Raw genomic sequence first — 72,089 nt, 5'->3', positions numbered from 1 at the left:
TGCTCAGTTTAGCCTCTTCCAAATAGCAAGTGATTTACTTTCATTGTTTTTGCTAAGTTACAGCATAAGTTGACGTCATAGCTCTTGCCACTGACCAGTAATATTACTTTGGTCATGTTGCTTAACTTCCATCTTACATCGTGAAGGTTAAAGGAAAATGCACGCATACACATAGACACACACACATGAAAGAACACATACAAGCTTCCACTGCAACTCCTGGTACACTAAAGATGGTCAGGAAGTGAAAATTAAAAAAAAAATCACATTGCTATTATTATTGCTATTAACATTATTAGTATCATTGGTTTTCACAAGCACTGAGTTATAAATACTTTGCTAATGAATCAATTTTTTTAACTTTTAAAACATGTCAACTAATTTTAGACTTCAAGAAAAGTTAACAAAAATAGTACAGAGAATTCATATATGTGCTTCACTGCTGCTGCTGCTGCGAAGTCGCTTCAGTTGTGTCCGACTCTGTGTGACCCCGTAGACGGCAGCCCACCAGGCTCCCCTGTCCCTGAGATTCTCCAGGCAAAAACACTGGAGTGGGTTGCCATTTCCTTCTCCACTGCATGAAAGTGAAAAATGAAAGTGAAGTCACTCAGTTGTGTCCGACTCTTCACGACCCCATGGACTGCAGCCCACCAGTCTCCTCCGCCCATTGGATTTTCCAGGCAAAAGTCCTGGAGTGGGTTGTCATTGCCTTCTCTATGTGCTTCACTAGCTTTCCCTAATTTTAACATCTTAAAAAAAATTTCCTTTATTTTTGGCTGTGCTGGGTCTTCATTGCGATGAGAGCTTTTCTCCAGCTGTGGTGAGCGGGGGCTACTCTGCTGTGGAGTGCAGGCTTCTCACTGCTGTGGCTTCTCTTTGTTGCGGAGCAAGGACTCTAGGAAGTTCGGGCTTCCGTAGTTGCGGCACGTGGGCTCAGTATTTATGGCTCCCAGCCTCTAGGGCACAGGCTCAACAGCTGTGGTGCAAGGGCTTAGCTGCTCTGTGGCGTGTGGGATCTTTGAATCAGGGATATCGAACCTGTGTGTCCTGCATTGGCAGGTGGATTCTTTACCACTCAGCCACCAGAGAAGCCCCTAATGTTAAAATCTTAATTAACCACAGTCAGATGATCAAAACCAAGAAATTAAGATCGATTCAATACTATAAACTACAGATCTCACTTGAAATTGCTTGTTTTCCTGTTTAAGTTTCCTGTTGCAATGCAAGGACTTTATGAGAAGACTAGCTTAATCTTCTCTAACTAAAAATTGTTTCAATTTTTTCAATTTCAACACTTTTGAAGAGAACTCATCAGTTACTTTGTGGAATGTCCTTTAGTTTGGGCTTGTCTGTGTTTTCTTTGATTAAATTGAGGTAATGCAGTTTAGTAAGGATATCTCAGAAGTAAAGCCATATCTTTCTCCATGTACCATTTCAGGAGGTACACAATGCCAATGTATTTTATAACTGGTGTTGTTAACCTTGACCTCTTGGTTAAAGTAGTGTCTGTCAGGTTTCTTGAATTTAAGTTACTGTTTTTCCTCTTGCAGCTAACAAATATCTTGGGGAGATACTTTGAGACCATGAATATATCCTTTTTGTCATACTTTTGCATACTAGTTTTAGCATCTATGCAGGATTTTTGCCAGAAACAATTATTAATGCGGTGTTTGCTTACTGGAGATTTTCTCTTTCCTTCATGCCTGTATTTGTTAATTGGAATTCCTCTGTAAGGAAAGGTTGTTCCTTTTCTTCCACTTACTTGTATTAGAATGAGCTAATACATATTTATTTTATTCTATGGGTTATAATCCAATACTATCATTATTGCATTGTTCCAGCTTTCCCATGAGGAGCCTAATTAGGTTGGCTTCTGTATTCTTTCAACACGCTCCATCATTCGTTATTATTGGCACTGCCTTCTTTTTCTAGGCTCGTCCTTCATTTCCTTGCCCCACCCCTCCTTTTATCTCCCCCAAAGCACTAGCTCCTTTTATTGGAGAATGGAAACTATGATCTTGGCGGTGGGTGTGCTCATTGCTGCTGGGTATCATTGCTTCTAGGTCCTCTCAATGGATAGAGCTAGGAAATATGTTTACTAACACACACACATCAATTTTTATTTCAATGAATCTGTGTAGATTTCTTTTTGGGTTGAGCTGCTTGGCTTGTGGTGTTTTAGTTCCCTGCATAGATGGAACCCATGCCTGTAGAAGTACGGAATTCTAAATACTGGACCATAAGGGAATTCCCTATGTAAATATTAAAAGCCATAATGAATACATTCACTCTAAGAAAACTGCAGGAGTATGTACAAGGCAGGCTTCTATTTGTCTGCCCCAAATGAGAATATTACAATATTGCAGAGTCAATGGTACTCATTTACTTTCAATTTTATGTTATGATTCACATAGCCGAGGTTATTAGAAAAGGGACTTAACCTCATATAATTCTGAGAACAGAAAAAAAAATCATAGAGTTATCCAATTCATGTTTCCTAAATTGGTATTCCATGGAATACTGTTTTGGGAAGTGTTAATAGGCTTATCATGATGAAAGGGCTCTGTGGTCCAATAAATTTGGGAAGCGTGTCATGGTACCCATACTTATGTAACACTGCCCAGGGATTATTAAAGGAGTTTTTAAAAAATATGTTTTCCAGAAAAATTATATGATATAAACAAAATATTTGTCAGACCACTTTATGGAAGCAGAAGATATAAAAGAAGAAGAAAACACGTCAAATTTAATGTGATTTTTGTGGTATAAATTTATTTCAGACTAAATGTTGGTCTGCACAATAACATGAAATATTTAAAGTTGTGTGACAACATTCCTTGTTAAGAGAAGCTGCTATAAGGTATGTCTTCAAATAGCTTTTAAAATCTATGGGGAAAATTGCATTTGCTTTTCAAGGGGCAAATATATTCTTTAGAAAAAATATATTCTCTATTTCTGCCATTGAAATACAGCTCAACAGAACTTATGGAAAAACTAACAGCAAAGATGAAACATCCCTTTTCAAAGTAGTCATTTTGTGGATGAAGGTAGAAACCTACAATCTTTCCCCCACCACAGCATTTCATATTTAAACCTTCTATTTTTAACCTGATGGTGGGATTCATGGCTAATGCTTATGAGATCTGTGTCTAGACAGTTGAGAAAAACAGGAAATGAGTTACATTGTTGTAGCTTAAGAGAATTTAACCTTTTGTCTTCTAGCTCCAAGCTCTGCCTGCTTTAGAAAAACATTCCTTCTCTCTTGAGGATTTCAGGGCATTTAAGGAACTATAATAATCCAAGGCCTCTTCAGGGAGCAGAGATAGCTATTTTGGTGGAAAAGGAAATGAGAACATGGGTTTACTGGGTTTGGCCAGTAAATGAACACAGCCATTTGGAGGAACGTGTTTGCTCTCTTCTGAATTCTGTGTGTTCACAGCTGGCTCGGATGGTGTGCTTCTGAAGGGCAGGAACTCAGCCTGGCTAACTCCCTCTGAGATGGATGCCTCCTGTGATGCTGTAGGACATACAGTGCCCCCGCAGAAGGACAAGAAGCAGCAGCAGATGGTATCTATCGAATGCTTTCTATGTGCCATGCGCATCACATACATGATCTCATTTAATCCTCTCAATGAACCTAATAAAATATGGTTACCACTATTACCCCCACTTTACCCATGAAAAAATGGAAGCACAGAGAAGTTAAGCAACTTTGTAAGAGTAGCAGAGGCTTTCCTGGCGGCTCAGTGGTAAAGAGTCCGCCTGCAAACGCAGAAGACACCGGTTTGATCCCTGGGTTGGGAGGATTCCAGGCAGAAGGAAACAGCAACCCACTCCCGTATTCTTGCCTGAGAAATCCCATGGACAGAGGAGCCTGGTGGACTACAGTCCATGGGGTCACAAAGAGTCAGACACGACTTGGCGACTAAACAACAAGAGAAGCAGGACTGGCATTTGAACCCAAATAAATATGATTCTAGAACCTATGTTCTTGGTATTCTATACTGTTTAGGGCTGTTTTGACAGTTAAATGAGATGATGTACATAAATTTGTCATGGTTTCTGGCCCCTCAGTTCAGTTCAGTTCAGTCGCTCAGTCATGTCTGGTTCTTTGTGACCCCATGAATTGCAGCACACCAGGCCTCCCTGTCCATCACCAACTCCTGGAATTTACCCAAACTCATGTCCACCGAGTTGGTGATGCCTTCCAGCCATCTCATCCTCTGTTGTCCCCTTCTCCTCCTGCCCCCAATCCCTCCCAGCATCAGAGTCTTTTCCAGTGAGTCAACTCTTCACATGAGGTGGCCAAAGTATTGGAGTTTCAGCTTCAGCATCAGTCCTTCCAGTGAACACCCAGGACTGATCTCCTTTAGGATGGACTGGTTGGATCTCCTTGCAGTCCAAACGACTCTCAAGAGTCTTCTCCAACAACACAGTTCAAAAGCAACAATTCTTTGGCACTCAGCTTTCTTCAGAGTCCAACTCTCACATCCATACATGACTATTGGAAAAACCATAGCCTTGACTAGACAGACCTTTGTTGGCAAAGTAATGTCTCTGCTTTTGAATATGCGATCTAGGTTGGTCATAACTTTCCTTCCAAGGAGTAAGCATCTTTTAATTTCATGGCTGCAATCACCATCTGCAGTGATTTTGGAGCCCAGAAAAATAAAGTCTGACACTGTTTCCACTGTTTCCCCATCTATTTCCCATGAAGTGATGGGACCAGATGCCATGATCTTCATTTTCTGAATGTTGAGCTTTAAGCCAAAGCATCACTACGAACAAAGCTAGTGGAGGTGATGGAATTCCAGTTGAGCTATTTCAAATCCTGAAAATGATGCTGTGAAGGTGCTGCACTCAATATGCCAGCAAATTTGGAAAACTCAGCAGTGGTCACAGGACTGGAAAAGGTCAGTTTTCATTCCAATCCCAAAGAAAGGCAATGCCAAAGAATGCTCAAACTACCACACAATTGCACTCATCTCACATGCTAGTAAAGTACTGCTCAAAATTCTCCAAGCCAGGCTTCAGCAATACGTGAACCGTGAACTTCCTGATGTTCAAGCTGGTTTTAGAAAAGGCAGAGGAACCCGAGATCAAATTGCCAACATCCGCTGGATCATGGAAAAAGCAAGAGAGTTCCAGAAAAACATCTATTTCTGCTTTATTGACATATGCCAAAGCCTTTGACTGTGTGGATCACAATAAATTGTGGAAAATTCTTCAAGAGATGGGAATACCAGACCACCTGACCTGCCTCTTGAGAAATCTGTATGCAGGTCAGGAAGCAACAGTTAGAACTGGACATGGAACAACAGACTGGTTCCAAATAGGATAAGGAGTAAGTCAAGGCTGTATGTTGTCACCCTGCTTATTTAACTTATATGCAGAGTACATCATGAGAAATGCTGGACTGGAAGAAACACAAGCTGGAATCAAGATTGCCGGGAGAAATATCAATAACCTCAGACATGCAGATGACACCACCCTTATGGCAGAAAGTGAAGAGGAACTAACAAGCCTCTTGATGAAAGTGAAAGTGGAGAGTGAAAAGGTTGGCTTAAAGCTCAACATTCAGAAAACGAAGATCATGGGATCCGGTCCCATCACTTCATGGGAAATAGATGGGAAAACAATGGAAACAGTGTCAGACTTTATTTTTTTGGGCTCCAAAATCACTGTAGATGGTGATTGCAGCCATGAAATTAAAAGATGCTTATTCCTTGGAAGAAAAGTTCTGACCAACCTGGACAGCATGTTCAAAAGCAGAGACAATACTTTGCTGACTAAGGTCCGTCTAGTCAGGGCTATGGTTTTTCCTGTGGTCATGTATGGATGTGAGAGTTGGACTGTGAAGGAGGCTGAGTGCCGAAGAATTGATGCTTTTGAACTGTGGTGTTGGAGAAGACTCTTGAGAGTCCCTTGGACTGCAAGGAGATCCAACCAGTCCATCCTAAAGGAGATCAGTCCTGGGTGTTCATTGGAAGGACTGATGCTGAAGCTGAAACTCCAATTCTTTGGCCACCTCATGCGAAGAGTTGACTTACTGGAAAAGACTCTGATGCTGGGAGGGATTTGGGGCAGGAGAAGAGGGGGACGACAGAGGATGAGATGGCTGGATGGCATCACGGACTCAATGGACATGAGTCTGAGTGAACTCTGAGAGTTGGTGATGGACAGGGAGGCCTGGCGTGCTGCGATTCATGGAGTCGCAAAGAGTCGGACACGACTGAGCGACTGAACTGAACTGAACTTCACTTTCATCAAGAGGCTTTTTAGTTCCTCTTCACTTTCTGCCATAATGGTGGTGTTATCTGCATATCTGAGGTTATTGATGTTTCTCCCGGCAATCTTGATTCCAGCTTTTGCTTCTTCCAGCCCAGCATTTCTCATGATGTACTCTGCATATAATTTAAATAAGCAGGGTGACAATATGCAGCCTTGATGTACTCCTTTCCCTATTTGGAACCAGTCTGTTGTTCCATGCCCAGTTCTAACTGGTGCTTCCTGAACTGCATATAGGTTTCTCAAGAGGCAGGTCAGGTGGTCTGGTATTCCCATCTCTTGAAGAATTTTCCACAGTTTATTGTGATCCACAAAGGCTTTGGCATAGTCAATAAAGCAGAAATAGATGTTTTTCTGGAACTCTCTTGCTTTTTCCATGATCCAGCGGATGTCGGCAATTTGATCTCTGGTTCTTCTGCCTTTTCTAAAACCAGCTTGAACATCTGGAAGTTCACGGTTCATGTATTGCTGAAGCCTGGCTTGGAGAATTTTGAGCAGTACTTTGCTAGCATGTGAGATGAGTGCAATTGTGTGGTAGTTTGAACGTTCTTTGGCAGTCCCTTTCTTTGGGATTGGAATGAAAACTGACCTTTTCCAGTCCTGTGACCACTGCTGAGTTTTCCAAATTTGCTGGCATATTGAGTGCAGCACCTTCACAGCATCATTTTCAGGATTTGAAATAGCTCAACTGGAATTCCATCACCTCCACTAGCTTTGTTCGTCATGATGCTTTCTAAGGCCCACTTGACTTCACATTCCAGGATGTCTGGCTCTGAGTGATCGCACAGTTGTGATTATCTGGGTCGTGAGGAATTTTTTTGTACAGTTCTTCTGTGTATTCTTGCCACCTCTTCTTAATATCTTCTGCTTCTGTTAGGTACATACCATTTCTGTCCTTTAATATGCATCAAAACTAATTCCTACTATTATTTGTTTATTTAAGTAAAATAATGCTACTTTTCATTACAAGTGAATGATGATACCCCACACCTGCTCCTTGTAAGATACACAGTGTGTAGTGCTTGTAAGTAGCTGTTGAACTGAGTGCACTGAATAGTAATGGTAAGGATTTGTATTTAATGTATTACCTGCAACATTATCGTAGAGCTGGAGATACAATTATGGCAACAGCTGCTCAGGTTTGAGCCTTTGAAAACAATAAAGGAAACTGGCTCACACAGCAATAAAGTCTACAATTTTGAATTTATTAGCTGTTGTTTATAAGAGTCTAAGAAATGGCCGCATACCACATACAACAAGTACGACATAGACTGAACAATTATCACTTTCACTTTGTCACATTCAAAAGTGGTAGGGATACACTATTAGGTAAGACAGAATCCTTGTGCTCAAGGATTTACAACCTAGTAGAGAATACATTTGGAGAAGGCAGTGGCACCCCACTCCAGTACTCTTGCCTGGAATATCCCATGGACGGAGGAGCCTGGTAGGCTGCAGTCCACAGGGTTGCTGAGGGTCGGACATGACTGAATGACTTCACTTTCACGCATTGGAGAAGGAAATGGCAACCCACTCCAGTGTTCTTGCCTGGAGAATCCCAGGGACAGGGGAGCCTGGTGGGCTGCCGTCTATGGGGTCACACAGAGTCGGACACGACTGAAGCAACTTAGCAGCAGCAGCAGCAGAGAATACATTAAAAAATAAGCAAGTGGAATCATTACAAATTGTAATAGGCACCACCAAGGAAATAGTGGAAGGGTTGAAATATAGATTAATGGAGTTGGGATGGGGAAGGAAGCTCAGATCTTACTTTTCATGGGAAGGAAAGGAAGACTTCTTTGACCAGGTGACATTTAAGCCCTGATGATAGGAAAGAGCCTGGAAAGAAGAAATAATACAAAGGTTTTAGTGACTGGGTTGGGGAAGAACTTGACAAGTTCAAGGGTTTGAAAGAGTGTGTGTAGCTGGAGCATAACAAGGAGAGAAGGTTGAGATGAGGCCAGAAAGATGGTCAGGACAGGTCATGGAGGGCCTTACCAGCCCTTTGGTAAGAAATTCAGTTTTATTCTAAGTGCAATAGGAACCCACCAAAGGGTCCTAAATAGACAAATGACATTATCTGATTTGCTGCTGTGTGGAGAATGAAGTAGACAGAATGGGAATGCTGTTGAGGGGACTTCCCTGGTAGTCTAGTGGCTAAGACTCAGCACTCCCAATCAGAGGGCCGAGGTTCGAACCCTGGTCAGGAAACTGGGAGGGTAACAGGTAGGAAGGCCAGGGATCTCCAAATGGAGGAAATAGACTGCAAGTGTCAGACATTTTTCCTCTCACTCTTAAGCGGCAGGAGAAAACAAACTAGTGATATTTTTTTTCCCCCTTCTCTGCTGCTGCTAAGTCACTTCAGATGTGTCCGACTCTGTGTGACCCCATAGACGGCAGCCCACCAGGCTCCCCCGTCCCTGGGATTCTCTATACAAATTTAAAAGGAGGTTTCTGAGCCATTAGGCGAACCAACTTGACAAACCATTATGTTATACTCAGACATTGTTCCCCTAATCTATGCAAATGAAACTATTTTTACGGTAATCTGCCCTTCTACAAGATTCAAGTCAATCGTTTTATGGCCCAGGATGACTCATCTGGTGCCAAGATTATCCCAAAATATATATTATAGATGAGGGGCCTGGTGCCATTCTGAGTTTTAAGACATTCCTTTCTTTCATTAACGGACTGCTAGTGACTATATAACATCCAGCTAAAAAACTAGCAGAGCGGTACTCTCTGCCCCCTTCTGATGCCTATGTCAGAAGCTTTCTCTATCTCCTTTATACTTAAATAAAACTTTATCACACAAAAGCTCTGTGCGATTAAGCCTCGTCTCTGGCCCCGGCTTGAATTCTTCTCCTCCAGAGGCTAAGAATCCCGGCATCTTTTCATGGCTCAGCAACAACCTTTCAAAACTAGATCCCACAGGCCATAACTAGAAGATTCTATGTGTCGCAACTAAGACCTGGCACAGGCAAACAAATAAATAAATAAAAATAAATATGAAGGAAAGAATCCTGTTGTGATCGTCTGTACAAAAGATAGTGGTGACTGGGACCAAGCATTCCTTAGGAGGGAGGGTGGATAGTCAGAGACAGAGAAAGAGATGTGATGGTGGAAGCAGAGGTCAGAGTGACGTGGGGCCAACAGCCTGGGAAAGCAAGCAGCCTCTAGAAACTGGAAAGGGCAAAGACATGGATTCTCCCTGAGAACCTTCAGGAGGAACCAGTGCTGCCAACCCATTCTAGACTTCTGACCTGCAGTACTGCAAAATGAGAAATTTGTGTTGTTTTTCACCTCTAGGTTTGTGGTCCCTAATTACAGCAGGGAGGTGCTGGCAGGAATAAGTAATCTGCCTTCCACCCTGCCTCACCCTCCGGAGCTCTTAGTCTTCCTTTCATTGGCTGGATCTAACCAGAAGCCACAGGTGAGAGATCCACAGATGCAGTTCACATGGGCCAGCCTTTTAGGTGACAAAGAGGATGGAGGGGAGAGGAGAGTGAATCTGGAGCAGCAGAGAGAAAATGTCTAGCCCAGCACAGGCTGCCAAGCTGAGTGGTTTGCTCTTCATTTGGAGCCTATAATAAAGCAGGACATTTGGCGTGCTGCCTCGGCTTGTCTCGGCCCTTTCTTTAGTGAGTTCTCTCTAGCACAGCCTTTGAAAACATCTTTGGTTTTGCCTCACACCTTTATAGTGCAGATAAAGGATGTCAATGCACCTGTTTCTAATATCTAATTCACCCGTCAGAGGGATGCAGCAAGTTTCCAAAGCAAATGATATGAATTAGTTAATCCACCATTTACTGTAAATATAAGAAGAAAAAGCTGCTTGACATCACAGTATTGTGAGTGAATTTGCCTTAGCCCTTTTCCTGTTTTCCCCTAAAATGGAAATCTCAAAGCACCTATCCTTGGACCAACTTCATCAGCATTCCCAGGGTGTTTTAAGCTTTTACAGACTTGGGGATTCTCATTTAGTTGGTCAGAGTGAGGACTGAAAATCTGTTTTCTTTTAAAAATAAGCTCCCAGAGGGAGAAGGGATGCATGTATATGTATGGCTGAGTCCCTTTGCTGTCCACCTGAAACTATCACAACATTGTTAATTAGCTATGCTTCAATATAAAATAAAATGTTAAAAAAATAAAAATATGTCCCAAGAGATTATAAGGAACAACAAGTGCCTTAGAGATTTTTTTTTTTTCTTTTTTGGACAAACTGACTATAGATTCACTAGCTACATATGATGGGAAAGCAGACTTTTTGTTAGTCTTAGAACTACCTCCTCCAGGAGCTTACCCACTTCCACTTCAGGTCAGCTGGATTGTGATTGGAATTAAATTTACCAAACACAGTTGGGTATGAACAGAAAAATCTATTTCATTAGTTAATTATACTGCATACATGTAATAAACTACTATGATTTGGCAGCCACTGAACTATGCATGGTGGATACAAAAATGAATGAATAATAATCCAGATTTTCGAAGATATAGCCTATTGGAAGCGACAGCTCTGCCAGCAAATAATTATAATATGGTGAGATCGGGGCTGTGATGGGACCATGGACATAGTGCCTTAGGAATTGGGAGGAGATACTCAAAGAAGTCTTTATAGAAGAGGTCACATTGTAGCTGGGTCTTGGAGGGAGAGCTGGAGTTTACGGAACAGGGAAGGGCATTCCAGACAGTGGGAAGAATTCGCAACAGAGGCATGAAAGAGATGGCTAGTTTAGGGAGCTGCCTGTAATTTTGAGGACCTGGGGCAGAAAGTATGTATGTCTCTGAATGTGGCTTTCGGGGATGCATGGACTATATTATCACCAGCCCTGATGCCATGACACTGAGCTTGGGTGTTAGATTAGTGTTAATGGGAAGCTTCAGAATAATTTGAAAAATTATTATAAAAATGACAAACGTAACTCTTGCCATACTTTGGAACAAGCAAGAATAATTTTACTGTTAAAGACAGAAAGTCCTCTTTCACTACTCTCTTCTGGGTCCATCCAAATCAGTCCCCCACTCCCCCCCCACCCATCCTGAGGTAGCCATTGTAATACTTTGGGGCCTGAAGTGACTTAGCAGCAACAGCAGCAGCATTGATGCATTATACATTTTATTATGTATGTTTTAAAATATACTCCTATGGACTGAATTGTGTTCCCTCCTAAAATTCACATGTTGAAGCTGTAACTCCCAACGTGACTGTATTCGGAGATAGGGTCTTTAGAAGGAAATTAAGATTAAATGAGGTCAGCTGTCCATCATGTGAGGCCACAGCAAAAAAAATGGATGTTTGCAGGTCTAAGAGAGCTTTTATCAGAAACTGGACCCTGTTCGACCTTGATCTGGGACCCTCCAGCCTCTGGAACTGTGAAAAAATAAATTTTTGTTGTTAAAGGCCCCAGTCTGTTTTATTTTGTTGTGGCAGCCTGAGACTAAGACACCTTCCGAAAATTAGAAAAAATAGCAAAAAGAATCTTCATTGACCTGTTATCCAGATTCAACGATTATCTATTGAATGATCATGAACAGGGAAGTGGTGGGATTAGATAATGTGTTCTAGAAAGACCTCTCGGGCAGCAAAGTGGGTATGTCGGGGGGTTCAGTCTGGAGATGGGGAGACAGGCTAAGCACCTCTTGTAAACTTCCAGGCAAGCGATGCTGAGGGCCCTAGTTGGGGGAAGGCACTAGAGGAGGAGAGGAGGGGCTGACCAGGGAGGAATTTAAAAGTAGAATTGATGGGCTATATGTGTTTCAATCATGTCTGTGTTTTATTATATCTAAGATGCCATGGATTGTTAAGATGCAGCCTGAATTCAAAGATATAAAAAATGGAAAGAATGTTAATTTTAGGATTGATGAAAGGCCCTAGAATTGAAAGCTGGGACCACCAACCCCCACCATGGGAACAGCAGACATGAGCTCATAATTTAGAGGGTAAAAGAGAAGCAAGATTTTGATATCTGGAATCCTGATGCATAGCATGGGTTAATGAACTTCTTTAAAAAAATTACTTCTTAAGTTGAACTCTTCTTTTTTAGTGTTCTTGATTAAAGAACATGTTGGAGGGGCGGGTTTTGTGGCTGGGAACTTTATAGGAGCCTCTCCATTTTAACAAAATGCTATCCAGATGAGATGACGTCATTTACAACTTCACAGTCATGCTCAGTTTGGGGGCAGCCAAATTCTGTCTATTTAATAAAAAAAGGATGTTTTGAATGGGGGTGCTAGGGGGTTTGGCCTGTTGATTCCTTTTCATGGTGCTTTCTTGGGCTTTCAGACAAGTTTGGACTCCACAGGCAGATGGAGCTCTTATCCATGTTTTCTCTCCCCAGTGACAGGCCTGCAAGCCTGTCATTACCCAGTACTGGCATCTCCCGTCTTGGAGCTGGGATGGTTACATAAACACTGAGAGCAACATAGCTTGTCCAGGCTACACTTCGAGGACCTGAATTCCCCTTTGGAGGGAATGGCACTCAAGTAGAAGCAGGCCGAGGGGCAGGACGCCGCTTCCCCAAGCAGAGCCAGAGGTGGGATTGATGGCAGGAGCACCAGGAGGGACCCTGGCCACATCACCCAGTGAATTCATGTCTTCACATCCAGGACTCCACCATGATTTCTGCCTTTTCAAATTTAAAATTGGATCGAAAAATGTGTGCGAGTGTGTTCAAAAAGTCCAGAGCCAGACTTCTTTTTTTGTTGCAAGTTATTTTAGGACTTATATTTTATCGGTTGCTGTTTTGGAAAAAAGGGCTTTCGCCTCTGCGTTCCCGGAAGTGTCCAGCGAAGTGAGTGTGCGCTCTGGATTTAGACAGCCCGGGTTTGAATGCCAGTTTCACTGTGTGTCTCCGGCCAACCTGCTCATCCTCCAGTACTTCAGTTCTGTCTATAAAGGGGGGCTAATAAGTAGTGCCTATTCCATAGAATTGTTGAGATAATCAACCATTTCACATGCTTAGAACAGTGCCTTGCTAATTCAGTATACAAGTAGCAAAAATAACCACAGCTAGAAATATTGAATACTAAGAAAAGTGTTCAGCTTACTCTGTGCCAGGTACTTTTCTACATAAAACAGCTCTCTTTATCCAACCAGCCATCCTATAAGTAGATGCTGTTATTATTCCTGTTTTATAGATGAGGAAACTGAAACATAGAAAAGTCTATTCGGTATAAATATTCTTGTGTCTCTGCTGAACCTCATATAAACCTGGTTGTAGAGTATTAAAATTTTCGGTTTATATGCCTGGCTCTCCTCCATAAATATGTGGGCTCCTCAAATATGATAACTCTAGCTGTCTTTATTTTTTCCCCCTGGGTGAGGTTCTCATTAGTTATCCACTTTATACATAGTAAGTGTGTATATGTCAATCCCAATCTCCCAATTTATCACAGATCTAGTACCAGACACACAGTAATAATGTTAAATAAATTGGAAGGAGCTTAGTGGGAAGTGTCAGTTTAGGGCATCAGAATGAAAATACATATTGTTTCAGAATTGGCTCCCAACCATTGTTATATGGGTCTTTCCAAAGCTCCATGGGAACAGCTTCCTTGATGACCTTCAGGCCAAATTATCCAGTTTTTCATTTCCCGCTGGTTATTAGCAGTTTCACTCCAGAACTGGGCTTCAGCCTGGTTTATTTTATAACGTCTCTCTCCGATTCCCGCCGTAGCTCTCCTCCCCTCCCGGCCAGTGCACCTGGGACTGCAGTCTCTGCTGGTTTCCTTGTGGCTGTCTCTCCTCCCAGAGCTTAGGTGTGGGTGGGCGGTAGGAGGGTGACATCAGGGTGACATTTGCCTTACTTGGCAGTGCAGGGTGAGGTTTCCATCCTCTCTACACAGGCTCTTACTATCTCTCCAGCTGCTTGGTAGTCGGTTCTCTCTCGGGGGGGGGGGGCGGGTGCTCAAGGCTGGGTCTTCCATGGTGTGTGAGGGCCGGTGCTTTGCAGGCCCTTTGGGAATCTCTCCTTCCCCAACACACTCCCCAGCTCGGAGAGCTGCCTCCAGTTGCAACCTCTTTCCCTGACCCTACTTCAGTTCCTGCCTCTTCCATGGCTGCTGGGGTCACTGACCTGGGGGACACCCTTTTTAAAATGTTTTTTTTTTTTAATTGTGGTAGAAGTCGCATAATATAAAACATACTATTTTGACCATGTTTAACTGTACAGTTCAGTGGCACTCAGGACATTCACATTGTGTGACTCCCACCATCATACATCTCTGGAGTTTTTCACCTTCCTAAACTGAAACTCTGTCCCCATTAAACTCTAAGTCCCCATTCCTCCTTCCCACCCTCCACCCTTCAGCCCCTGGCATCTACCAATGTGTTTTCTGACTGTGATTTTTTTTTGGGGGGGGGGCGAAGAGGATGGGATCTGACTCTATGAATTTGACTATTCTTTGTCATTGTTGTTCCATTGCTAACATGTGTCCGACTCTTTGCGACCCCATGGACTGCAGAATGCCAGGCCTCCCCGTCCTTCATTATTCTAGGTACCTCATATAAATGGAATCAAACACTGTTTGTTTGTACCTACTATATACTGGAATGCATTTTTAAGGTTAACTTAATATATAGGGGGATTCTCTTTTAATGAGGTGCAGAGAAGATGGCTCAAGCCCAGTTACCTTCTTAGTGTCCACTCCATCCTGGGGAAATGTGCACGCCCTTGTGTGCCTCTGGGGACGTTGCAGGGTGCCTCGCTACCCCTCCCTCTCCCAAGCCAGTGTCCTCTCCAAGTCTGTCTTCCCCCACCCCAGTTAACAGTTGCAAGTAGGGAATGAAATGCCGGTCTTCTAGATCATTGGAACTCCTGGATTTTATGAATGATTCTCCTGGAGTCCCAGTGGAGGAGTGGGGGAAGATATAGGCTCTTCCTATGAACACTGTTCTCCTCTCTCTTCACTCTTCCTGTTACACTGACTCAGAGGGTGAAGGAAATTCAGTTGATTCTGACCTCTCCATAGGCCCTTCGGGGTGATGGCTGGCTCCAGCTGTTGAATTTATAAGGTCAGAATACTCAGTGCCATTTGTCCTTTGCACTGGCTTTTATCTCAAGTCCTGGGACTTCATTGCAGCTTTGTTGTTCACAATAGCCAAGACAGGGAAGCAAACTAAGTGTCCATTGGCAGATGAATGGATAAAGAATATGTGATATATAAATATATGCATATATATGTTATATTATATATAATATATAAGCTGAAGCTCTAATACTTTGATCACTTGATGCAAAGAGCTAACTCATTGGAAAATACCCTGATGGCAGGAAAGATTGAAGGCAAGAAGAGAAGGGGATGACAGAGGATAAGTTGGTTGGATGGCTTCACCAATTCAATGGACACAAGTTTGAGAAAGCTCTGGGAGATGGTGAAGGACAGGGAAGCCTGGCGTGTTATAGTCCATGGGGTCACAAAGTTGGACACCACACAGTGACTGAAAAATGAAATAATATAGATAAATATATACATTATATAAAAATACATTTTAATATCCCATATTAAAAATATGTAATGTAATATTATTCAGCCATGAAAAGAAACAGAAAATCTTGCCATTGGTGACAACATGGATGGACCTTGAGTACATTAACATTATGCTAAGTAAAATAAGTAGACAGAGAAAGACAAATGCTAGATAATCTCACTTATATGTGGAATCTAAAACAGCCAAACTCACAGAAACAGACAGGAGCTGGGAGCTGGAAGAAATGGAGAACTGTCGGGTAAATGATACAGACCCCCAGTTGCAAGATGAATAAGTTCTGGGGTATAGCCTGAGTTAACAATGTATTAGATACTTGAAAGTTGCTCAGAGAGTAAATCTTAAATGTTTTCACCACAGACATCTGAAGTGGTAATCACATCAGGTGATGAAGGTGTTCAGTTCAGTTCAGTCGCTCAGTAGTGTCCAACTCTTTGTGACCCCATGGACTGCAGCACGCCAGGCCTCCCTGTCCATTGCCAACTCCTGGAGTTTACTCAAACTCATGTCCATTGAGTCAGTGATGCCATCCAACCATCTCATCCTCTGTCATCCCCTTTTCCTCCTGCCTTCAATCTTTCCCAGCTCCAGAGTGTTTTCCAATGAGTCAGTTCTTCGCATCAGATGGCCAAAGTATTGGAGTTTCAGTTTCAGCATCAGTTCAATATTTCAATGAATATTCAGGACTGATTTCCTTTAGGACTGACTGGTTAGATCTCCTTGCAGTCTGAGGGACTCTCAAGAGTTTTCTCCAATGCCACAGTTCAAAAGCATCAATTCTTCAGCACTCAGCTTTCTTTATAGTCCAACTCTCACATCCATATGTGACTACTGGAAAAACCATAGCTTTGACTAGACTGAACTTTGTTGACGAAGTAATGTCTCTGCCTTTTAATATGCTGTCTAGGTCATAGCTTTTCTTCCAAAAAGCAAACATCTTTTAATTTCATGGATGCAGTCACCATCTGCAGTGATTTTGGAGCCCAAAAAATAAAGTCTGTCACTGTTTCCATTGTTTCCCCTTCTATTTGCCATGAAGTGATGGGACCAGATGCCATGATCTTAGTTTTCTGAATGTTGAGATTTAAGCCAACTTTTTCATGATGATGTTTAAGCTAACTTTTTTTGATGAAGGTGTTAACTAACCTAATTGTGGTATCATGTAACAATATATTGGGTTGGCCAAAAAGTTTGTTAATATTTTTCCATAAGGTATTACAAAAAATCATAACATCCAATGTATCAAATCATTATCTTGTATACTTTAACCTTATGTGACATTGTATTGTTGTTGTTTAGTCACTAAGTTGTGTCTGACTCTTTGTGACCACATGGATTGTAGCCTGTCAGCCTCCTTGGTCCATGGGGTTTCCCAGGCAAGAATACTGGAGTTGGACACGACTAAACAACAACACAAACCACAGAAAGGAATGAAATATTGCCATTTTCAGCGACATGAGTGGACCTAGAGATTATCATACTAAGTGATGTAAGCCAGACAGAGAAAGACAAATATCACATTATATCCCTTACTAACAATGCAACTGAATTTACTTACAAAACAGAAACACAGACATAGAAAATAAGCTTATGGTTATCAAAGGGGGAGCGAGGGGGAAGGATAAATTAGGAGCATGGGATTAACAGATACACACCCCTATATGTAAAACAGATAACAATAAAGATTTACTGTATAGTACAGGGAACTATATATTCAATACATTTTAATAATCTATAATGGAAAAGAATCTGAAAAATAACACATATTTATATATAACTGAATCCCTTTGCTGTACACCAGAAACTAGCACAATATTATAAATTAATTATAGTTTAAAAATCACTTTCATGTCAAAGCACTTCAGAGCTGTGAAACGCCTGACTAGAAAGAGGGGCGGATGCAGACCGGGAGAGGGGTGGAGGGAGCTGTGTTCATACACAAGAGGGGAACGGACACAGGGCTGTACTCTGTGTATAATCTTTTCTCGTCTACTGGGGCAAGGCTGTGAGCACAAGCCAAGAAGTTTTCCGGTTACTTGTTGGCAAGTCTCCCTCTAAAAGACCATTTGGATGTCAAGGCTAATGAAGGTTTAGCCTAGGGACTCTGGGCACCTGGTGCAGGAAATATTTCACAAAGACTCTTCGCAGGGTATAGTACTAGGCGCTGTGTGACAAAAGGAGCCTGCAGAGTCGTAAAAGGACAGCAGCTTTAGGGTCAGCTTTGAGCTCAGGACCTATCTCTGTGGTTTAGGAACTGTGTGACCAAAGTGTGCGATAGTGAATGTTTAAAAGAATCAGCTCTCCAAATAAGAAAAAAAAGTTCTGATTTGTAGTTCTTGCTGATTTCTGAGATGGAAATATTCCCACTATGGTTGATTGTAAGTTACTAACATGCTACTGAATCTGGAGTTGAAAAAAGGTGAATGCATTCAGCTCAGCTCTCATGAGCCATTTCCAGCCTACCAGACTGTGTGATTTGGGACACATCATCTAATTTCTCTGAGCCTCTCCAGTTTCCACACTTGTGAAGTGAGGATAATATTCAATACTAGTATCTCCCTTACAGGGCTGCTATGACAGTTCAAAAGAATAATACGTTTGAAAGCATTTGGCCAAGAGTAGGATTCAGTTTATTATTGATGTTGTATCTGGGCTTTCTCATTTCTTATTACCTAGGAGTTTATAAAATTGAAAGGATTTTCATCCAAGAAAAATTCTAACTGGGGGAGGGTGTGTAAATGTCTATTGTGGAAGTTGGAGAGGGGGTGGAGAGACCGTTGAAGAAGCAAGAAATAAAACAAAAAGACAAACTAGTTTAATCTGAACTAATAAATGATTTCCTAAAATCACAAAAGGTTATATAAAATAAAAGGGACCTAGAAATAGCTAAACTAACCCACCTTCTTTCCTATTACAGATGAGGAAACTGAGTCAGAGAGTGGAAGCGGCTTCCCTCAGGTTTAGCCCAGCTGTGACGAGCCCGGAGTAGAAGCCGGCTCTGCTGATTGGCTATTCAGGACTCATTTGTGAGTCCACCTCTTTTCAGCTTGTGCTTGTTGGCACGAGCAAAGAGTGATGGAAATCTCAGTCTTCCTTTCATACTATTCAGGAAAAGTGATTTGACTCAATTATCAGAACAGTTCTTTAAACCAGTAGTCTCCAAAGTGAGATGCTGGAAGAAAAAAAGCCAAAAACTACTATTGATTTTCCTTTTAAAGAGTGAGACGTCAAGCAATTATCTTCTGCCAGGGAATAATCTTGTGTGGGCAGGATTAAGGGAACACAGAAGATGCTGAGGCCCCCAGAGATGAACAAAAATGACAATTACTTCTCCCAGGTTTGGAAAGAAGCCTAGGGATGGCTGGAACTGTAAGGAGGAAGGATACAGTTTCTGCCAGGGACCAGGGACCAGGGACCAGGGACCAGGGACTAGCCAGGAGAGAGCAGGCAGGAAGGACACTGAACTCTTTTTCTGCTCTGGTCTCTGCCAGCACCTCTTATTGGACAAACCCAACCAGATGCCAACTGGCAAGAGAGTCTGGGGGATGTAGGGCCCTTTGAGGTCAGCCTCCTAGGGCACTGAGCTGGGCAGAGAAGTGGAGAATGTATCTTCAGGGTCAAGCAGAGAACAACTAGCACAAAAGCCTTAAAGATGTTTAATGTCTGGGTTGACAGTGGTCCTTTCCATTTGTCCATCAGACATCATTCAGTACCCAAGGCACTTTGGTCTCAATGGAGTGGAGGCCAGTGGAACCCAAAGTTGATCAGTGTACTGTGACATATTGCAACTTCTGTATGCCTGACTAAATGGATTTGTGGATTACAGTATCTAGTTTGAAATAAGAAAAATCTCACAAAATGGACAAATGCTTTAAGAAGTTTCCTAGTTTCTTGCAAAGAAACAGCAGAGCGAAGAGACAGTTGCAGATACCAAGGAACAAGAGAGTATGAGCACTGACATTGCTCTTCACTGGCTACATTAGCTCAATGATAAGCTAATGAAATTGAATTGGAAATTGGCCCGAAAGTTCATAATGGTCACAGCTATTTGGAATATGGATTTATGTCCATTATTACTAATAATGAATCTCCTCCTGTGGGTGCACTATGTTTTGAAATATTAATTAATGATAATAGTGCCTGCCAATACTTCATAAATAGATAAATACATGTATTTTGGTTTATGCTTAAAAAATATTTACTGATGAGATGGTTGGAGACCACTGGTTTTAAATAATAAACAAAGACTAGAATTGCGGGGGTCATTGATTTAGTCATTGTGCTTCTCTTTAGAGACAGTGAAGGCTACGTGGTTTTTCTGCCTAGAAGACATAATACAAAAAATAAATAAATAAATAAATAAAAGGGAGAGTGGGCTTATGAATAATAATAACAAATGTTTATAAGTAAGCTTCTATGTTAAGCACTGTTCTAACCACACAAAATCCATGTAAAATGCATCAACTCAATTACTCCTCACAGCAATTCCATGATGTAGGTACTGTCATCATTCCCATTTTACAGATAAGGGGACTGAGGCAGGTCAAGGTTTTAGTACAGTGTTTGGTACAGCCACGAAGAGGTAGGGTGGGGTTTGAACCCGGGAAGTTGACTTCAGATTCTTTGCTCTTGATCTCTAGGCCTTGCTGCCTCTTTGAAGGAAGCAGGGGCTCCATGGAATAATTTTGAAATGAAGGGAAAAAACTGCAAAGTAAAATCAAAACAATTGAATACAAGTTTTAAAAGTACAGACAGGAGAGTCACTCAAATGCGCTTTTGTGGGTTAAGAGTGACTATTTCCTTGTGCTCTTTGGCATCTGCCAAATATGATTTTCAGGATGTGGTGGCTGGCTACCTGCCTCTGGCAGCCACTAGATTCCACTCTCCTCTGGGTTTCCCTCTTGCCCTCTGAAGCCTTCCTCTAGACTTGCCTTGCCCTTGTTCTCTTTCCAGGAGCTCGTATTTTTTAGGGTTCTCCAGAGGAATAGATAAGAAAGCCTTCCTCAGCGATCAATGCAAAGAAACAGAAGAAAACAACAGAATGGGAAAGACTAGAGATCTCTTCAAGAAAATTAGAGATACCAAGGGAACATTTAATGCAAAGATGGGCTCGATAAAGGACAGAAATGGTATGGACCTAACAGAAGCAGAAGATATTAAGAAGAGGTGGCAACAATACACAGAAGAACTGTACAAAAAAGATCTTCATGACCCAGATAATCATGATGGTGTCATCACTCACCTAGAGCCAGACATCCTGGAATGTGAAGTCAAGTGGGCCTTAGAAAGCATCACAACGAACAAAGCTAGTGGTGGTGATGGAATTCCAGTAGAGCTATTTCAAATCCTGAAAGATGATGCTGTGAAAGTGTTGCACTCAATATGCCAACAAGTATGGAAAACTCAGCAGTGGCCACAGGACTGGAAAAGGTCAGTTTTCATTTCAATCCTAAAGAAAGGGAATGCCAAAGAATGCTCAAACTACCGCACAATTGCACTCATCTCACACGCTAGTAAAATAATGCTCAAAATTCTCCAAGCCAGGCTTCAGTAATATGTGAACCATGAACTTCCAGATGTTCAAGCTGGTTTTAGAAAATGCAGAGGAACCAGAGATCAAATTACCAACATCTGCTGGATCATGGAAAAAGCAAGAGAGTTCCAGAAAAACATCTATTTCTGCTTTATTGACTATGCCAAAGCCTTTGTGTGGATCACAATAAACTGTGATTCAAGAGACGGGAATACCAGACCACCTGACCTACCTCTTGAGAAACCTATATGCAGGTCAGGAAGCACCAGTTAGAACTGGACATGGAACAGCAGACTGGTTCCAAATAGGGAAAGGAGTACATCAAGGCTGTATGTCACCCTGCTTATTTAACTTATATGCAGAATATATCATGAGAAATGCTGGGCTAGAAAAAGCACAAGCTGGAATCAAGATTGCTGGGAGAAATATCAATAACCTCAGATATGCAGACGACACCACCCTTATGGCAGAAAGTGAAGAGGACCTAAAAAGCCTCTTGATGAAAGTGAAAGAGGGGAGTGAAAAAGTTGGCTTAAAGCTCAACATTCAGAAAACGAAGATCATGGCATCTGGTCCCATCACTTCATGAGAAATAGATGGGGATACAGTGGAAACAGTGTCAGACTTTATTTTTCTGGGCTCCAAAATCACTGCAGATGGTGACTGCAGCCATGAAATTAAAAGATGCTAACTCCTTGGAAGAAAAGTTATGACCAACCTAGATAGCATATTCAAAAGCAGAGACATTACTTTGCCAACAAAGGTCTGTCTAGTCAAAGCTATGGGTTTTCCTGTGGTCATGTATGGATGTGAGAGTTGGACTGTGAAGAGAGCTGAGCGCCGAAGAATTGATGCTTTTGAACTGTGGTGTTGGAGAAGACTCTTGAGAGTCCCTTGAACTGCAAGGAGATCCAACCAGTCCATTCTGAAGGAGATCAACCCTGGGATTTCTTTGGAAGGAATGATACTAAAGCTGAAACTCCAGTACTTTGGCCACCTCATGTGAAGAGTTGACTCATTGGAAAAGACTCTGATGCTGGGAGGGATTGGGGGCAGGAGGAGAAGGGGGCGACAGAGGATGAGATGGCTGGATGGTATCACGGACTCGATGGACATGAATGTGAGTGACCTCCGGGAGTTGGTGATGGACAGGGAGGCCTGGCGTGCTGCGATTCATGGGGTCGCAAAGAGTCGGACATGACTGAGCGACTGAACTGACTGAACTGAGAGGAACGGAACCAATAGGAGGTGTTGGTCTCACTCTCTCTCTCTCTAAAGACAGTAATCCCTTCCCCAGATATATTAATAGATATGTAAAATATTTTGTTCTTTAAAATCTGTTTATACAGATTTACTTATTCATTTAAAACTCATGTGACCATTGTTTTTTGGTTTTCTTCAAATCAGTCAATCCTAAAGGAAATCAGTCCTGAATAATCATTCAGTTCAATTCAGTTGCTCAGTTGTGTCTGACTCTTTGCAACCCCATGGACCACAGCACGCCAGGCCTCCCTGTCCATTGCGAACTCCTGGAGTTTACTCAAACTCATGTCCATTGAGTCAGTGATGCCATCCAGCCATCTCATCCTCTGTCATCCCCTTTTCCTCCTGCCTTCAATCTTTCCCAGCATCAGGGTCTTTTCAAATAAGTCAGTTCTTCACATCAGGTGGCCAACGTACTGGAGTTTCAGCTTCAGCATCAGACCTTACAATGAATATTCAGGACTGATTTGCTTTAGGATGGACTGGTTGGATCTCCTTGTAGTCCAAGGGACTCTCAAGAGTCTTCTCCAACACCACAGTTCAAAAGCATCAATTCTTTGGTGCTCAGCTTTTTTTATAGTCCAACTCTCACATCCATACATGACTGCTGGAAATACCATAGCTTTGACTAGATGGAGCTTTGTTGACAAAGTAATGTTTCTGCTTTTTAATATGCTGTCTAGGTTGGTCATAGCTTTTCTTCTAAGGAGCAAGTGTCTTTTTAATTTCATGGCTGCAGTCGCCATGTGCAGTGATTTTGGAGTCCAAGAAAATAAAATCTGACACTGTTTCCACTGTTTCCCCATCTATTTGCCATGAAGTGTTGTGACCAGATACCATGATCTTAGTTTTCTGAATGTTGAGTTTTAAGCTAAATTTTCACTCTCATTGGAAAGACTGATGCTGAAACTGAAGCTCATTGGAAAAGACCCTGATGCTGGGAAAGATTGAAGGCAGGAGGAGAAGGGAATGACAGAGGGTGAGGTGGTTGGATGGCATCACTGACTCAATGGACATGAGGAGCAAGCTCTGGCAGTGGGTGATGGACAGGGAAGCCTGGTGTGCTGCAGTCCATGGGTCACCAAGAGTTGGACACGACTGAATGACTGAATGTTTATTTTAACTTTTATTTATTTGGCTGCACCAGGCCTCAGCTGTGGTACACAGGCTCTTTAGTCGTGGTGTGCAGACTCTTAGTTGTAGCATCTAATTCCCTGACCACTGATGGAGCCTGGGCCTCTGCACTGGGAACTCAGAGTCTTAGCCATTGGACCACCAGGGAAGTCCCTGAGCTCACAGTTCTGACGGCTGCTCCAGGGCCCAGGACACTGCTGCTTCATAAACATGGCTTATTGGAGAGAATTTGAAATTCTGGGTCTCTGGGATGCATCTTGGGCAGAAGCATGACTGGCGTCAGCCTCAATGAAGCCCGTGTAGAGCGGAAAGGAGGCAGCTTCACACCTGCCCCCAACAGGCGGAGCCATCCAGTCCAGCTTTCACCGGTTCATGTATCAGGGCGGCCAGAGTGACTGGGTGCTGACTTAGGCTGTGCCTTTCATGGCAGACAGACTTCCCACTCAGCGGGGGATGGGGGACATGGAACAGAAGGATGAGTGGGAATTTATCTGAAGGGGCAGAGCTAGAGTGTCTGCTCGGTTCTCTGTCTTAGCTTCTTCCTGTGTGGTTGTAACAAGTTACCACAAACTCAGTGGCTTAAGACAACACAAATTTATTAGAAGGCCAGAAGGCTGACACAGGTCTCTCTGGGCCAAGGCCAAGGTCAAGATGTCAGCAGGGCGAGGTTCCATTCTGTAGGCTCCAGGAAGTGAAGTCACTCAGTTGTGTCTGACTCTTTGCGAGTCCATGGACTGTAGCCCACCAGGCTTCTCTGTCCATGGGATTTTCCCGGCAAGAGTACTGGAGTGAGTTGCCATTTCCTTTCCCGACCCAGGGATAGAACTCAGGTCTCCCACACTGTAGGTTTTCCGACTGAGCCGCCAGGGAAGTCCGTAAGCTCCATGGGTGGATGCTTAATCCTTGCCTTTTCCAGGTTATTGACTTTGATCTTGTTCCTTGGCTCTGCTGTTAAGCCGCTTCAGTCATGTCCGACTCTGTGCGATCCCATAGATGGCAGCCCACCAGGCTCCGCCATCCCTGGGATTCTCCAGGCAAAAACACTGGAGTGGGGTGCCATTTCCTTCTCCAATGCATGAAAGAGAAAAGTGAAAGTGAAGTCGCTCAGTCATGTCCGACTCTTAGTGACCCCATGGACTGAAGCCTACCAGGCTCCTCCATCCGTGGATTTTCCAGGCAAGAGTACTGGGGTGGGGTGCCATTGCCTTCTCTGGTTCCTTGGCTCTGGGGGACCATTATTTTGCCCACCATAGTAGCTTTATGCTTTCCATTTTAAAATAAGCTATTAGTGTAAGATATGATTTTTAATAGAAAGGTATGATAATTTCACTAATTTTAAGAATGCTGAAGTTTTTCTTTGAGAGAATTTGAGTATTTATGTTTAACTTACTAAATTTATAAGTTATTAATTAACTTGGGAATGTTTTGCTTATTAGGATTGAAGCTTCTGTGAGCAGGTATTTGAAGTGCTTACTTTTTAAAAAAAGCAAATGCATTAGAGTTATAATTGCAGTTTAAAAACATTTAAAAGGATTTTTATCATTTGTCAAAGGGACTTGTTTAGTCTGTTCAATGTGAGTTTCTCAAACAATAATAAAAGGCCCTCTTATTTTGTATGAAAATTTACTCGATTTATATTTACTTGAATTTAAACTTTAGTGAACACTAGGTCTCCACATTTGTTACTTTTTCAACTACCATTAATTTGTAACCAAGATGCTAGAAATAGGTCTATGCACATAAACTCAGGCTGATACTTATTCTAGTCCAGGGTAAGTCTATGGTCCTAAGTGAGACTTTCAGAAGCATTTTGTGAATGTATGTTGTGGATTTATTCATTCATTTGGCCCAGGCACTATGCTAGGTACAAGTAAGATTACAGTATAACAGAAAATATAGTATTAGTCAGAGTCCTGTCAGACTCTTTGTGACCCCATGGACTGTGGCCCTCCAGGCTCCTCTGTCCATGGACTTCTCCAGGCAAGAATATTGGAGTGGATTGCCATTCCCTTCTTCAGGGGATCTTCCTGACCCAGAGGTCAAATCCATGTCTCCTGCATTGCAGGCAGATTCTTTACCATCTGAACCACCAGGAAAGCCAAAAACGTGACACCAGAAGATGAGATTTACTCAGTTGGAGAAAGCTGCAGCTAGGAAATGGCCCTAAGGTGCAATGGATAATTATCAGACAGAGGGGCTGGGAAGAGCATTGTAGGAAGGTAGAATAGCCTGAAAGAAGACTGCATGGCATGTGTAGGGAATGGTGGGATTTTGTGATCCTGTTGGGAGTTTTAAAAAAATTCTAATTATTCTCAGGTGACTTTTATGTCAATTTCTGATGGAGAGTCAGTGTCAGGATCAGGGCATGTTCCAGAGTAAATGTGCTGAGTAAATCAGTCACCCCCGAAATAGTCACCGGAGCGATCACACGTAAGTAACTGGGAACACAGTGCAATTCCTAGCCTGATTCTCTTGTTGCTCAGAGAATCATAACTGCTAACACTTATTGAGCTCATATTATGTGCCCAGCTCCAGGCACTTTATAAGTATTAGCTCACTTAACCCTCATAGCCATAAGAAATAGATTTCTTATCAACAGAGTGGAGGAAATTGACACAGAGAAGGGTTAAGTGACAAAAGCCACACTGCATGTGAGTGCCAGGACCGTGATGTAAACCTCGCACAGGCTGTTTCCCCTTTCTGGAATGCTCGTGCCCCCATCTTCTGAAGCCAGCTCTTCTCATCTTTCAACACCACTTCCTCAGATGGCCCATTTCCACCCCACACCTTGTTATTCTGCACCTGAGTCTCTTGGTTTTTTTCCCTTCATAGCACTTATTACAAATTAAATTTGTCCCCTACTTATTTTTCTGTCCCCTACTTGGACTGCAAGGAGATCAAACCAGTCAATCCTAAAGGAAATCAACCCTGAATATTCATTGGAAGGATTGATGCTGAAGCTGATGCTCCAATACTTTGGCCACCTGATGTGAAGAACTGACTCACTGGAAAAGACCCCGATGCTGAGAAAGATTGAGGGCAGGAGGAGAAGGGGATGACAGAAGATGAGATGGTTGGATGGCATCACTGACTTCAATGGACATAGTTTGAGCATGTTCAAGGAGATGGTGAGGGCCAGGGAAGCCTGGTGTGCTATATAGTCCATGGGGTTACATGGAGTTGGACATGACTGAGCGACTGAACAACTTGTTTTTTTCTTTCCCAGTTCAGTTCAGTCACTCAGTCGTGTCCGACTCTTTGCGACCCCATGAATCGCAGCACGCCAGGCCTCCCTGTCCATCACCAACTCCCAGAGGTCACTCAGACTCACGTCCATCGAGTCAGTGATGCCATCCAGCCATCTCATCCTCTGTCGTCCCCTTCTCTTCCTGCCCCCAATCCCTCCCAGCATCAGAGTCTTTTCCAATGAGTCAACTCTTCGCATGAGGTGGCCAAAGTACTGGAGTTTCAGCTTTACCATCATTCCTTCACTAGAATCTAAATTCCATTAAGATATAGACTCCATCTGTCTTGTTCACCGTCTTATGCCCAGTGCCTTGCACAGAGTCTATCATGGAGTAGCTGCTCAATAGATGTCTGTTGATGAGTAAATTCATACTGACTTTAAAGTTCATTATTCCCTAAGCATTCTATTTTATGAACAGTAAGTAGGAATATCCCATTTAAGCATAATACTGTATTTCTGATTCAGGTTGGTACTCAGCAGCAAGCTTAGTTTTCTGTGTATTCCTAGAAAAATTTACAACAATGTTAAGTTTCTGAGAGAAGGAATATAAGCCTCACTCAGCAAAAGGTAAACAAACTCAGTTTGAAAAAAACCCAACTTGAATTGACATGCACCAAAAATGCACCAGTGTGTGTTGTTGGAAAAACATTTATTGCAATTCAGTGTCAAAAAATTTTTACAAAAATATGCCACTGTCTGGTACAAACAACTATAAAAAAATCAGTTTGTCATGCAAGAAGAGAGTGCAAATAATTTATACAGAAGGACTCAGTTCACACAATATTAAATAAACATCTCTGCATGTAATTGGTCTAACCTTATACTTTTAGTTAAAATGTTCAATCCCCTATAGCATTTTCCATTAAAAAAAAGTACTTGAAAGCTCCTAAGCTTAGGATATGGACTTTCACATACACCTCCTCTAGCCAGGATGATTGGCAGTATCGGCAGAATAAAGATGGTGCCAAGTGTTCTCAAGTGCAGAGCACAGCTTGGCGCCTTCTGTTTAACAGCCTTGTATATCATCAATTAAATAAACATTTCTATACTCAAAGACAGAAAAAGTCATGTTCAAACTCCGGAAGTAATGTTGCAGCAGATGGAGTTTCAAGCCGTTCAGTGTTTTGAAGCAGCCATCCATTTTTGGCCAAATGGAGCAGGGCCTGAATTTTGAGAGATCTCTCAGAAAACTTTGTTTGCTGAGTTCAAGGATACTTTGAAAAACGTCTGGCAGACAAAGTCATGAATATCCTGGTCCCTTGCTCCTTGCCGCCTCATGGACTAATCCCCCTTTGCTTGTGAGGTTTAGCAGAGAATGACCTTCCATTGGTAGAAGCTCACTGGGTCTCACAGCAGGTACCAGAGGTCCAGGAGATGGAAGGGATGGGGTAAATGTACCTCTTAGTCTAAGAAGAGAGGAAACACCTGCTTGGTTACCATCAGAACCTCAGTTTCTAGAAAGCAATCCAGGTGCTCAGCGGTCATCCGACTCAGGGGCTACCTTTACAACTAAATGAGTACCTAGGGAAAAATGAATTTGTCAACGTAGGCTGGTAACTCTATGGCAAGCAGGTTGTACTCACTAGTATGCCGTACCCACAGCGGAGTCAGAGTTCTATAAAAGCGTTAAGAGGCTCCTTAATTTCTCCAAGAAGAAATTTCTCCAGGAAGAATCAGGGACTTCAAATGTTTTTTAAAAGTTAACAGCCAGACACCTAACACTGGACCACCAATGTGGAAGTCGTGAGAGGGATCAGCTCTGGTGTCACATGTGTCCAGCCACAACAAAAGGTACTGGGGTACGGGGCACAAAGTCAAGGCTCACAAAGTCCCAAGTTTATACTCAGGACCACTGCTGAGTACCAGCTGGGTTGAGGCATGTCTCCCAAATATTCTGGACCCACCACCTCACCTGGAAAGGCAGAAGGAAAGCCAGACTCCATCATCACTAACCTTCCTCCCAGCACTAAAGTCTAGGAGAGGAGTTTCCTTCCTCTGGAAAACCATGAGACGACTCCTTAACAAAACAGAGAAGAAAGCGTCTACAGAAAACGTGGAGTTGAAAGGAATTACGATCTTGTTTGTTGAAGACATCAAGGGCCCAAGCTATATCAAAGAGCCCCATCTCTGCATTTGCCTAGAGGTTCGGGAGTTTCTGAGGTCTGTTTAAACACTAATAGGATTTTAGGCCAGCATCCAGTCAGAGGGATGGTTCACAGACTCTGAGAGTTGGAAACAGATTAAAACAAAAAAAAAAAAACACAAAAAACAACAGATGTCAACATGGAAAATGATGATAGAGTTTAGTTTAAAAAATTCACACATAAAATTACAGTTAAAAAAATTCACACATAAAATAGTGTTTGCATAGCAAGATGTAATTGCCCTACAGCCTGGCAGAAATATATAAACTCAGGTGCATATTTTATGATAAACATTGTATTGAACACTAAGCATGATATACTGTTGAAATGACTGAACTTCTTGCAAATCACACACTTGTTTAGACAAATCAGATTCCAAGCCCCTTCTCTTTTCCCACATAAAAACAATGGAAACAAGGAGCCTCTATTAATTGCAAGCTCCCAAACAGTTTTTGAAGAGAGAACTGTGGCAATAAGGTAATCACACTTGTCACCTTCCTTCATCATTGCCAAGTAAAGCCCGTTCTTGCGTTGACAGTTTTGCACTGTAAATCCAGCCCATCTAAAATATCTCCTCTGATCTACTTCAACATAAAATGGATCATGGCTAAACAGAGGTCATCTCACAACTGACCCTTTTGATCTCAAAACTGGAGATGCTTTCACATTGCAGTTTCTGCTGCCATCCTCCCACGTGACTGGTCCATCTGGTAAAAGTAACAGTGTTGAGTCATAACGTGATCTATTTTAAAATGTCTGGATCTTGCTATGAATTGAGTCCCACGTAAGCGTCACATATTCTCCTTTCCTCAAACGCTGTGCCTTCTTCTCAAGAAACTCTAGGGTTGTTGTTCAGAAATGTTTGCATAGAAACAAATCATTACACTCGCATGGATCAGCTTCTACTGTCCTGGACAAGAACTCTTTCCTTCTCTGGAAGTCCAGATTACTCTCATATTCGACGTCAATTTTGAATCCTCTTTTCCAGAGTTGCGGTGGGGATAGGTAGGTACAGCAAAGACAGTAGAGCATTCTATCTTTTCCAGCACTTTCCACTGTCATGTCCCTTCTGGCTTTTTAGGCCAGCAATTCTGAGACAGAGATTCTTTGTTTTTTTGTTTTTTAGGTCAGGTTGTCCTGGGAGGGTTTGCCAAAAGAAATTCTATAGACAATCAGTGCCCAGGGAACAAGCATTTTCTTTTAAACTTTTGGGTTTTACTTATATGAGAGGCTCTGGCCACACTTCAGAGGTACTCCGTGTCACCAGCAGAGATGCTGATACTGCTGTGCTCTTTGTCCCCCAACCCTTGCACAAATCACAGCATCAAAGACACCCCACTTCTGTTCCTTCCCCTCTCCCTCGCCACCTGCCATTTCCTTCCTTATTCTCCTCTTCCAAAGAAAGGGAATCACAAGTATTGGTTTCTGTTTTCTTTTTCCTTAAAAATTTTCCTTGACTCTGCCCACACCACCTCCAGTGATGTCAAAGGAGATGGGGAGAGTTTGGAGTCACGATCTGGGTAAACATTTCAGAAAACTGTAAGTCTGTCCCTTGTGGTAGGGTCGTTTTGCATAGGTGTTCTTGCTGCCTGGGGCCTGCGGTGTGGTCTTGAGCACCTCAGACAGTCCGAGTGACACTGGTTCCCCAGTTTCGTGCCAACAGTCAAAGCAGGCGACATTTCTGGAACTGTGACCCTGAAGGTGCTGAGGAGTCTCGGTTTACTCCATCAGCACGAAGGCGCTGAGAACAAGTTGGGGGGAAGATGTGAAAGGCCACGAACACCCCAAATTGCCAGAGTCAAAGGTTCCAGAGCCCTCACCGCAACAACAATCTCAGCTCCACTCACATCTTTAAGGAGGCTGAGACCTTGGAGAGAACCTGCCTGAATTAGGGCAGAATGAGCCTTTGATTCCATAGTCTGGACCTGCATTCTTCATGTGACCTTGACTGGGGTGGGCAGGATCCTGTGAGGTGTCACAGTGGTTTGTGACCCTCCAAAGCTCAACCTTAACTAACATGATCTTATTCTTTAATATCTACTTTCCCTCATAATTGAAATACAATTTACCTTTTTCTTCTTAGGGGGGATGATGATGAAAAAAAGATATTGAGAAACCCATAGGCACACACCTTGTACAGTGAGGAACATGAACTAGTGGTCAAGCTCTCTTCCAGATACTGGTACTTGGGTTGTGCTTTGAGAGAAGGGCACGAAGGGGCCCCTCGTCACTAGCTGGTCCCTTGGCTTGTTTCTGTACGTTCTTAACCATCTATCCCCATTTCAGGTCACCCCCAAATAAATCCCTAAAAATGCACTGTTGCTCAACATAGATGTGGACCGAGTTCCTATTTCTGCTTCACTCATTAGCCAAGATCATGGAGGGTGCCCACTTTACATACAAAAAAAAAAAAAAAGGAAAGCAAATACAATTGCAAAAATATATACACTGTTGTAGAAAAGCAAAGTTCTATAAAAGGTAAAAAACAAAAACATTCTCCACTCTCCCCACCCAGGAATATTGACTGCGTAAGTCCTGAGATTTCCTTCTTCTACATATAACTACCTGTTGGTATTTGTCTAGCAGGTTCCCCTGGGGTTGAACTCAAAGTACCCCCCCATCCACTCCCTGTCTGGCTAGAAACCAGGCTTTATCAACCTCGTAAGAAGCCCTAGCTCAGGTTGACTAAATTTCGGTGCTGGATGTAAAGAAAACTCATCGCCCATCAAGAAGAACAGCAGCTGATATGTAAAACCTGTTCTACAAGTCTTTATCAGGTCTCTGGCTCCAAACAGTCCCCAGAGACGGGCTTATCCATCAAGATACCCTAGGAAGCCCAGACAAGCCAAGAGGTTAAACAGGAATAAGAAAATCTTCATGGCTATTGGGTGACTCATTCCATCTTTCCTTCAGCAGGATTTCCTCTGGGACTGCTTTTAATTGGCCTTATGTTGCACGAAATAAGCTACAGCGTGAAAGGGAAAAAGGCATACGTGCTTTGGGGTTTGTTCTCAAAGAGAAGAAACCTCAAAGAGTGTCCCATTCATCTAAAAGGGAAGCCTGAAGCATGAGGAAGGATGCCTCCAATCTCTCTTCCCGTTTCACTTTTGATGAAGACATAAAACAGACAGAGACCGTCTACTGGGCCGTGCGGTTTGTCAGAGCGAGCGCTGCAGCTTTCCGAGGTAGACTATTGTGCGGTGTCTTCGGAAGATAAGGCCCTATCTATACCCATGTGGGTTTAAGATGAGTGGTGCTTCCACTGCCTTTGCCAAACAAACCCCAAATCAAAACCCAAAGCCCAGGGGTTTCTCACATGTAGTTTTTCTTCTTTTTTTTTTTCCCCAACAAATTTTCACATTGTAAACAAAGAGCGTTCTATTTTGTATTTGAGTTTTGCCCTCTCTTCCACAACTCTACGGAACTGTCAAGGAGTTGCAATGAAGTTCAAGAGGATTCCATTTTCACCGATGAAATAGAATTCCTGCCTTATAGTCTTGCTGGCAAATTGTTAGGAAAAAAAGTTTATTTACAGGATTTCTGTTTTCCATACCAATTCTAATGAGAAGTCCATATGCTTAAATTTCCAGCCAGCAGCTGTATCTCTCCTCTCCAGTGTCCCTTATCTCAGAAGTTTTGAGCCAATGTTTAACATGTACACTATTTACAAATGAAGTGTCCGAACTCTGGATTCCCAACCATCCTTTCATTAGGGGAACCCTTCTGAAGTGCTGGCATGTGCTGGGATTCAGAACTTGAACAAGTTGATAAAGTCCTGGGGTGAAAGTGAAATGGAACAGCTCTCTGGGTTATTGGCTGTGCACGGGTGATCGGTGCCCTGGAAAGGAACATCAAGGTTAGGTGGGCATTCTCCACAGCATCCCATTGGCTTGTGGTACCCTAAGGAATCGCTGTTGCCGCTGTTCAGTCACTCAGTCGTGTCTGACTCTTTCGCAACCCCATGGTCTATAGCCTATCAGGCTCCTTTGTCCATGGGATTCTCCAGGCAAGAATACAGGAGTGGGTTGCCATTTCCTTCTCCAGGGCATCTTCCTGACCCAGGGATCGAACTCATGTCTCATGCATTGGCAGGTGAATTCTCTACCACTGAGCCACCAGGGAAGTCCTATCCTAAGGCATTGCCCAACCTTAAAACAACATTCCTCTCTCAAGAACACCCTGTGTTATGCAAAAACTAGAGTGCTGTGTGTCTGTGTGTGTGTGTGTACCTGTGCACAGAGAGATGGGGGAATTTGGGGGCACTGCAGGGAAAGTTGACACAATGGGGTAAAGGAAATGAAAGTCTTTGAAAGTTTCTCTCCCCAGGGCTGCATCAGTCTTACCTTCACCTTCACCTGGGAGCTACAATACTGAAAGAGCAGGAAAGCATTTGGCAACTCCGTGCGGGCGTCACTGGCTCTTACAGGCTGGGCTTGGGGGTGTGTGGCCACCACCTCTGAGACACATACCTTCCAGGAAAGAATGTGGCAGTGTCTGCAGAGCTGAAGGGTGTCTCCATACTGCTCTTTCCGTGGGTAGCATCGCACAAGTTTAAAATACATCTTCTTCCAATCCAGCTGTCCTTTGTCGGACAAGATTAATCGCTTGCGGATCTAAGTATCAAACACATAAAAGTTGTTCTGAAAAGTTCTGCTCCTGCCCCCTTCCTCCACCTTTTTCATCTATACCCTGATGATAGCCAGGGAAAGAGTAGCAGAGAGATAAAAATGTCGCTTCTGATCTCTACCCAGTGAAAGAAACAATAGCTTTTAACCAGTCTTAAAAGAAATAGGTGGCTGGTGACACCTTCTGGTGTTGAAAGTTTAGGTGATCTCCATAAACAACTTCAATCTTTTCTCCGCTACAGACTTGAGTGATTATTTCCAGGGAGATGCGGTGACTGTTTGCCACAGTGGCTCTATTTTATATTTAAATATTAGTGGCTTTGTGAACAGACCCTGTTGAACTCACACTTCTATATAAAGAAGTTGGGGGAAAAAAATCTGAGCCAGTGTGCGGAGGGGAAAAAGGCCTTGAGCTGGTATCCGAAGACCCAAATTCAAATCCAAGGCCATTTCCCTCACCTGGAGAGCACGCCACTAATTTGGATATGTCATTTAGCCACTTGTGGCTTCAGTCCCTCCGTCTGTTTAAAGTGGGCATAATATGCTCAGTCGCTCAGTGATGTCCAACTCACTGCAACCCCATGGACTTGCAGCCCGCCAGGCTCCTCTGTCTATGGGATTTCCCAGGTGAGAATACTGGAGTGGGGTTGCCATTTCCAACTCCAGGGCTACCTTTCCCTGGTTATCAGCATAAAATGAAATAACATCAGGAAAATCCTTTAGCTGTAAAATGTCATAAAAATGTAAGTTACTTTGTTATAGAAAAGAAGGGCGATTGCCAATTCATGAATTGTTTTCAGAGCAAGCTGTAAAATAGGAACGGGTTAAAAATATGTTTTTTTTTTTTCTTCTTGAATCACATAAAAGAAATCTCACAAGTATTATTTAGAAACTCCTCGGACTGCTTTCTAGTCAAACTAGGGAGCCCCTCAGGGTGGGTTTGAAAAAGATGCCAAGGAAGCTTGGCAGGGTGGTGGGCAGAGTGGGAAAGAAGGAAGGAACGGCCGCTGGGCCACACCAACCTGCCGCTCGGAGAAGTGGTACTGGCAGAGCTTCTTCCATAAGAGCCGGTCCTCGCTGAGCACGTGCAGGTCAGGGGCCACCTGGCCCAGGCTGACCAGGTCTCGCCCGTCGCTCAGCCTTTGCATGATATTCAGTTGTAAGCACAAAGGCAGGTCTGTGAAGGTGAGGCCCCTGAGGGCAGGCTGCGGGGAGAAGGACGGTGTTAAGTTGTAGGGCGGAGAGCAGCCAGGCACCAGGCAACACTCTCCAAGGATGCAGCTGTCCCCTTGCCCTCCAGCCTCAAGCTGGTTTATTGATCAGAGCAGCCATTCTCCCTGCCCTGAGTACAACACAGGACCCATGACCGAGATGCACAAAGAACTGCCTGGAGCAGCTCTGGCCAATGGTGCCAGAGAAATTTTCCTAAGTTGCACAAAACTTTATGCTTAAAAAATAAAAGGAAATGTAGTTGACATACATATCCTGTTAGTTTCCGGTGTACTACAGAGTGATTTGATATTTGCATATGTTATGAAATGATCATCCAGTAAGTCTAGTAATCATGTGTCCCCATATAAAGCTACTGCAATATGATTGACCATATTTCTTATATTGTATATTACAGCCCAAGTGGCTCATTTGTTTTATAACTGGAGGCTTGTACCTCTTAATTTCCTTCACCGATTTACACTTTTACTGTGAAGTGCTAAGTTGCTTCAGTTGTATCTATGTCTTTGGAACTCTAAGGACTGTAGCTCACCAGGCTCTTCTGTCCATGAGATTCTCAAGGCAAGAATACTGGAGTGGGTTGCCATACCCTTCTCCAGGGATGGAACCTGAATCTCTAATATCTCCTGCATTGGCAGCTGGGTTCATTACCACTAGCACTGCCTGGAAAGAGTCTCCTAATAGCAAGAGTTGGATTCCTGTGCTTTTCTCAATTACAATAGTCCTGAAGGACTCACTGCCCTGGCAGGGCACCCCTCAGCCTCAGATCTCACGGCCTGCCTCCTTGTGACCACCGATCCCCCAAAACAGGCTTTCTCACTGGCCCCCAAACACTGTACACAAGGCTGTCGCTCTGTCCAGGCCTCTGCTCGTCTACAAGTGACTCTTCTCAGATCAAGTTTGAACCCATGCATGCCAAGTCGCTTCAGTCATGTCCAATTCTTTGCGACCCTATAGACTGTAGCCTACTGTCCAGAGGAGCCCACTGTAGGCTCCTCTGTCCATGGGGATTCTCCAGGCAAGAATACTGGAGTAGGCTGCCACGCCCTCCTCCTTCAGGGGATCTTCCCAACCCAGGGATCAAACCTGTGTCTCTTAAGTCCACCTGCATTAGCAGTTTTTTTTTTAAACCAGTAGCCCATGTGGGAAGCCCCTGTTCAAACTCACCTCCTCTGAAAACTGCTTTTGTGTCTCCCTCAAGTCTTAGGCACTGCATCTTCCTAGAATTCCTATGATCTCTTTCAGATACCATTGTCTTTTTTGGCTGCACCAAAGGGCATGCAGGATCTTAGTTTCCTGACCAGGGATAGAACCCAAGTCCCCTACACTGGGTATGTGGAGTCTTAACCACTGGAACACCAAGGAAATCCCTTCTTTCAGAATCCATCTCTAAAAGAAAGCTTAATGGAACATTCCTGCTAGGATATAAGCTCCAGAGAGGCAGAAATTTTTGTATTCTTTCATTGCTAGGTCTAGAAGAGTCTAGAAGTGTGCTAGCTTATAGTAGGCACTCAATAAATATTTGTGGAATGATGAAAATAAAATAAACAGGTAAAAACAACCACAACAGAAAGACTCTGTACTTGTATGTGTGTGTGTGTGTGTGTGTGTGTGTGTGTATACATGTATGCACACTTTGGGAAGGGCTGGTCAAGAATCTTTCAGTCTAAAGATCCATCTGTTCAGGCATCTCTATTGAACCTTAGGCTCCATGGAACATTTTGAAAACTGCTGATCTGTGGAGAACACATTGGCAATTAATCGTGAGCTTCTCCAGAAGCTTTTTCTATTATATCCTTGCATTTATATTTAAGCCCTTTATTGTTTAAATTTGGATGAGCTTATGTTAGCCTATCCAGACCTAGATCCTTGAAGCCAAGGTCTAAGCTTGCAACGCTTGCAGATCTAGCATAAAAACCCTCTTCTGGCACTGGAGTTGCTGCAAGGGCGAGAGACCCAGAAACGTAAGCAAATCATTGGAGAACAAAGGTTAAATGCCACCAAGGAGACAAGCATCAAGTGCTATGGGAACTATCTGTCCAGAAGGTACTCATTAGTACTGGCTGCTATTTCTTGAACAGCAACTAGCTTCTGCCATCTGGATAAGAAGTCAGCACAAATCGCTCGAGACCAAGACTGTGGTTCTTTGTCCTTCCCATGCTAGTCCTGGGTGAGCTCTTGAACTTGAAATAGTGACATTTTTAGCTCAGTGTTCTATCACCTCTGGAGGTCACAAGAAGGAAAAAAAAAAAAAACAACACAAACAGGATGAAGAAACTTTCCTTAGCACAGGGGAAAATATCCTGGGAATGGGTATTGAGTTCCCTCCTTGAAATTTTAGCTAACTAAACTCCGTATGAGGCATGTCAAGGCTGGAACACATAGGATTCCAGAGGAACACACAGTGGCAGCAATCTCCCCCCACTCCCTCGCCCTGCCGTCTTTGCAAAGCAGGACAGGCGTGTAGAGGGAAGGTGGGCAGTCACAGGGTGCCTTGGGACGTGGGATGATGGAGAAGAACAGGAGGTGGCGTGGGAGGACCATGGGTTGGAGAAGCAGCAGATGGAGATCCCGTGGGAAATCTGGGTCTCAATTTCTGTATGTCTGGGAAAGGAACTGCCTGCAATGCAGGCGACACAGGTTCAGTCCCTGGGTGGGGAAGATCCCCTGAAGAAGAGAATAGCAACCCATTCCATGGCCTGGAGAATTCCATGGACAGAGGAGTCTGGCAGGCTATAGTCCATGGGGTTGCAAAGGGTCAGACACGACTGAGCGACTAACACTTCCTTTCATACTTCCTTCGTGTCCAAAATGAGCAGGCTTAGAAGTCTCTGAGGACCCCCTCCAGCTCCAACCATCTCATACTTGGAGTAGCATCAGCCTCCTAACCCGTCAGAAGTGTCTCTGACTTGACAGTTTATACTGTTCAGGCTGATGGGCTGAACTTTCAATTGTTTGCAGAATTCAGGACTTTGCTGGACTGCAGAAGGTCCTAGACCCATTTGTCATTTATCATCTGCGGCTGATCATATGAGCCAATAAAACTGCCATGAGATTTTCTTTTTGTTTCCAGCACTTCAAAGCATCTACTTTTTTGGTTAAAACTCCCAGGCCAATTATTACATGAACTCCTATTAAAGTCCACTTGGCAAATTCACTCTCAAATTTTCAAACCTGAACTTTTCCAAAATCCTTGCCCAGACCCCATGCTGAGCCTTTACTCCTGATAAATGATTAACTGCTTGCGTACCTTCTTCTATTTGAATATAAACATATTAAAGAAAAAGAAGTCACTCTTGCTCCCCCTATCAAGTATTTGGCTAAAAATCCTTTTATATTCACCCTGCCTTCCCTGCCCCCCAGGCTTCCAAACTTTGCCTTGTTCACAGTACACTGTGATTCTGTGTGATTCCTCCCCGGCCCCAAGCCAGTTCTCTTCGTTTTTCTCCCTTTTATTATTTATTATATTAATTATTTTGCCAATAAAAATTGGCTCCATAGAATGAGATAGGAAATTCTGAAAGAAAACAAGATCATGTGCTGGGGAGATACTGATAGAACTTTGGCAAACAGAAAACAACGACTGTAAATGTCACCTTAACATTTTCATGTAATAACATTCTTCTCTTTGGTCCAAACTGTTAAAAAGTTTTAAAATACAGTCCACACTGAAGTAATTAAGTCCCCTGGGCTTCCCTGGTGGCTCAGATGGTAAAGAATCTGCCTGCAACGCAGGAGACCCGGGTTCGATCCCTGGGTCAGGACAAGCCTCTGGAGAAGGGAATGGCAACCCACTCCAGTATTCTTGCCTGGGAACTTCATGAACAGAGGAGGCTGGTGGGTTACAGTCCTTGGGGCCACAGAGTCGGACACAACTGAGCGACTTTTTTTCTGCCCATCCCCACTTTCTCTTTCTCTCTCTCTGTCCATTTTTCTTTCCTCTGAAGACATGGGCATTTCTGTGAAAAGCACTTCAGAGCTCCGTGGGTTCCCAGCACTGCTATCAAAATAATGTAGCTCAGAGCCGTGGAGGGTTAGGAAGGAGGGCCTGAGGGAGCAGAGACTGATAGGTATCTTAAGCCTCTGCAGACAGGCCTGGGTTCAGCCCACATCTTACTGGTGGGGAGGCCCCAGCCAGATTATTCTTAACCATTCAGTCTGATTTTTCTCATGAGACAATGCCCGGAAGTACTGAGCACAGCGGCCAGTTAATATTAATTTTATAATGACCCCCCCTTACAATTAGTCACTACATGAGTTAATTAATACATTAGAGGACTTTGAAGAGTGCCACAGAGTGAGCCCCTCATAACAATAATAATAGCTGATACATTTACAATACTACATGTCAGGCTTTGCTCTATTAACTTATTAAATCTCATACCAGGGCTATGAGATAGGCATGACTGCTCCTATCTCCCAAATGAGAAAAGTGAGGCACAGAGATGTTGAATACCTATCCCCAGATCTTGCAGTTGGTAAATCTTCATCCTCATCTGTAATACAGGGCAGTATTTTGCAACTGTATTCCTCTGAACACTGAGCAAGTTCTTTAGGTAGGTGTAGGGAGGAGAGTTGCCTTCAGTCATTCATTCATTCAACTAATGTCTACTGACTGCCATCTGCTTTGGCCCAGGGACAGGAAACAGAGCAGGGAGCTAGATGGTACTCTCTTTTCTTTGTGGAGTTTATAAACCAGTGGATGAATATACGTATCAGATAATTTCAGTTCATCATAGAGGCTCTGAGGACAGTAAGATGACAGAGGCTTCAACAGACTGGATGGTCAGAAGCAGCAGCTATCTTCAAAGCCCCAAGGTAGGACCAAGCTGAGAATAGCTTGGCCTGGCTGGGGTGCCATGAGCAGAGGGGAGACTGAGATGAATTTCAGGGTCTGATCCATCCTGTGTGAGATTTCGTTGGATTTAAAAGGTTTGCAAAAAGCTGAATCACTGAATACATAGTTGGAAGAAAGCTGGATTGAAAAAATTTTGGAAACCACTGATGCTAAAAAGCTTTGCCATTTTAGGAATAAGAAGCTCAGGGTTCTGACCTCAGCTCTGGCCTGACTGCTGTGTTACTTGGGAAAGTCACTGGGCTTCTCTGATCCCTCCTCGGCCCTCACTCCATGCAGGGTAATAGCAACTACAATGGGTCCCAACAGAGTCTGTAGATCAACTAAGGAGGGCTTTGGGGAGAGTAGACGCATGAAAGAGGGCAGATGTGGCCAAGGGAGGGGGCAGCTCCTGTGAGGGAAACAGAGAGAACAGAGGCAAGTTCCGGGCAAGTGGGACCATCTAAATGGGTGTTCCCAGTTATTGGAGGGAAGATGCCCTTGAGACTAATGGGATTTGCTCATTTATATCATTGATTAGGTATCACTGGTATCTATGTTGTGTGTGTGTGTGTGTGTGTGTGTAGTGTAGCCTATGTAATTCTAAGGAAGTCATAGAACTCTGAGGTTTGTAATTATTCCCTCTGTTTCTGAGTTAAAAAAAACCCAAGACACAGAGAGGTTATTAACTGTAAAGTCAAGGACACTGCATTTTGCAAGCTTCATATAGTGAAATACTTAAAAGAGGTCAAAGAAGTTTTTTTTTTTTTTTTTTTTATGTTTCATTCTCAGGAGACGAGGCAGACCCTAACTTTATCAGCCTGGGTCCCGGAACCACTTAAAACAGCCATGGTGAGTGATTAGATAAGTCAGCCAAGTGCTACATGAGCGGCCTAAGTGTGTTTGTCCATTAGGGAGCCTTGAGAGATTACACCAACATCTTTCTCACATTTTTTCGTGTGTCTTGGTCCTTCTGCTCACTCTCAAGAGGACAAGAGCAAGGGGGCCAGCTTATGTTTTAAAAGACAGAAGAAACTACTGGTAGTAGTTTAGCTGGAATGTGGGGGGTTTGGTTTATTTGTTTGCCTTGAGTGAGACTTGCCCATCTCTTTCCCCACCTGTATGCTTACAGTCTTTACTCAAAGGCTTCCTTTCCTTCCAGTTAATAATTGGAACTAGAGTTTTAAAAGGCTGGCACCACCAGTTCTCCAAGCCACCGCCATCATAGCTCCTTTGTATTCCAGGCAGCATCTTAAAGCTATAAACGAACTTGTACTTTAAGAGGAAATGCGCAGAAATCTCCAGATCCCACTGAAGATTTCAGTGGTATAGCCAACATCTGATCCAAAGGTCAAGTTTCCAGTTTTTCCCACCTTTCCATTGGTTGTCATCCTCTGTGTGCTTTGATCCTGCTCTGCCAAGTTCTTCCCACCCTCTCTTTATCAGAAAGTCCCCAGCCCACCCTCGGCACCCAAGACACAGTACGCGAGCAGAGCCATCTAGACTCTTCCATCACCAGAGTGGGTTTAACGTCCTGGCGAGGCTGCCCAGCATCTCGGCAGAGGAACTGACTGCAGAGGGGTCGTTCCTGCTGGGAGGAAGCTGGGGGGTCCCCGCTTACCCTGGTGATTTGGATGTTATTCAGCTGCTGCTGCCAGTGCAGGATCGTCTCCATCCGATACACCCACATGTTGATGTTCCCCACCAGCACAGACTTGCCGACTCTTTGGACCAGGGTACATAAGGACGTGTAGAGGGTCTGCAGGAGTTCCCTTATTAGTCTAATGTTTTGCTGGTCTTCAAGGACTTGAGTGGGGGGGAGAAAAACAGTAGGAAGAGTTTGTGAGACTAGAACACTCCATAATTTTACAAGTGGTCCTTTCTTCTGCTCTATTGTGCTCGTGTTACCCGGGTACACCCACGGGGGATATTGTCTTTTCTCACTGGTGTTTATTCTACACTTGGCTAAGCGTCTGCACTCGAGGGTATGGGATAGAGTTTCCATTATCTAGGTCCCTCTTTGTTCTCTCCGTTTTCTAAGACTGTTTCTCTTTTCACTGGTCCTGCCAGCACCATGGGCTCACCTGATCCGAAAGCAGTGTCTCTTGCCCAGCAGTGATGTGTCTTTCAGATGATCAGTGGTAGGAGTATGGGTCTAGGGGTCAGGAACTTGGATTTCCGTCCAGTCTGGCTGCCTCTTTGTGTGATTATGGATAAACCACTCTTTCTCTCACGTATACAATGAGTCAGTTGAGCCAGAGATGTCAGGTTTTTTCTAGCTCAGAGAGTCTGTGAATCTATCCTGCCTTGCACCCTGCTCACTTTTCTAGGAATGTGGAATCTAGAGGTTTGGTAGCCAAGGTTGGGACATGTGCCTCCACTGAGAAGCCTGAGAGGCAGACAGCAGGACAAATGGATGATTCCAATACAAGGACAGGACGGTGATCATCTCACCCTTTGTCATGCGCACGAATGGCCCTCCTTTCTCAACTGGAATCTGGCACCCATGAAATGCATCTGGAGTCATTCATTTCCATCCACTCACTGTTCCCTTAAATCCAGTGACATGTCCACTGCATTGGAAAAATCCATCTGTCTGGCCCCAGGCCTATAAAAAGGGGTGAGAGAGTGGGAAAGAGCTCACCTTTCAGTACCACTTTTTCCAAAATGTTCATGAAGTTCTTCTGGGCAATGCCACTCAGGGATGTGAGCTGTGACTTCGCTATCAGTTCCAACAGCTGTGGATAAAAATAGAAGTTGCCAGGCTTAGGCTACAGAGATATTTTTCTCCTCTAATCTTCACTTTTGAGTCATGTGACACATAGATATGGATTGACGGGGAGAGATAAATGGCAGACAGGGCCACAATGCAATAAAAAGCAGATGCTCTGAGTGAAAGACAAATGGGGGTAATCCAAAACCTCGGCATCAGGCTGAATATTTAATTGCTTTTTTTCTTTTAAATAGAAAGAGCTTGGCTTCAGTCAGGGCTAATTCATTCTACTTGTCCTACTTCAACAAGTGAAGCTGAGGTTTTCCAAGGGGAACAAAACCTCCCATGACCTGTGATATTGGAGTTCTATATAATCACTCCCAGAGGGAGTTCTTCTACCCTGACTTGAACTTCTCCCCATTGGCTGGGACTGCTCTCAAGGCACCAAAAAGCTCAAGTTCAGCAGTGATGTGCACTTTTCAAGGAAGGGGCAATTCTTATCCAGATATTTCCTGCTTATGCAGTTGCTCAATAAACATGTCAATTAATTTGAATCTTTTATTGCACTTAACTCTTTGTAGAAAGATGCCCATGCATGACTGAATCCCTTTGCTGTCCACCTGAAACTATCACAATATTGTTAATTGGCTATGTGTGTGTACGTGTGCTAAGTTGCTTCAGTTGTGTCTGACTCTTTGTTGACTCTACGGACTGTAGCCCATCAGGCTCCTCTGTCGATGGGATGCTCCAGGCAGGAATACTGGAGTGGGTTGTCATGCCCTTTTCCAGGGGATATTCCCGACCTAGGGGTTAAACACACATCTCCTGCGGCTCTTGCATGGCAAGCGGATTCTTTACCACTGAGCTACTGGGGAAGCCCCCTAATTGGCTATACTCCAATATAAAATAAAAAAACAATATATGATATAATAAAATTCTAATAAAAACTTGTAGAGTGAAAAAAAAGAATGAAGCTAATAACAGGAAAAGAGACCTTTAGGGATGTATAGTATATACATCTCTTTCTACCTAGAGGTTAGGATCCTTGTAGTTCTTAAAATTATGTGCAAGTCTTGCTTTGACTACTTATTAACTCTGTGACTCTGGGCAATTTCCTGAATTTCTTGGTGCCCCAAGTTTCTTCATCTGTACTTGTAATACTAGAGTCTTCAGGATTGGTGAGAGTGGTAAATGAGGAAACACACACAAAGCCATTAGCAGAGCACATGGCATAAATTAGGTAGAAAATAGAGGTTGGTTGGTTTATTGTGGGAGTATGGTCCATTCCCACCACCCATGTTATCACTAAACAAAAAGAAATAAAGATAATAATTTAAGTTGATGCATCCTTAGCATAATCATTCTTTTCCTCAAAAGCAAAATTCTTACAGATATGGCAAGATTTTTTTTTTAATCAAAAATTTTGTCATTGAAAAAATGAAAATTTAGACTGAAATGGGGTCTTAGTGATCATACAGTTCGACCCAGTTAACAGATGAGCAAAAGGAGGCTCAAGAGACTAAACTTCACCAACTACAACACAAAGAGTGAAAGGGACCATCAGGATCCTCCTAACACACTTCATGCTTTCACAGTTATTGAACAAAAGAGGTTGATATAAAGGAAAGTAATTAACTGCACCTGGAACCCCACCAGGCAAAGGAAAACTGAGTCTCACAGCCACTTAATTAGATTTAGAGAACCAAGACTCCCCTTTATGTTAAAGCTTGAGTCTCTGCTCCTAGGAAACTTTCCAAAGAAGTTTCATCTCCTGGGCCAGGCCCCAGCCCAACTTCACTTCAGGTCAGTAATCACCAAGTATGACACTGTGCTGGGTGCTGGAATCTAGGCTCAGGGAACTAGCAAAGTGACATTTGAAAAATTGGGCTGTAGAGAAGAATTGAAACTTTTGGATCAAAGCCCCAGGCAATTCAAAGAACCTCTGCTTCCAAGGCATTTGTTTAAAAATTTTGTCCCCATGAAGCTCCTTAGGAGCCTGTCGAACCATGCACAGACTTTTAATTTCCTGAAAATAATTTTGCTCGAAGTTAAAAATATGCTCGGGCCACTTGATGCTAAGAGCCAACTCAATGGAAAAGACCTTGATCATGGGAAAGACTGAAGGCAAAAGGAGAGGAGGGCAGCAGAGGATGAGATGGTTGGATGGCATCACCAACTCAATGGACATGAACTTGGGTGAACTCCAGGAGGTGGTGAGGAACAGGGAGGCCTGGTGTGCTGTAGTCCATGGCGTCATAAAGAGTCAGACACGACTTGGTGACTGAACAACAACAACAACAAGACCCCCAATCCTTCCCTGCCTGGCTTAGGTATCTCTCACACATGCTGGGAGAGATGCCGTCTTTGGGCTGGGGGAGGATGGTGAAGAAAGGCTGGTTTGCTAAGATCAGTACTGGGGATCCAAGGTTGGATGTCAGGAACTGACCAAATGCCCATGAGGAGAGGAAAGAAGTCAACACATCAGCAGAGGCCGCATCCCCGTGGGCGGGGGGTGATCAGACTGGATGTCCTCTGCATGTCCAGTTCAGCTCTGTCACCAACACGTGACAGTCAAGAGAGGAGTGAAAAATGGCACAAAGGGACTGGCCAAACTTTTCGTTTATCTCCCTGACCAACAACAAGACTCAGAAGGCCAAGACCACGGTCTATTAATACCCTGAGCCTCACATGACCAGCACAAAGCAAGATGAAAGAAAACAACAGTCTTGAGGTGGCTCTGGGAAGGGCAGTCGGCTGTGAGCCATGACTCATCACGGGGTAGGAGGTGGGGCAGGAGGAGGGTAGGCAGAACTCTGCCTGAAATCCATCCAAAAGCCCCATTCCATGTGACTGCCATCTCACGAGGGCGTCAGCTTCAATCTTGTCTAAAATTGCACCAATCCCAAGAACACAAAAATTCTCAAGGCTATGACTGTGCATTTAAGGGGAAACCAGAAAAACCCTTTGGCCTGACTGAGATGATCTTTGACTAAGGAAGAGCAGCAAGATAGAGCAGCAAAAATCAGTCAATTGGCAGAAGAATAATATGTCAACCACCCTCTGTTTATTCCTGTGTCAAAAGAAAGTCCTTCCCTTCACTGCCAGGCAGCCTCGGGGTCACGAGAGAACCCTGGAACAGGAGCAGACCAGATGCTCTAGCTGGGTGACCTTTGCAGCTGTCAATCACTTAGCAGGTGTTTTCTGCATGTCAATTCTGTTCTACTGTTGTGGTAGGTGACATGGATTAAGACACACGATCCCTAGACTCAGGGGGGTTACCATCTAGTCTGTGATGTAAGTCATTTAACCTTCCAGAACCTCAGTTTCTTCATTTCTGAAGTGGGCATTAAAAAAAAAAAAGCCTACCTGGGACTTCCCTGGTGGCCCAGCAGTTAAGAATCTGCCTGCCAATGTGGGGGACATGGGTTTGATCCCTGGTTCAGGAAGATCCCACATGCCTCAGAGCAACTAAGCCCATGTGCCCCAACTACTGAAGCCCGGGAGCCTAGAGCCTGTGCTCTGCAACAAGAGAAGCTGCTGCAGTGAGAAGCCTGCACACTGCAACCAGAGAGTAGCCCCACTTTCCGCAACTGGAGGAAGCTCGTATGCAGCAGTTAAGACCCAGTACAGCCAAAAATAAATAAATTACTTAAAAAAAAGACTACCTACTTCACAGGTTGTAATGAGAATTAAATGAGATCACTATATAGAAACCAAATACAGGGCATCCTTACAATAAGGTATTATTTCTTTCCCTTCCAAATCCCAATCTTTTAGTGAAGTTTAAAGTTGATTATCAAGGGTTATCATTTCCATAAAGCTTTTTCTGTAAAGGGCTAGATAGTAAATATTTTTGCCTTTGAAAGCCATAAAGTCTCTATTGCAACTACTTAACTCAGCAATGGTAGTACAAAAGCAGCCCTGGACAGTATATAAATGAACAGGTGTGGCTGTGTTCCAATAAAACTTTATTTATAAAAACAGACATGGGGGGCAGATTCGGCTCTTGGGCTACAGTCTGTCAATTTCTGATAGAGTATAGAATTTGATATATATATTTATCACAGAGTTCAAGAGTGAGGGCAGAGCCAAACTGCTGGCCTCCATTTCCCTAGCTTAAAATGTACATGGTAACAGTACCTACTTTAGAATTGTTGTGAAGATTAAATGCATCCATAAGGCACTTAGAACAGTGCCTGATACCAAAAATATACTCAATAAATTATTATATTTGTTTTTTATCATAGCACAGAGAATATTACTAAGTAAAATTATTGCCAGGGAAGGCATAGTGAATTAGTAGGGTAAAGTAGAGCTGGTTTAAAGACCTTTAGAATCGCTGTATTTTAACTTTATATATTGTCAACCAAATGCTTAAATTCTTTCAAATTCTCATATTCCTTTCTGTCATTTTTATTATAGTTCTGATACATTTAATAGCTTCTTGTCTGATGATAAAAGTTAATGTTGATACATTCTATGATTCACATAGTTGCATCTATCATGAAGTCTCATTTTGTTAACACTAACAGGTGGTTGCCAAGTGCCAGTGACTGTGCTCAGTACTTTACATGTGTGATCTTATTTCACCTTCAATGGCAACCCAATGAAGTGGGTTCTCCACTAGTCAAAAGAGGACTGTGGCCTCATCTAAAGACATACAGCTGTAGCAAGTGGAGGAGCCAGGACTTGGGCCCAGATATGTCTAACAGAGAACATATTTATTTATTTATTTTAAATTTTGGCTATGCCAGGTGTCACGTGGGATCTTAGTTCCCCGACCAGGGACTGAATCTGTGCCTCTTGCAGCGGAAGCACTGAGTCTTAACCATTGGACTGCCAAGGAAGTCCTGAGAACAGGTTTTTCTGATAGTTTAAGGACTTCAGTTTCTCAAGGCTAATCAAAATTGCAAAAAGGGCCAAACTTTAAAAATAGTAGTAATATCATGTATTGCTATTTTCTAGGAAACAGAGTCTGAAAACCTTATATCAATATTACCCTGTGATAGGTAATCAGCTTATAACATTAAGGAAGAAATAATATCCAGAAAGGGTTAATAACATGTTTGTGTGTGTGTGTGTGTGTGAGTTGCTTTGTCATGTCTGACTCTTTGTGACCCCATGGACAGTAGCCCGCCAGGCTCCTCCGTCCATGTGATTCTCCAGGCAAGAATACTGGAGTGGGTTGCCACGCCCTTCTCCAAACAACACATTTGTGCGTGTGTTAGTTGCTCAGTCGTGATGAGGCAATGTGTGTGTGTGAAAGTTTCTCAGTTGTGTCTGACTTTTTGTGACCCCATGGGCTATACAGTCCATGGAATTCTCCAGGCAAGAATACTGGAGTGGGTAGCCCTTCTCTTCTCCAGGAGATCTTCCCAAGCCAGGGATCAAACCCAGGTCTCCCACATTGCTGGCAGATTCTTTACCAGCTGAGCCACAAGGGAAGCCCAAGGATACCGGAGTGGGTAGCCTATCCCTTCCCCAGCGGATCTTCCCAACCCAGGAATCAAACCAGGGTCTCCTGCGTTGCAGGTAGGTTCTTTACCAACTGAGCTATCAGGGAAGCCAATAGCTTTAGGTAAATCACGTAGGTCTACTTTCCACATCAGTATAATTCTACAGATCCAGAACCAGTACTGTATGAAACTAGTAGCAAGGAGGACAGAATTGATTAATTTTACTTGTGTCAAGGGAGCGTGTGCCTAGGGGTGTAGAGCTGTATCTAGCAATTTATTTACCAAGATGACTTAGCCAGTTAGATTCTTTGCCTCTGGCCACAAGAGAAAAAGCAGAGGAAAACGGACTATTTGCAAATGGCTGTTTGTTTTCTGCTGGGCAAATTTTAGTCCAGGTGCCAGTAATTTGTGGCTGTGTTTAAAGAGGCGGGGGCGGGGTGGGGGTGAGAAGAGGGTTCTAATTCCAGGGTATCATTACCGTTGGGCCGCCTGGGGATCCAGTAGGATCCTCAGTGACTAGCTGTGCAGTAACGGGACCGGTTCTGGGCTCCCGGAGGAAGGGCTGGTGGTCACTGCGTGCCGAAACCACATCCTGCCCTTCGGTTTCACTCATGCTACTCTTAGACACACTGAGAAGAAAAATCTAGTTGCAAGCAACATCCTACAGCCAATCTCGGAATGGATGCCAACCACAGCTTGAAGGGGTGTGTGGAAGATGAATGGGCAGAAAAGAGACTGCCCTCATATCTCACTTTGCCTGCAGAAAAAGTAGGTTTCTATCGTCTCTTCCGTTCAGTTCATCATAGCATTCAGACTTTTTTTTTTTTTTTAAGCATTCAGACTTTTAAAAATAAATTTGCTCGAGTCACTTCTCTGCTCGAAACCCTCAAATGCCTTCCCTTAGCCCTTAGAAAAAAATTCAGCCTCCTGACCATGACTGGCTAGGTCCTCCCTGACCTGGTCTTCACTCCCTGTCCAGCCTCATTGTGCCCAGTACTTCCCCAGCTCACTTCGCTCTGGCTCCACAGCCTGCCTCTGGTTCCCTGAACCACCTTCTAGCTCATTCCCACCTCCCAGGCTTTGTCCTGGGCACATCTTCATGGGCAGCTCCATTCAGGTCTCGGTTTCAATGCTGCCTGCTGAGAGCTCAGAGAGCCCTTTCTGGACTATCCTAGATCTTACTATGGTTTCATTGTTCTTCTTCATTTCATTTGTACATGTCTGAAATGATCTTGTTTACTTGCTTGCTGACGGTCTAATTGGAATAGAAACCTCAAGACAGAAAGGGTTGTTTTGTTTACCACTCTATCCCAACCTGCTGGAGAAGACTCTTGAGAGTCCCTTGGATGGCAAGGAGATCAAACCAGTCAATCCTAAAGAAAATCAACACTGAATATTCATTGGAAGGACTGATACTGAAGTTCCAATACTTTGCCACCTGATAACGAAGAGTTGACTCATTGGAAAAGACCCTGATGCTAGGAAGGATTGAGGGCAAAAGGAGAAGGGGGCAACAGAGGATGAGACAGTTGGATGGCATCACTGACTCAATGGACATGAGTTTGAGCAAACGCATGGAGACAGTGAAGGACAGGGAAGCCTGGGGTGCTATAGTTATTGGGTCGCAGGGAGTTGGACACGACTTAGTGACTGAACAACTACTCCAACCTGGCACATGGCAGGCACTCAACTATATATATATATTTAACACATCTGTCTTTTAGACTCAAGGAGTAGTATAGCTAGAGGGGGCCTGGATAACGGTTTACGCATATTCCCTCCTGCTTTAGAAGAGGTGGCTCAGGGGGGTCAAATGACATAATCAACAGTAGATGGTATGGACTGTCAGGCTGGTATTCATATGGGGTCTGTTCCCAGACTGATACATTACTTTTAATGCAAACACATCATTAACGCTTTCCAGGAAGGCAAGCAGCTGAGATTTAAAGGAACACTAGGCACCAGGCACAAACAGAAAGAGCAGCTACTCGCCCTGTTAGTTCGAGGTTAGCCACGCAGCATGCATACCCAAACATACTCTGTCTCGCATAGAATATTGTTAAAAATGTAGTTCATCCCTAAATTCCTCCTTTTCCTACGACAGTAGGCTCTGAGGTTTAAAGGACATGCATGTCTGGTTAGAAAACATGCCAAAGGATTCTCAAAGGTAGGAAAAAACTTTAAGAAGCTTGGAGAAGCCCCTGCCATTTCTCCCATGCTCAGTACCCAAGCTAGGTGCCCACAGGAAAATTATGTCTTCTGCAATAAACCTTTGGTTATATTCGGCAGTGCCTCTGTGTACTTCCAAGACCCTTATTTATTCAATAGACAACCTAGATTAGAACCTGGAAAGTTTTGTCCTGACTTTGAGCCTGAACACTGACAGGTTGGAAGAGGGAGCATTTTGGCTACATTAATAATCTCCAGGCATGTCAAGATTGGGTAAATATTATTTGCAAGTGAAACATCTCTCTAACTGAGGGCCAAGTTTATACAAATCAATTGTATTCTCAGCCGAGAGCAACTTGCCTCTCTGTCTTCTATCCATCCCAGAAAATTCTGAACTTAGAGTGATGCCCTGTTCCCTGTTGCATTGACCTGAGCAGCTCTGTTTGCCACAGTGAGCCTGCTGAAATCAGGCTCCCTGTCTACGCAGCCTCTTTACCGCTTGTACCCGGTTCACTGTCACAGTGCCCTCGGCCCCCGGCCCACCATCGCTCTCTATTTCTCTTTTTTCCATCTCCAGTTTGGGGCTCATGCCATTTGTCTCTGCAAAGCCTTCTACTGTCTCTCCACCTGGCCAAATCCTGGCCTTCCTTCAAGGAAGGAGACTCTCAGGTTCAACCTCTTCCAAGAATCCGCCTCCAGTGTTTCTCCATCTCCAAAGTGGGATGGGAAAGAAAATCAGGGAGGAAAATCAGAAAAAAGTCAATCTCTATATTTTATTTCATCTTTAATTTCTATTTTTATATATTTTCTAATGCCTAATTACCACCCTTAAGATGACAATAGTTACAGCAACAATGGATGTACTGGGCATTATTCAAAGGCATTTCAAGGGATTAAATTCAGTTTAATTTTGTAGCAGCAGGACAGTAGTTACCATTATTAGCACCTTTTAGAGGTATATGGGGCTTCCCAGGTGGCTCAGTGGATAAAGAATCCACCTGCAATGCAGGAGATGCCGGAGACATGGGTTCACTCCCTGGGCTGGGAAAATCCCCAGGAGGGAGGCATGGCAATCCACTCCAGTATTCTTGCCAGGAGAATCCCGTGAACATAGGAGCTTGGTGGGCTATAGTCCACAGGGGAGCAAAGAATTGGACATGACTGAAGCAACTGAGCACGCATGCATGCATCTGTATATGATTTACAAATGAATTTATGAATATATATAGAATATGTGCTTAAATTATTAATGTACTGTCAGGTGTCCATGGTCAAAAACACCACTGTTCTGGTCTTTCAGCCTTCCTCCATTTTTGGGGGTGCCCCCACTTCGGTGGGTACCCCCTACTTCTGCAAGTATACTCTGTTTCTTTTGTCATTGTGTGGGCACCCCCATTTCTTCAGGTAGCCCCCTACTTCTGCATGTACTCCTCCAATTCCGTGGTCATACCCTCAAGGTCTGTGAGTGTCCCCCACTTCTGAGGGCACCTAGAAATTGCACAATCTCCTTGCCTACATGCTTAGGACGACTGAGAAAGCTAGGAATTCTGAGATGCAGCACTGCTTGGTAAAATCGCCAGCACCCTAATCAGCATTCACTTTAAGCTTAGCTTGGGACCCTCACTGCTAATACCCTACAGTGGATTCTCCCAGTTCCCAACCACTTCTGCCATCATTTTCAAACGGGCTTAGGGCTCTGCCCCTTTGATTTTGTTGCCATTGGGAGGGCTGGCCTCCTTCCCTCCATCTCTGTTTCTCAGTCTCGAAGGAAAAAGATACCACCAGTTTTAAGACCCAGGGGGCAGGACTCGAACTTTAAGCAAAGGAAGGCTGTGCACCACCAGATTAATCCAAGGTCACTTGGGCAGAGGGACCCGGTGCAGGGCCCAGCTGTCCGCACACATCATGACCCACCAGGGGCTTGGCAACAGCACGCCCTTTAATTGAAGGCATTGGGTTTAAATTTGAGTCATCATCGTGCCATATTTCAGACTTTTGTTTGCCAAACCGCCAGTCAACTTAAACTAAAACATGTTTTTGGAAAAAGATTTTTAGGGGGTGGTAAGAAGTCAGTAACTTGCTGGAAACATTCAAATGGACTTAGGGCTGTAATGCATAAAAAATAAAAATGTGTGTCGGTTTAGGTTGTGGCTGTTCTCTGTGGCAGAGGAACAGAGAGAGTGCGGTTGCAAACTTTTTGTTTGTCCTTCCCCAACTGTTGCACACAAGGGGCAATTCATTAAGGTCATGTGTGTGTGCATGCTAAATTGCTTCAGTTGTGTCCGACTCTGTGCGTCCCTATGGACTGTAGCCTGCCAGGCTCCTCTGTCTATGGGATCCTCCAGGCAAGAATACTGGCATGGGTTGCCATGCCTCCTCCAGCGGATCTTTCCAACCCAGGGACTGAACCTGCATTTCTTAGGTCTCCCGCATTGTCAGGTGGGTTCTTTACCATTAGTGCCACTGCAACCTGGGAATCCCCTTCATTAAGGTCAGGAAATTGCTATTCAAGGTTCTTCCTGGACTAAAGGCAGCATCTAGAGTTACCAGGTACTTGGCCACATTCTCATGCCATAGAGAGATCTGGGAGGACCAAAGATCATTCTGGCATTAAAGTGTTAAAGCCCTCTCTTGCACTCATGCCTCAGTGTGTCTTGTTTAAAAACTTATTATGCAAAATATAAGTTGGGCTCCCAAGTGGTTTCTGGGCTGGTTGGCAAAGTTGAAAACACGCTAGCATCAACTGGTGGATAAACTTAAGTAGCAATGCCAGGGTACCACCTTCAGCTGATGAACTCGAATGCACTAGAGGTGGGCTTTCTAAAGAAAAAAGTTTCACAGGTGATTCTAATGTGCAACTGTGTGTCTTCTGGAGACCTACTTTGCTGGCCTCTCTGTGCCCTGGATGGGTTAGTCAGCACTTGTGTTTGCCTGGTTACAGTTCTAACCCCACCACTGGCCCATCTCCTGGAATCTTCACTGGCTCCCCAGGGGAATTTCCAAAATGTGTTGGTCTTGAGGCATGGTGTAAACCCATTTTTGAAAAAGTGACCTTTCATAAGTGGGTAAGTTGCTGCTTTTAGAGATTTTAAATCATCTTTAAAAACCACAGTTAAAACTGTGTTTAAGTCATTGGTGGTATGGAGAGAAGTGGGTAGAGGCAATGAGTATAGCCTAAAGCCAATTAAACAAAGGTACAAACGTTATATAAAAACCTCTCCAATTTATCATCAACTTTCGGATTCTAAAAGTTCCACAAAATTTTCATGCTATCTAATAAAAATCATAACGTTGAGATAGGAGTGTTGGCCATCTTTTTCATTCCCTCTGCCTGTCTCTTATGGAGATTGATAGCTAGTATGAACATGATACATTTTAAAAAATGTACTTTGTCTTTAAAGAGGTTAAACAAATTTGAAGGCTTCAAAGTTGATTCTTCTGGTACTGAGGAACCATTGTAGTATTAAGAAATCATTAGGCCAAAGCAGTAAGATGAGGATAAAACACTGGCAAGCTACTCTGCAAAGTTGCTTTAAGGATAAGAAGACTATTTGAGAACAACTTAAGTGTCTTAAGTTCCTTAGAAGAAAACCCTCAAAATGTGGTGCCTATCATTAAAACGTTTAAGCTCTTTATAAAAATAACATTTCTCAAATTACAGAGGACTCTAACAGTGAAGAGGAAAAAAAGATTATTCTTTCCAAAATAGATATTTTCCCCCTCTTTCTGAACCTAATAACAGAAAGCATTCAACAGTTTCTTTAACTTAAAGATTAGGAGATTGTGCTCATACTGTTAGACACAAGTTCTTCATGCTGAGTTTTAATCAAGGGCCAAGGACATGATTCTCCAGGTATTTTTTTTTAAGTAGAAAAACATTTTTTTAATGAACCAAACTGCAAAGGTCTTTCAGGGAGAATAAACAAAGAAGATTTAATAGTCAACTAGTCTAGAAATTGAGTCTGGAAAAGCTTACCAATTATAAAATCTTGTCATTATAATCAAAAATATTAATTGAATTCCCAGAAATAAAATTGCCTTGTGTGATCAATTAGTTGACTCTTATAAACAGTAATTTTGATAGGTAGGTAATAACAAATATTAGTAGCTGACTTTGACTAACATATCCCAGTCTGCAGAAAATTTCCATGTACGTTACTGAGCTTCACAGCTACTCTGTGAAGTCAGGTTATTCTAAGTCCTTCTTACACTTGGGAGTATGAGGGTGAAACAACGTGAAAGCAGTAGAGCTGAGATCTGACCACAGGCCATTTTACTTTCAGTCCTTTGCTTATATGGAGCTCCTCCTTGTAGCAGCTTAAGAGTGTGGACTTTAACTGCTGGTTTCAGATTTGGGTATCTTTGTTTATGTAGCTTTGTGACCTTGGACAGGTCATTTTGCTTCTCTGTAGCTCTCTATTTATGTAAACAGAGAATAAAAATACCTATACTTTACACGGTTAATGGAAGGCCAAGAGGTATTAGTCCACACAATTGCTTGAAATAGATCTCCACAATTCAACTCCTTTGTTTCTGTGCTTTATCTTATTTCTTGGGGAAAGAAGAACAGGTAGAAAGGAGAACCATCTAAAAATTAACCATATGCTGATCAGTTTGGGATCAAGACATCAGATCTGGGAGACTGGAAACTATTCACTTTCTTAGTGACAAGTTCCAGGTCTTCCTGGGCCTGACTCCAACCAGCCTGCACTGAGCTGTGGGCCGAAATGACCTCCCAGAGTCAGCAGAGTCACACTGAATGACATGATCATTTCATCAGGAAGGTCTCTGATTGTTATCCCTTTTGGTCTGGAATAAGGGTTCATCTGAAGAGCAGACAGATCTGATTATGGGCTCAGCTCAGAGCTTCTAACCTACAAGAGGCCTGGATTTGTGTGTGTGTGTGTGTGTGTTTTAAAATCAGGTCAGTTGGGACAGCCAGGCCTGTATCTGCCCAGATGACAGGTGAACGATCCAGGCCTCAAGGGGGCTTGAATGTCATTGCTCTGGCTGGGCCTTTGCAATCATCTGACTCATTGACATGGCGCTGAGAAGCACAGCAACCCAGGAAAAAGAAAATAAAAACCCGACCGACCAACACCCATAGCGGGTAAACTGCCTCCTACTTCTGATCCTAAAACCCAAACAGCTGCTACCTCCTGGATGGAACCGCTGACAACAACACGCAAGGGAGCTTAGGGGGAAAAACAGCCACCAAGCAATTAAAAAGAATCAGTGACTTGAAGGTCATGGTTAGGCTTAACTTGTTTTACTACCTTCATCATTAATATTTTGCTAAAGCTCATTAATTTTTTTTTTTCCCCAATGCAGGGTTTAAAATAGGAAGCAACTGACCCAAGCAGGTAGTTTCAGGCTTGCAGTGAACCTGGGACTGAATATCGTCCTCACGTGGTGGTGGAGGGGTGGGAGAAGAGAGTCAGGGAAACAAGGTTCCAACATGCCTGAACACCCAGCTTTGAAGCTTAAACCAAAAATGTCTTAAGTTCGCCCAGAGTCAGCTAAAGTTGGGAAAGGAGGAAGGCCAGTGAGAACGACCAGACGGGCATAAAAATTTTAAAACAACCCAAGGTGCTTTACAACTTGTTTTCTGCTAAATTCTCTCTGGCTAATGTTGCTGCCAGAGCTCATGCTGCCTGCCCTGTGGCTCACGTGAGGGATTATGACAGTCCCTGTCTGGGGGTGCCAATCACAGGGACATCCTAACAGGATCCATATGGAACCGGAAGTCCATCTGGGGAGGGGGAAGTTGAGGAGTCCATTTTCTGCTTTCCTCAAGATGCCCAGGGTCCTAAAAAGTTACTTTTATTCTTATCATGCAGGGGTGGGGGTGGCTTGTCTACTTCAAGACAAGCTAAAGAGACACTTCAACTTGAGAATCTGGGTAATCTACAGAGACTTACCCGTACAACGTAGTTAAATCTTCTGGAATCCAGGATGGCAGTTGAGAAGTCCAGCCTGTTGAAAGCTTCCCCCAGAGTGCAGTATCCATGGCGCTGAATGTGAAAACAGGGGGTGCAGAGGTCAAGTTCTAGAATGATCTGCTGGGACTCTGCCGACTAGCTGGGTGGCTGTCTCAGGTAACCTGCTCCTCTCCTGCACCATGATCAGCTCTTTCTGGGAAACTCCACACCCCTACCCCTCACCCCCGTGAGCCACAAAGATGGGTGGTTCAGCAGGCAGTTGCTTTAGTCAGTGACTGAAGTCATGACGTGTACCCTGTGGGCCCTTGTCCTCCACATGCACTTGCTTGTTGAGGAATAGTTGGGAGATGGATATGTGATATATGTTGATCACAGGAGCATACTTCTGGGGGGAGAATTAACCCTGCGTGTGTTAGCTCTGTCTGCCACCCTGCCTCACGTCTCTAGGGCTTTTGTCACTGTGATCATCAGAAGTGTTTTTAAGGCTTCACTAAGGAGCCAGGAAATTTTGGTCTTTGCTCTGTGAATGCACAAGGCACTGAGGGTGGAAACCCCTGACTCACAGCCCCAGCTCTACTCCTAGTACCTGGGTGGTCTCGGGTATATCACTGTCTCCCTCTCAGGGCCTCAAATCACAGAGGGAACTAGTTCTCCGAGGTCCCTGACAGTGATAGAAATTCTATCAATCTGCCATGCACATTTAGATATTACAATGTCGTATTCTCTTTTGCATCTTGTTTGTGCAGTGTTGCACCAGGCAGGCACAAAAACGTCTGCTGTATTTAGTAAGTAAACTTCCAGGGCTAAAAAGAACCGAGTTGAAGTCTAAAACTGATGTTAGAACAAAAGGGAAGCACTATCCTGAGGGAAAGGCTAGAACTTTATAACAGTACGTTTGAGATGGGAATATTCATCTCCATAAAGCACTTTTACAGTCATCATCTCACTGAACAACTGGGGAGTCCACCTAGTGACTTTTGCCTCTATCTCTGCAGCCCCAAACTCTGATGGTTGGCTAGGTAGTGGGCTGCAAGCTACCACCACCCACACCCAAGGGGACAGTCCTATACTCTCCTAGGGCAGGTATAAAACTAAGCGTTCTCCTTAACAAACAGATGAGTGCTCACCTCTTTAGTACTTCCTTTGTGAACATAGATCCATTTTTCCTGGTGGAAATCTAAAAAAGACACAAAAAACCTGATAGCTTTAAAATTTACAACATGCCCAAGATTTTGCATTTATTTTTCATTTATTCCAAAGTGTTAACAAGTTTTGAGAGAAAATACAAAGACTCTGCTGACAGTCTAAGGGGATGCAAAAGCCTAATTTCTGCAGTGTATAAATACCAGAGTTATAATTTACTTTGTTGAAGGCATTTCAAGTCTTTGATACTCAGATCGAGTATACCAAAGCTCCAAATTAAAGAAAAAAATCTAATACCCAAGTACAAGTTTGTGTTAAATGCCAAGCCTTCAAGTTAAACAGTAGAAATAAAACAGATAACATGAAGAAGCCATGCAGTACAGATGGAATCAACTAAAGATCTGTAATTCCTGCTTATTAACAGAAATTTAGACTCTCTGTTCATACATCCAGCATCTAGAACTGTTACTAGTATTTATACAAGGAAAGAGGGGGGAAAAATTTACATTCAAAGCCTCAAAACCCAGTTCCAAACACACTGGTGGTTCAGCTGACCATATCACTGAGTAATAACTAAACTATGTCAAATATAAGTGACAAGCCGGAAAAAACACCCCAACTAGCAACTGACTTATAAACGCAACTATAAAGAATACATTAATCTCACTCATAAAATGCACAACCAGGTTTCAGAGTGCAAAGATCCCGGTAACCTCTGTCAATGACACAGTCTACCTGAAAGCCAATGCCAAACACGTGAGGTGTGATTCCCGCCCCCCACGCCCCGACAGCCCCCGCCCCACCCCAAGAACCAATCAAAACGATCTACAGACAGCTTTCTTTCTTAAGTTCAAAACAAACAGCTTACACTGAGTTTTGGTTTTGCTATTCAGCATGTCCTTCTTTCTCTTCTTGGCTGCAACGTCATAGTTCAGGCTGTTGAAAAGATTCTCCTTATTGTATACTTCCTTGCTGCAGTAACTAGGAATAACAAGACCAGAGGGGATGAGCTGTAACAGTTATACTTTAACATGAGCTGTTTCTATAAATAACTCACTGCAGTTATAAAACTCAATCATATGTGCTCCTCAAACAAAGCAATAAAATAATCACTCAAAAGTGATTGGGGCTGCACAGGCCCAAACTTGCCTCTTTTAGGAAGAAAACAGTGTCACATCTCTATGGAAGACAGGGATGGGGACTTCTCGTTTTGAATGCCCAATAGTGTTTGCCATTGTATTAGACACATAGTCTGCACTCTTTAAGAGCCACCCAGGGTACAGCAACATTATTTTAAGCAAAAATCATGAATGGGTGGGGAGGGAGGAAGAGGAAGGGCTACTGGTATCACTATAATATACAATATTTTCATTTTGCAAAAATCATCTACCTCAAGCTGCTTAAAAAAAAATAGCTTTATGGAGATATGATTCACATACCATATCTTTGACCTTTATTTATTTTTAATTGAAGGATAATTGCTTTACAGAATTTTGTTGTTTTCTGTCAAACATCAACATGAATCAGCCATAGGTATACATGTGTCCCCTCCTTCTTGAACCTTCCTCCCATATCCCTCCCCATCCCAAGCTGCTTTTAACCAGCATGCTCCCCTCAGGTCTTTAAAACATTTATAGAAGTCTGACTTATAGACTGTATTTCTAGGAGGTGTTTAGTGTATAGTATTAGTTATGTTTCATATCTTTCCTTGACTGACACTAGGCATCATGTAGTGAGGTGAAGACCTTGAATCCTAAATGAAACAAGCTGAATTTACAATTCACACATCTGTTAGGGCTGAAAAGACAGAACTGGCCAAGTCACAGGTCACTAAACAATGTACAGTTTCAACTTGGGTTGGGGCATATTTCCTTCAGTAAGCTTAGCTGTCTTTGGGGGGCTGATGGAGTTCTATTATGTAATGGGACTTGAGAGTAAATCTCCAAAGAGTTTCCACAGAAGAAATGCAGGAGAAATATTGAGAAGATATAATGAAAAGATCCCCCTACCCCTACCTCCCAATCCCCATGGGGTATGCATATGCCAGGCAAGATTTTTATTTTTTTCAGGCAAGATTTATAATGTCAACCAGTAAAACATCAACTAGTTTTTTTTTTTCTTACATCAACCATATATTAGAGCCTTTTAACTTTCTGAATTCTTTTGCTGAATTTAAAATATGATTTGATTTATATCTTGTTTGGACCAACATCTGTTGGATAAGATGCGGCATGCCTGCACTTCTCCATGTTATGAGTATTATGTAAAAGAGAAAAGAGGGCTTGAAAAACAATCTCCAGGATCCTATTACTATCAATACAATGATCTCTCCAGTACTTCAATAAGTACAATAAGTATCTTGCTAACATGCTTACACGTGACAGCACCAACAATATACTCAGTGTTTCTGGACCCAGAGGGATAGGCTTGATGGATAATCAGCCATTTGTTAATCTTCCCTCAGGAGGCCAAGCTTAATACCATTTATTGAACTTCCTAATATCATTAGCCCTCTCCTTCTCATCCTGGGATACAGGATACTTTGAGGTTTCAGCGGGTTTACTGTAGAAATGCCCCGTCTTAGGGAACACTAAGTCTTACTGAGCCCAGGGCGAATGTTTTGGGCCTGGCTTTGTAACACACGTGAGTGTATATTTGCTTCCACAGCTCTAGGGGCACAAAACCACTGAGCAGCCAGCTGCCCAGTGCCAAGTTCAGCAGGATAAGAGGGGCAGAAGAAATGGAGAGCGGAATTTGGAGTCCTTAGAGCTAATTTAAGAAATTTCTGTCAACGCTGAGGAGAAGGGAGGAAAATGGAAAGTCACTTGACTGGTCCATGATGTACCAAAGCTGAGAACAGCTTTAGAAAACAAAGTTGAGGCCATTTTGTGTAAAAATATCACACGAAGACTTATTTTTAAAGGAAACACACACTGGCACCATGAGCAGACACCTACAGCCTGAATTCCACATAGAGAGCACCACAAAATGAAGCTGTCTTATTCTCAATCACACATTTAAGGTTTAGCAGAGCATTTTTGGAGCCTGGGCCATAGATTGTGACCATTCCTTAGCAATGTTAAATATTTATCTTTCATCTTATTCTTTTCTAATTGAAAACATTCCTCAAAGGAATTTGAGCCCTTGCTTTCCTCACAGAAATAACAATAACCTGCTTTAAGCCCGAGTGACTCATTTCCAAAGCTAGTTTAAGAAGAATTTGACATAATTGATGACGCTCTCCCACTGGAGAATGTAGAAAAGCTTTAACCAAAGCGAAACCCTGCACTTTTCACTTAGGTTTTGGACTTCAGAGGTAGGACCTGGAAGGACTACAGGGTTTATTTGTGTTGCCTGCTTATATGTTTTTTTTAAAGCAATAATATATTCAGTTAGAGGCTATTTTGAGAGTTCAATTATGTCCATTTCAAGAAAATGCAAAGCGAATGGAAAATTACAACTGAAATTTTGAACAAGAAAAGCCATCATCATTTAGGAACCACGACTTTTTCTTTTTTAATAAGCAAAACCATTTAAAGAGGCTGTCTTCATTAAATGCAATAGTAACCAGTAACTTGCTATTTTATAGTCAGTTCTAACTAATAATCTTGATTTTTATAGGCACAGGCCTAGAATAAGAAAAAAAAGACCTCTTCCAGCCCTGTACTGTCGTCACACACATACCAAGATACTTAAAGACAACTTTAGAAAAAATGAAAGATTTCAAAATAAGTGCATTTGGCAGCAGAGACAAAGGGAGAGAAGAAGAAAAAAAAGAAGTCCTATGTTTCATTTCATTTGTAATAGACCATTTGGAGAAAGCTGTGGCCTACTCCTAAGGGCTTAGTTGTAGATTAAGGCCAATGAGAGTTCTAGGCTAATTTGCTCCAAAACATACCCAAATTGTCAGACTCACAGGGCAAGAACCCCATTGTTGTGGCAAAACAAACAGCCTAGTGTATGAAGCCCTGAGAACACTGCCTTGCACACAGTAAGGGCTCCTAAAAATCTTAACTATTATTTTATTTGCTTATTCACTATTTTATTTGCTTGTTTTTATTTGTGCATCCAGGGCACCGGGGTAAACTTCCTGCTTCCTGGTTCAGCCTTAGCTGTACTTTTGGAGTTTTCAGAGGCACCACTGCAGGCTTGTAGAAGAGTGGCCCAGGCTCAGGGAGCTGAGATTACTCATCTGGGGGGTGGGGCAGGGCAGGGCTGGGGGTTATCAGTGAGCAGGACTGCTTGCGAGGTGGCTCAACCACCAGTTCCTTGAAGCCTTCTTGGATCGCCCTAATTCCTGTTGAACTCTTTCCTTGAATTTTCTTCATCTGCCCAAATGTAACACTTGCGATTCCTCTTAGGTAGTTTCAACTTTTTCACCAGGCGCCCTCCTTGAAGCTTATCTGAAATCCTCTCTTGATCTCAGTTCAGGGCACTTAGCTGTGATGGGGTTTTGGAACATTCTGCTGCTGGAAGAAGACAGGGCCCGGGACAGAGAGAATGGCCAGCATGGTCCACAGAAGGTGCTCTGGGCAGAGAAGCTGTGGTCCACACGTAAAAAACACCATGGTCCCCAGGCTGCAACACATCCAGGGCACCCTCACCCCCGCTGCCCCACCCCCCATTCTTGTCCAGGCAGCTCACAGAATGGGAGGTGCAATCAGACTAAGAGCCTGAGGCCTCTTTCACAGGCCTCTGTTGCACATCCATCCCCCTCCCTCTCTTTCAAAAGGGCCTGTCTTTTGTTTTCTCCTAACAGGAGAGGCATTCAGCTTCACCTGAGTAGGCAGGCTGGCAGCCCAAACCTGACATCACAGGGCAACATCACCAGGACTGAAAACAGGAGGGATATTTGAGCCTGCAAACCCGGGTCTCAGAAGGCCAACGGCTTTGAAGAAATTGGCAGACTTCTCATGTGAAGTAGGGAAGGGATTGTTTACAATTGCTGGGAGAAAAAAAATACTCTGCAAACAAACAGGCAGCTGCTTTGCTAGGAGCTACCAAATGAGTCCTCAAATCTGACTCATCCAAGAGCCCCAAGTAGTCACTAAATGGATCACCATTTGTGATGATGGTGGTAGGCTGGCAGTTCTAGCTAAGATGACCTGAAAAGGGAGGAAAGAAAGGAGGTTCAAGACGGGGAGAGAGAGGTGGGAAGCTAAGGGTAAACTTTGGTGGTTAAGGTAAACCTGTCTCCAGGTCTCCCCTACTATGGAGAGAGAGGCACTGCTATTCTAAATAGGAGTGACAACCAGCTTATCTCCCAGAGCAGATTCAGTGTGAATGTGTATGCCAAGCAGAGCCTCTGATTTGGAAACTCTCCTGCTGAACCCACTGGTCTGTCTCCCACTAAGGAACATCCTACGGTTGTATCTGGGTGAGCCGCTGGGACACAGCTAAGCAGACCATGGCTGCACCTCCCTAGGAAGAATCCAAACTGCCACCTCAAAATGAAGTCCAAAACATTAGATCCTCACTTCTTAGGAATAAGGAGGAAGGAAGGAAGGAAGAAAGGAAAGAAAGAAGCTTCCATTCTACTATACTAAAAAAGAAGCTTTTAGTCCAGGGAGAAAAATTTAGGCCAAATAGGCAACTAGAGTCCCTAAAAGAGTCTAGAGACAGCAGTTGGTCTTTTAATTTTTCTGTAAATTTTCTGAGTTTCCGTAAGTAAGATTTCTTTAGAGTGCTTCCCAAACTCCCTAGGGACGACCTCAAAGTATCTTTAAAGTAAAGGTCAATGTGCTCTTGTCTTCCCTGGCAGACCCCCAAGATTAATTACTTTTATTTTTTTCCACTGGAAAACAAAAAGTGATGCTTCACAAATCACAAACAGGTCCGGGGCCCTGGAGGTCAGGACGCTGAAATAACCATATTTCCTTGATGGTTTTTGTAAAATTGAGTGCCAGGGGCTCAGCCACACAACCACTGGTAAATCTGAGTGGGAAGCTGGCCCTTGTACAGGATTCTCCACTGAAGTCAGCGTAAGGGCTGGGGGTGGGGAGCAGTGGTTTTCACCAAAGGCCACGGGTAAAGTCACCCAAGGGTGAGCAGGCTGCACTGATCCCCTCTGGGCCAAATGGCAGCGATGTGGATGCCAACTGCGGTGATGAGGCCTGACAGACTCCAGGCCGTCTAACTCCTTAGTCGCTGCTTCTGTGTTATTAAACGGGGTGGGGGTGGGGCTTCAGGCTCCTCGGAAACAGATTTTCCACCACACTGACAGCTCAGGTGGAACGTGACTCCAGAGGCTCACCCAAGGCAGGCGGACTTTCTGCAGGGGACGGGCATCACTTGAAATGGGGGCGCGCTCACTATACAAAGAAAACGACCGGAAGGGCCACTGAGGAAACAGGTGCAAAGACGCGGTCCTCCCACAGGCCGAGGGCTTGGGTTTTCAGCCCGCCTCCCTCCCCTCCTCCGCAGCTCTGCCTCCCCGGGTCTTTACCGACGCTCCGCCAGCACGGATGCCCCAGGGACCCTCTGGTCTCCCCTTCCTGGTTACTCATCCTCCCTGCCCACTCTGTGGTCGTCTGTGCGTGGGAAGAGCCTGGAGGCGCGGCGGGCGGGACCCGTGTCCAATCCTGTCTCAGACTTGTGCTCAGAGCCCCGCCACCCCAGGGTCCACCCCAGAGTGAAGGTCATGCGGCCCACTCGCTGGCATTCACTCCCACCCCCACCCCCACCCCCCACGCAAATCGCACGACGCTGGTGTCCTTTAAGGCAGTGGACCCCTGAAGTTGAGTCTAAGTTTTAGCGTTTGGGGTTTAAGATCAGCTTCTCAGAGGGACCAGGATTCTGTAAGAAGTGCCCACTTGGAGACGCTGACCTTGAACAATAAGAGAAACCAAACACCCGTGCTCTGGCGACATCTCTGCAGAAACCCGGGATAATTCACTTCCATCCTTCTGGTCCGGGGCTCCCTCCTCACCCTGTTCCGGCCTGTCTGCGTCCCATTCACCCACCCCCGACTCCGAGAGGCCAGCCCGGGTCTGTCCACCGCAGCTGAAGTTGGTGGCGACCCCCTCACCTGCCGAGGTCGCTCACGAAGCTGCCGCTCTTCTCGTCCAGGAAGCGTTTCCAGCCATCCGCCGTCTTCACCCAGCTCTGTCCGGGCGACCGCCAGTCCTGCCCGAGGAATGGCATGGCACTGCAGGGGGATGCGACGGATGGACGCGACGGACTGATGGACGGGGACCTGCCCGGCGGCCTCGGGGGCGCGCCTGCCCTGGGCGGCTGCTCGGGGTGCTTGAGGGCCGGTAAGGGAGCGGCTGCGGGATCGGGGTGCGGAACGAGGTGCGGGCGCTCGCGGAACGCACGGTGGAGGGTCGCGGAGCGCGCGAGGCTCGCTGCAGTGCAGCGCTGCGGTCTGGGCCGCCGTATTTATCAAGGGCCGCCGGCCGCGGCTCTTTGTTGCCGGAAGAGCCTTCTGCTCTTAGCCCGGCCCCCCCCAGCCCGGAGGCCACGTGGCTTTGTTTATAGGCTCGACTTGTTTTCCGAGGCGCCCGCGGCTCCAGCTCCTCTGGCTGTTGCACAACTGCTCGCCGATGGAAACTTGAAGCCGTGCTGCGGGGCCGAGGCTCCCACTGTCCCCTCCGCCCCGGGCCCCTCTGCCTCCCTTCCCGCACGCAAAGGGCGCAGCTGCTGCGGCTCGAGCGCGAGGCCGGGCGCTCGGGGAAACTGCGCCCAGTCCTCCTGCAGCTCCCGGCCTGGCGAGGTGCGCGGAGGACTAGGCCCGGGCGGCGTCTGGATCGCTGCGGAGCGGGGGTGGGGTGAAAGGAGGCTCCCCGCCTCCCTGCCCCGAGCTGTCACTGTCGAGCCCCGCGGTTCCGAGCGGCCTTGCGGGAGCCGACCCGGCACTGCGCAGCCCGGAGCCGGGTAGCGGGGCTCAGCCTCCTGGCCTCTCTCACTGCCTAGACCTCGATCTCCTCGGCGGAGGAAGGGATCCGCCGCGAGGCGGGGATGGGGAGGAGGGACTCCTCCCTCTGCCCTCGAACTGTTGAAGAGTCTGCAGTCAGACCTGTCCCCCCGGTGGCAAAGGGAGGAGGAGGAGGCCGGGCGGCGGCTGGTCCCCGGGCGGTGGGAGTGGAGAGCAGGGACCGTCCCCTATCCCACTCTGTGCGCCCTAAGCGAGCCGCGCTGGCTGCTGCGGCGCCCGGCCCCGCACAGCGCAGTCGGGGAGCAGGTTAGGCATGTTCTAGCTCCGCTCACTGCCCGAGCCTCCGTCTAGGGCGCCGGGGACTGGGCTTTTGTTCTGAAGAACTGCTAAGCCCCTTCCCCTTCCTTGGTGTTTGGTATCCTCTGGGCTATTAGGCCAGAGGGAAAAATCAGGCCAGGAGTTTTGTTTTGTTTTGGTAAGAGTTTCCAGAAAGCCCCTCCGCCCGACTGATGGGTACTGAAGGAAGTTCGGTCAAAGCCCACAGGGAGGAGGCAATGCCCCCGGAGTCCTAGACCCTCACAGACCTCAGTTTATTCACCTAATCCTCCTAACCGCGAGCAGGGGGTCCAGTCTGGCAGCGATCCAGCCCCTGAGAAAGGTTAAGCCTGTGACTTAGCCAGGGTCACAAGGCTTGTTTCTTCACAACCCACTGTACAATCTGAAATCACCCTGTTTGCTTTTTGGTAATAAGCTACCACTCTTGCAGAATGTAACCTCGGGGGGAGCTCCAGCGTCTTGTTTGGGGAGCATCCCAGCTCCAGCACTTTGCCAGGCTTGGAGAAGGCCTTCCATAACTATTTGTCGGATGAGTAGGTGAAGGCATATGGGAGGCTGCTGACCTCAGGCTATCATCTTGCTTTTCATGACTTCTAGTTATGGTGCTTTATGATCTGTTCCGTTTGGTGATTGGATTGCAAAGAGTGGTCACAGCAGAGTAAAATCTCCATGCTCAAGAGTTAGCTTCCGCTTGATTCCTTGATACCTCCACAATCCCTCCCCTGCAGCCACCAACTCTGCCATCTATAAGGCTCAGAGTAGACAAATTGTGTCTTGGGAGGGGTATGTGTAGGAGGGGAAAGATGTTTTTAATAAAGTCTGTTTTCAAGTAGCCAGAGTTTTCTGATTCAGGTTTTCCACCATAAATAATTTATTAGTGTAGTAATAGTAAAAATAGCTTGTAAAAACACTGCAGAAGGTCCCAAACAAATGATAGTCACTATGATCCGGCTCATAGATGAGATAGTGTTGGGTCTGGCCTGTGTTGGAGAGAGCTGATATCTGCAAGGGAGCATAATTAAGGGATGTGATTATTAAAGATGCACGCTAGTTACACGTCAGCAAGCTATAGCTCTGTAGAAACTACAGAAGGCAGATTTGAATTCTAATTCTGCTAGAGCAACATATTGTCTGTCTGACCTGGATGAATGACAGATTCTGGAAGCCCAGTTTTCTCAGCTGTCAGGAAAGAATAGAGTCTATAAATGTCTACCTTTCAGGATTGTTTAGAAAGTATTTTAAATGGGATTATTGTTACCGGTTCTTTTCCCTTTGGTTGTGTAATGCCCTCACGTGGCACATGGCCTCTTAGTAATATGTAATTCCCTGATTCTTTTTTAAAAGTTGAAATATAGTTGACTTACAATATTATATTAGTTTCAGGTGTAGAGCATAATGATTCAGTATTTTTATAGATTATACTCCACTTAAAGTTATTACAAAATAATGGCTACAGTTCCCTGTGCTGTACAATATATCCTTGTTGCATATCTATTTTGTACATGGTAGTTTCTATCTCTTTAATCCTCTACTCCTATCTTGCCCCTCCCCCCACTGTTATCCATTACTTTGTTCCCTCTGTTTTGTCTGTTTCTGTTTTGCTATAGATATTCATTTTTATTTTTTGATTCCACATATAAATGATAAAATATTTGTCTTTCTCTGTCTGACTAATTTCACTAAGCATACTATTTTTTAGGTTCATCCACATAGCTGCAGATGGCAGATTTTTGTTCCTTTTTAATGACTGAGTAGTATTCCATTGTGTGTATACACCACACCTTCTTTATCCATTTGTCTGCTGATGGAGACTTCTGTTGCTTCCATATCTTGACTATTGTAAATAGGGCTGCTATGAACATTGGGGTGCATGTATGTTTTCGAATTAGTGTTTTCATTTATTTTGGATGTATTGCCAGGAGTGGGATTGCTGGATCATATGGTAACTCTTATTTTTAGTGTTTTGAGGAACTTCCATGCTGTTTTCCACAGTGGCTGTACTAGTTTACACCCCTACTAACAGTGTACATCCATATTGTCATCAACATTTGTTATTTTAGACTTTTTGATAATAGCCATTCTGATAGGTGTGAGTGATATCTTATTTTTGTTTTTATTTGCATTTCTCTAATAATTAGTGATGTTGAGTATCTTTTCATGTGCGTGTTAACTATCTGTATGTCTTCTTTGGAAAAATGTCTACTCAGATCTTCTGCCTGTTTTTTTTTTTTTTAATCACATTGTTTGTTTTTCTGATATTTGAGTTGTATAAACTGTTTACATAATTTGGGTATTAACTCCTTGTCAATAGTATCATTTGCAAATATTTTTTCTTGTTCAGTAGGTTGTCTTTTCATTTTGTTGATTTTCTTTGCTGGGAAAAAGTTTTTAAGTTTAATTAGGTCTCATTTGTTTATTTTTGCTTTTATTTCTTTTGCCTTAGGAGATAGATACAAACAGTCTTGCTACCATTTATGTCAAAGAGTATTCTGTCCATGCTCCCTTCTAGGAGTTTTATGGTTTCATAATTTACATTCATGTCTCTAATTTTGAACTCGTTTTTGTGTATGGTGTGAGAAAATGTTCTAATCTCTTCCTTTTACATGTGGCTATCCAGTTGTCCCAGCACCACTTATTATTGAAGAGACTCTCTTTTTTCCAGTGTATATTATTGCTGCCTGCATTTATAGCTTAATTGACCATAGGTGCATAGGTTTATTTCTGGGCTCTCTATACTGTTCCATCGATCTGTGTGTCTGTTACTGCGCTAGTATCATGCCATTTTGAGTATTGTAGCTTTGTCATATAAACTCAGTACTTCCCTTATTCTTATCACTGACTTTGGCCATGTAGCTTGCTTTGGCCAGTGGGATGCCAGTGGATGTGATGTGAGCAGAGGATATCATGTGTATATTTGTCTGACTGGGCTTGTCTTCTTGCACTTCTACCAAAACCATGGCAAGAAAATACTCAGAGTAGCCACTGCTTCTCAAGCCTTGGTCCTAGGATGCAACGCATGGAGCAGACACACCACTTGTCCCACAGATATGGTAGCAAGAAATAAATATTTATTTTTGAATGCCACTCTGATTATTGTGGTCTTTTATTACATAGAATTCTTGTGTCAGTTGCTGACTAGGTTTGAGTAGATAAAACTCTATGGAAGTTTTAACTTAAAAAATTTAAGCACAAGTAGGAAATCACAATTTTGAGGTCCTTGACTTTTTGGCTAAGAACTAATCTCAGGAAGCTTCAGTGTTTGTCTCCAGTCCTTTGGCTTTCTCCTTCTGTGACTATCATATCTTACCTCTGCCATTACTAGTGTCTGAGTGACTGCTTTAGATTTCCCACACCATTAAAAATCCAACTTGACACTTTTTCCAACACATAGTTTCTAACCAGGAAGCCTTGTAATGCCGAGCCCTTCAACATAAAGAATGTACTCTGCCATGTCTAGACCAATTACCTTGACTCTGCAAAGGCTGTGGAGTTGGAATCCTTATCATGCCTGAGCAGTTGAGAACCACAAAGACAAAATGTTAGTGTGATGCCTGTGGACTCAAGATATAGAACCAGAAGGATACTCTGAGAATTTCCCAAGGCTCAGTCTGGGGAGGAGCATGGCCTAGGGGCTTGAGCAGTTCACACAATGCAGGTACTGTGGCTGAGTTCCACTGCACAGATATTGAGCCTCTGCCTCTGCTGAACAGCTTTGTGCAACAGACTGACCAGATTACATGCTGGGTATTCGGTTATTTATCTGTGTTTCTCCCCTATGGGCTGGGAGCTCCTTGTTGGCAGGGCTATGTCATCACAGTGCCTAGCACAGTGCTTGGTACATAACAGACAAACCATAAATAACACAGTGAATGTTGAGCTAACCCTGGGATGCTGGTAGTGCTATGTCTTTACCTACTGACACCTTATTATTTCTAAGCACATGCAGAATAGGGAGGTAGGAGAGTAACATTCCCTAGTCCTGCCCTGCATATCTGAATTTTCCAACAATGATGCCTTACCAGTTGGTGAGGCAAATAGAGAAGGTGGTGGCTTCCCTCAAAATGATGTTTTCATGTGCTTGTTACCTTGATGGCAGATACTAGCCATACTGAAGATAGTGTGCCAAGAGCTTTGCAAATGTAATCCTGTTTAACAATCCTCACAAAAGCCTGTGAACTAGGTACCATTATTCCCATTTTATAGATGAGGAAACCGAGGCTCAGAAGAGTTAAATAGCCTGCTGGGATAAACCAGCTAGTATGTGGTGGAACCCAGGCTGGTACCCAGATCTAACTTCAATTCCAACTGAAGCCAGATTGACTGGATTCAAATCATAGTTCCCTCCTGAAATGGCTGTGTGACCTTGGGCAAATTACTTAACCTCTCTGTGCTACTCTTTCCTCATTTGTGAAGTGGGAATGATGGCAGTACCTACCTCAGAGGGTGTTGTGAGGATTTATTGAAGTAATGTGTATAAATAACATATAATAGTGCTAACATCAGTAGTAGTTATTATTTTCATGCAAAATTTGCTTAAGTCCATTTATGCCATTTCCCCACCAAATTTTAAGTGTTGAGGACATGAAGCACAGCTCACTTAGCTATTTTCCAGATATGAGACAATGTGTCTATTGGAGCAAACTGTACAATGAAATGATAGTTTACATATTGTTAGTAATTATTTATTGCACTTGAACTCTGGAAGTGGGCCTTGTTCTGTTCCAAAGACTACATTTTCAAAGTTAAACCTGGCACGGTTGTAGCCTGATTACTACCATGTAAGGCTGTTTAGAGAAACTGTTTGTAGAGAGAACTGTGAAAAACTTGGTAAGTATAATAAATATGATAAATATGTTTCTAATTCAAAATGACATATTTTTATAGCTTTGGCTGAGGGACTGACTTCTTCTCCCTGAAATGTAATGATATTTTGATTTTTCATAGTTTCTCTTTCTAAAGGGGTGTTTTTTTCTGTGTGTGAAAAATACTTATCAGCAGTAATTGTGAGTTAAAAATAGCTTGTTGGGTTGGGCGGGGGCTGGAATCAACAAGTTTGTTGGCTCAGCCTGTTCAAGTTAGAGTAAATTTTATAAAGGAGGAGCTAGTGTGTTTTCAACCTGCTAGTGTTGTCAAGAGGAATGTTTGTTTAATGCTACAGAAATTTGCATATGACCTTGTGCCTTGGCTGTCTAGGGTAGGGCATCCTTGAAACAGTGTGAAATATGTCTTCTAGGTGTGTTTGAGCAGGAACTGCCAGCTGTGTGTTATTTCTGGGTCTCTGGCTGCCAGGAGTCCTGCCAACAAAATTAAAGTTGGTCAGACACATGTCACTGCAAATATTCTCATTACTTTAATGAGAATCATTTGCTGTTCTTCAAATGGGGGCTTGGTTCTGTTTCTGAGAGAGGGTCAAGGACATTTTGCTATAATCCTTCTTTTATAGGTCAACTTTAATGAAAATTCTTTTTTTTTCTCTTGGTAAGTAGCAGAAAGGATTTGGAGACAAAACTACTAACTTTTGTATAATATAGGGAAATAAATAAAATTGCAACATTTACACCAATAGCCCAGACTTCTAGTGTCTTTTAAAAAAATCCACAGATTTAAAATATGTGAATGTTAAATTTTGTTATATTAAAGTTTTATGTTACATTTATAATGGATATAAAGCTTTAAGTACAGTATGAGTGCTTAAAATTGGTTAAAACTGTCTATAATTCTTCAAATAGTATCTTGAATGGTTGAGTAGCAAATCTGAGTTCTGAGATTTCTCCTATGCAAAAGTAGCTCAAACTAAAGTTTGCCTAGGCTTTGTGGTTTACTTACTTATCAGCACTCATGTTCAAATAACTTTGTGAGGTATGTGATTTATTCCGTGAATCCAGATGAAGGTGAAGAAACTAATGACCCAGATGAAGAGACTAATGCTCGGGTATGTGAACCACTTGCTTGAAAGTCTGCTTCTAAAAATCAGAACCAACTTTTAGAGGTTACCTAGTCCACTTCCAAAGGAAAGAAACTCACTCAGGAACACAGAACTAGTTAGTAGCAGTCCTGGGAACTGAGAAACATGATACCAAGCCAATAGGGTTAGAATATTCCATTAACCTTTTTGTACTGACCACTGTCTCTGAGAAAAGTAAAATTTGAAGTAAAATTCAAATCTTTGCTTTGCACATTCCAATGATTGGATTTTATCAAGAGTTTCATCAGTGAGTTTGGTCCAAAGAATAGAAGAAAAATGGTCACAGGTATTTGAACACTTAAAGAGACTCCTCTTCAAAGTTAGACTCCTGAAGAAACAGCACATTTGAAAAATCAAGTGCCTTGTAAGTCCTTACTTGAGCATCAGATTGAATGCAGATGTACAGCTTGTTATATTTTGACAAATTGTAATCACTGCAGGTTTGGACTTGTCAACCCTAGTGATTGGAGAGGGGGTTTATGAATTATGGTGAGTGTGTTTCCTCATATGAGTCAGCTACTGATTTGTCAAGTCCTGGAGAAGTCACTTAACCTGTTTGGTGTTTAGTTTTCACATTTGTGTACACATACATGGAACAGACATGGTTATACAATTCTATGACATCATTGGTTGAAGGGTGATCAATAATCATTATAAATTTTCATTGGGAAATAGGAAAACAATTCTCTGCTGTGCTTTTT

General features: G+C 43.6%; 1 protein-coding gene across 1 annotated transcript; it reads right to left on the bottom strand.

The window, feature by feature from the left end:
• Positions 1 to 27,587: 27,587 nt before the first annotated feature.
• Positions 27,588 to 69,326, bottom strand: FBXO32 (F-box protein 32). Its single transcript, XM_040261868.1, has 9 exons — positions 64,239 to 69,326; positions 58,080 to 58,192; positions 57,196 to 57,245; positions 56,048 to 56,140; positions 42,433 to 42,526; positions 41,410 to 41,594; positions 34,747 to 34,929; positions 33,569 to 33,712; positions 27,588 to 32,937 (listed from the first exon to the last, which is right to left on the bottom strand). Exons 1-9 carry the CDS (start codon positions 64,352 to 64,354, stop codon positions 32,848 to 32,850), a joined length of 1,068 nt encoding a protein of 355 aa, XP_040117802.1. The 5' UTR covers positions 64,355 to 69,326; the 3' UTR covers positions 27,588 to 32,847.
• Between the last annotated feature and the right edge of the window lie 2,763 nt (positions 69,327 to 72,089).

The sequence above is a fragment of the Oryx dammah genome, unplaced genomic scaffold (genome assembly GCF_014754425.2).
Source record: "Oryx dammah isolate SB20612 unplaced genomic scaffold, SCBI_Odam_1.1 HiC_scaffold_19, whole genome shotgun sequence".
Taxonomy (NCBI): Eukaryota; Metazoa; Chordata; class Mammalia; order Artiodactyla; family Bovidae; genus Oryx; species Oryx dammah.
The sequence above is the reverse complement of the archived record's forward strand: the minus strand, read 5'-3'. Positions and strand labels throughout refer to the sequence as shown.

Bases quoted from the DNA above. Each gene is read 5' to 3' on its own strand.
- FBXO32 (XM_040261868.1), bottom strand. From the start codon at position 64,354: ATGCCATTCCTCGGGCAGGACTGGCGGTCGCCCGGACAGAGCTGGGTG. The intron at 57,246-58,079 runs GTAAGCTGTTTG...TGTCTTTTTTAG, and splicing joins TAGCAAAACCAAAACTCAGT to ATTTCCACCAGGAAAAATGG. The intron at 33,713-34,746 runs GTTGGTGTGGCC...TTTGATACTTAG, and splicing joins ACCACTTCTCCGAGCGGCAG to ATCCGCAAGCGATTAATCTT.